The 72,089-nt window shown below is 32.2% G+C and overlaps 5 protein-coding genes and 1 long non-coding RNA gene across 7 annotated transcripts; 4 read left to right on the top strand and 2 right to left on the bottom strand.

Moving 5' to 3' along the window:
• Positions 1-2,897: 2,897 nt before the first annotated feature.
• Positions 2,898-11,299, bottom strand: LOC148601310 (uncharacterized). The gene is made up of 5 exons (XM_088555957.1): positions 11,190-11,299; positions 7,527-7,613; positions 7,045-7,142; positions 5,907-6,003; positions 2,898-3,161 (listed from the first exon to the last, which is right to left on the bottom strand). The coding sequence occupies exons 1-5, from the start codon at positions 11,245-11,247 to the stop codon at positions 2,968-2,970; spliced, it is 534 nt and encodes a 177-aa protein (XP_088412083.1). The 5' UTR covers positions 11,248-11,299; the 3' UTR covers positions 2,898-2,967.
• Positions 11,300-24,508: 13,209 nt separating this feature from the next.
• On the top strand, positions 24,509-26,639 carry LOC148601309 (uncharacterized). Its single transcript, XR_015917336.1, has 3 exons — positions 24,509-24,633; positions 24,987-25,071; positions 25,668-26,639. It is a non-coding gene; the product is annotated as an uncharacterized LOC148601309 (long non-coding RNA).
• Positions 26,640-27,917: 1,278 nt separating this feature from the next.
• LOC148601308 (uncharacterized) lies at positions 27,918-32,193 on the top strand. The gene is made up of 2 exons (XM_088555707.1): positions 27,918-30,406; positions 31,763-32,193. The coding sequence occupies exons 1-2, from the start codon at positions 30,352-30,354 to the stop codon at positions 32,191-32,193; spliced, it is 486 nt and encodes a 161-aa protein (XP_088411833.1). The 5' UTR covers positions 27,918-30,351.
• Positions 32,194-35,006: 2,813 nt separating this feature from the next.
• LOC148601307 (uncharacterized) lies at positions 35,007-36,534 on the top strand. The gene is made up of 2 exons (XM_088556508.1): positions 35,007-35,096; positions 35,981-36,534. Exons 1-2 carry the CDS (start codon positions 35,042-35,044, stop codon positions 36,532-36,534), a joined length of 609 nt encoding a protein of 202 aa, XP_088412634.1. The 5' UTR covers positions 35,007-35,041.
• Positions 36,535-39,232: 2,698 nt separating this feature from the next.
• On the bottom strand, positions 39,233-51,476 carry LOC148601306 (inhibitor of growth protein 5-like). Of its 2 annotated transcripts, none has more exons than XM_088554979.1 (7): positions 51,355-51,476; positions 50,707-50,781; positions 49,438-49,604; positions 46,659-46,770; positions 44,859-44,949; positions 44,101-44,257; positions 39,233-43,580 (listed from the first exon to the last, which is right to left on the bottom strand). In XM_088554979.1, exons 1-7 carry the CDS (start codon positions 51,389-51,391, stop codon positions 43,479-43,481), a joined length of 741 nt encoding a protein of 246 aa, XP_088411105.1. In that variant the 5' UTR covers positions 51,392-51,476; the 3' UTR covers positions 39,233-43,478. The 2 variants fall into 2 exon arrangements, with proteins under 2 accessions (XP_088411105.1, XP_088411106.1); XM_088554980.1 differs by having other exon boundaries at positions 50,710-50,781.
• A 1,805-nt stretch (positions 51,477-53,281) lies between these two features.
• On the top strand, positions 53,282-71,425 carry LOC148601305 (uncharacterized). The gene is made up of 11 exons (XM_088555050.1): positions 53,282-53,413; positions 55,652-55,784; positions 56,916-57,423; positions 58,011-58,275; positions 61,167-61,311; positions 62,266-62,367; positions 63,971-64,038; positions 64,474-64,521; positions 66,291-66,421; positions 66,957-67,077; positions 67,840-71,425. The coding sequence occupies exons 2-11, from the start codon at positions 55,667-55,669 to the stop codon at positions 67,969-67,971; spliced, it is 1,638 nt and encodes a 545-aa protein (XP_088411176.1). The 5' UTR covers positions 53,282-53,413; positions 55,652-55,666; the 3' UTR covers positions 67,972-71,425.
• Positions 71,426-72,089: the final 664 nt, after the last annotated feature.

The raw sequence follows: 72,089 nt of genomic DNA, 5'->3' as shown, positions 1-72,089 counted from the left end.
ATTTTTGAAATCATATTGACGTTAGGTCACTTTTTACGCCCTACCTGGTTTCTCAGATATTAGGTATGCTACCACCATATTTGAATTGAGGAGTCTGTCAACATCCCACCTAAAATATGTCAAATGACCTACAAATAACACTTCACTCATAGAGTCTAACTTAGGACTAGGCAAATTGTTTACATGGAGAAGTAATTAACTACCATTAACCTTACTTTGAATATTTCCTCTCAAAATAGTATCAAACATACTTGTAGACCAGATGAGAGCAGCAACCAATTATTTTACAGAATTATTAGGGCCCCGCCACAAAAAGTGGCAGTCGCCTTATAGTAATTGCTCTGTCCGTCCGTCTGTTACAAAATATTGTCCCGTCTGTAACTCTTTTGTCTTTTGAGATATGCTTTTGATATTGGGCATGTGACTAGATCACCTCAAGACGAAGTGTCGCGTACCATCGATGATGACCTTCGATCTTTATGTTTAATTACTATATTTAAATGGTAATTTCTTGTCTGGCCTGTCACTTGTTTTGCCTTATAAGACAGGGTTTTGAAATTTTGCATATGGATATATTATCTTAGACGAAGTGTCTTGTACCATTGATGACAGCCTTTGACTTTGAGGTCAAATTATTGATTTTTACATGGTAATTTCTAGTCCGGGCTGTAACGTTTTTTTTTTTTGTTGTTTTTTTTTTTTTTTTGTTTTATGAGACAGAATTTTGATATTTTGCATATGGATAGATCACCTTAAGACGAAGTGTCGTGCACCATTGATGATGACGTTCGGCCTGAACTTTGACCTTGAGGTTAAATTATTGATTTTTACATGGTAAATACTATCCGGTCTACCTTTTTGTCTCATGAAATAGTCTTTTGATATTTGGCGTATGGATAGATCACTTCAAAACATAGTGTCTCCGACCATTGATGATGTCCTTTGACCTTGAGGTTGAATAATTAATTTTTACATGGTAATTTCTTGTCCCGAATGTAACTTTTTGTCTTATGTGATAGGCTTTTGATATTATGCATGTGGATAGAAGACCTCCAGATTAAGTGTCGCATACTATAGTTGATTACAATGAACTTTGAACTTTGACCTCAAGGTCAAATTATTTTATTTTCCATTTCTTCTTTATTGTAAAAACATTTCCTCTCACACTTATCCACTATCTACAATGGTATTCATGTGATAAATATGTAGTGTCTATCCACCATGTTGTGCATGTGACAAAGAAAAATAGAGAGTAGATATTGGTCCCTCACTGGGGGGGGCTCACAGAGATGGTTGCCATCTCATCGATGTCTAGTTGCCTATAAAAATTATTGCTTAAAGATTCTGTGAAAGTACCAACCTAAATTTTAATTCTATCAAATTAGCAAACTTCTAATTATCATGACCTACACATTGTATATGTGAGCTAACAAACGTTCCAATGATTTGTAAGAGTTGCGTCCCTGAAAGGTTAACAGTGAATTGAAATTCAGAGAAAAGGCCCTTTCCTGTAAAGTACTTCTCAGGCAAAATGTGTGTAAGATGTGAAGAAAAAATACGCAGAGATTTCATTGCATGATCCAAGTATTCATACATGTACCTCATAACCTCCAGAAATATCCATCAAAGTGTTTGTAAATTTATTGATAGGTCAAATTTAGCTGAAATACACTGGAATTTTCCCTTACCTTTTCCTATATAAGGAGGAAAAATATCTACAGATATCTATAGATTAATATCTAAAAATGGCACAGATGTTTCAGGATAACTTGAAATGGTTTTTCATTTGTTTTCTTGTATTGAAAATGTTAGAAGCAAAAAAGTCAAAAATGAGAAAAAAAAATTGTGTCAACCCATTGCCTGATTCTTACACATAATGTTACTTACCGGGTAAGTAGTACTCCAGTTATGAATGATGCAAAACGTTTTTTTTTAAATTTTGTTAATTTTTCTTTATAGTAAACAGAAATTAACATGTGGCTTTTCATATAATCCCTGTTCATAAGATATATATATATATATATGTACGAGTTCGAGTCCCGCGGAGGGAGCGACCAAAAATATGCATCGCAAATTTGACAGTTCTAACATCGTTGGGAATTTTTCAGACCTTTCTATACGTTTCTATACGTTTATGTATCGTACCTGTATCAATTTGATCCGATGGATCAGTGTAGCGAATAGAGTCGTCACATATATATATATATATATATATATATATATCAAAATTAAGGGAGATAACTCTGCAAATGACACTGTAATACAACAGAAGCTATTGTATTTTCAATGTGTATTATCTATAGGAACAGATAGATTGTAACGAATGGTTATACATTTCATCATACAGACCCATAAAACAGCTTAATTTCAAAAAAAATAAATATGTGTAGTCTTTTTTGGGATGTATCACATATTACATAATTTCCATGATTCCTTCTAAGACTACAATTTAAATACAAAAATACCAATCATGTTAACTCTGGGATAGTCGATGAGTACGGGGCAGTAGATAGTTTAATTCCTTACCTTTTTACTTCCGCGAAGAAATTCTCCCCAAAGCCCTACCTCGCGGAAGTAAATATTACTCAAGACCGTTGACTTTCCGCACAGTTAACAGTGTTGGATCCAGGGGTGCAAGGGGTTTACACCCCTCCTTTTAATTGGAAAATTTTTTTTCCATTTTCATGTGTAAAATTGCGAAAATGGCAAATAATGTCCTAGCAACCACTTTTTTCTGAGGAACCCCAGCTGGCACCACTCCTTTTCAAAATGTCTGGATCCGCTCTTGTAAACACGAAAGGGTCTGTTTACACAATGAGGAAAAGTGTGTTACACCTTTCATACTTCTTTCTAAAACGGATCGATGTGAATCCATAAAGTTAAAAAAAAATACAGGCTTGCATTTAAAGTTTTATTGTAAATAAAACTACGTTTAAGTGAATAGATGGTCTTTGCAGTTAGTCAGATTCACATTACTTCGCAAATGTAACGGTGAGCGTTAGTACATGTGCTAGTGATGAGCCATTTCTTCCCCGGTGTTTGTGTTATTAGGGAACAGTAGCCAGTTGCTCCTGGGTTCATAATGTTGTTGTAAGTAAGTGGTTCTGATGAGGACCACATCCACATCTGTCCTACACGCGTAAGTCCAATATACCAGCTTTCTGTCAAAATATGATAAGGAATAAAATCAAATTTACTAATAGAATCTTTTTTTTTTTCATTGTCATAACAATCGAACAATTAGAATAATATTTAATTTTAGCTATCGTTAAATGGCCCTGCCAATAATCACGAGATTGAATCTCAAGATGTGACGGCATATAGTCTAGAATATAACTCCTACCAATTATAACAAGTTAAAGCTGCATTAGCTGTTATTTTCGTAAATTTTTGTTTCTGTTGAATATACCTTAACTTTGAATCATTTCTACTAAATTGTACTTTTCCGGTATAACTTCATTTGAAATCCACAAATAAAATACATTAAATTCATGAAACTGGTGTCTATATATTTATTGTATTGCAAGACGAAAAATCGACCTAAATAAATCCGTATGCATGCTACTTCTTGTGACCTTAATACGCGCATTTGCTGTAAGGGTCGCTTCTTTAATAACAAATCTGATTGTAAAGCAATAGTGGTTATGCAGCGGTAAGGAAGACCGACGGACTCAAGCCGTAAAAGAAAAAAAGTTCGAATATAACACAAGGATCCTTTTGAATTTTACCTATTGTGACATAATGTGGCTAAAATATGGTCGTTATTTATTTGAAAACTAATCAAGAAGTAGATGAAATGAAATGAAAATGACACGTGCTTGCTTACCTGTGTATCCCTTATTGTTATTTTTTTACAAAGGTTAAAGTATTTTTAACCCAGGTGAATATCCTGTCGGCAATCTTCGGAAGTAATGGCGAAAAATAATTAGATCAGAGCTATCGATCTTCTCTGATTTAAAAAACGTTGTTTTCACAATATCCTGTAGGTATTATTGACATTTATTGCTTCAATTGCATTACTACTAACTTATTTCATTGAATCAGCAAAATTCAGTAGAATCAAAATTAAACAAATTTGGCAGCTAATGCAGCTTTAAATCGTTACGTGAACGAATCGAAGGTTGTACGATGATTCAAAATATAAAAAGCACTTGACAAACAGACAGACATTTTTTTTTTTTTTTTTTTTTTTTGGGGGGGGGGGGGCATATTAACAGGAATGTAAATATACAGTGCATCATAAGCTTCAAAACACTGGTTGGTACAAATTACATGTCACATAAATGTCTATACATATATTTGTATATTGTTTGTTGTTAAGAGTAACCAAAGGAACCATGAGTCGAGCAGAAAACATATAATCCAAGGATAAATTGCAGATAGAGAAAACAGACACATACAACAAAGAACATGAAATAACCAAAATAACACGTGCAATAAAATAAAGAATGAGCAACTCGGACTTCACCAAAAACTGGGAGTCTGGACCAGATGCACCGGTATGGTAAGCGTCCTTTTGAATGTCGCAAAAATGTGTATAAATATATTTGTATATTGGTATGCTACTATAATTGTAATTGCTTGCATATCTGTAATTATAGCGATTTTTTCAAAGTTCACTTTAAATGAAGAAGTTCTATACAATTATTTAATTTGTTTATAACTTTCTTGAATTTTTCTTTTTTAAAAACCATTTAGATTTACGTCACTTTCGATGCGTATTGCTTTTTATCCTGCAATGAGGTTATTTGTTAAACGAATAAAGGTATACGGTTATTTTTTTTTTTTTTGCTGTATCCGTACATTAGCAGGTTATCGACTTTCTGGCTCCTCCCACTCACGTGATCGGCGGAACTACTTTTTTCTGGTATGCGTAAATTAATCATGGCCGCCACCAGATACGATATAAACAAATTGCGATTGCGTATCCGATTAATCTTTTTTTTTTTGCCGTTTTGTTTCGTTTTCACCTGAATGAAATAACAGATTTTATGTAAACCAAATAATGATTTTGTTTGTATTTTTTTTCACGGTCATATATATGGCAAATCCCAAATCTCGTTCAGATTTGATTCATTATCAATTTGCAGACGACTTCCCCTGTCATTTCAGTCATGTCGGACTCGGAGCCAGAGTGTCCGTCACAATTTAACATAAACGGGTCCCCACTTAAAGAAATTGAAGCATTACAATATGATAAAACTCTTGAAGAGACAAATGACCAGGAAACTGTTATGGTCTTGGATTTATTACTGCCTAAACCCCAAGATAATAAATCAGAGGAACACTACATTATAGATCTGCCCATACAACTGCTTCTTCTTCTTCAAAAATCTCAAACAAATACTTAAAATTCCAAAGAAACTAGTGCACAAATTTCACCCCTGAACTCTACTGCTATATACCAAACACAAACAAGTCAGCTTCCACCTTCCTCGCGAAATTCAAAACTTTAATGTTCTTAAAATCGACTTTACAACATTCAAAATATTTGTATTTACTGTTCATTTTACTTATTTGTCTCTTGGAATTGAATAAATTTTGATGCATTGCTCATTTTCTTCAAACAGCTTTGACGGATTATATGGTGTGGATTGAATTTCAATGTTTACTGAGTCATGCGCCATGCGTATTAATTTTTTTCTTCGGGTTTAACGATCGGGGCTCCTCAGGGGATAAGCATTTTAAAATTTTATTTTAAAAATGTACACACACACAAAACTATTAATATAACAGGATAAAAGCAATATAGGTACATAGTCGAAAATTATTGAAGATATGTGTATTCGGCTTGGAACGGGGGAAATAGCTCGGCGGAGCATCGCATTTCCTACCCGTTCCGTCGCCTCATCACATATCTTCAATAATTTTCGACAATATATCTATATTGCATATATAAACCTTACCTGTTGTACTAATTGTGTCCATCTTACTTTCAATGAATTTCTGTTCTGCAACGCTATTGATTGAAACCAGATTCCCACATGCAGATTTGCAAGATTCCTTCAAATAGAAAGGTTCCTTAAATGTTGATATGACAGTGAACCTTGTCTATACCAAACCCTGTATGGACTGTAGAATTTGTCTATACCAAATCCTGCATGGACTATAGAATTTGTCTATACCAAACCCTGTAGGAACTGTAGAATTTGTTTGTTTAAGACACATGATGTCTGGACCAGTGGGGTCTACGATACTGACTTCAGAAATAGCTTACTAACCTGCTTCATGCTCCCAGTTTTTAGTGTAGTCCGAGTTGCTCATGTACTTGTTACTTTGTATGTATTATTTTGTTTATTTTATGTTCTTTGTTGTGTGTGTCTGTTTTCCATGTCTGGTCTTTGTCCCTGGATTACATTCTTTTTATTTCGGCCAGAATCTTGGTTCCCTTGTTTACTCTCTAAACACAGCCTTTATTTGCTTTTTCTTTTTTGATTCCGTTTTCCTTAATAAATAAAAATAACGGAAACACCCGCTCTGTTTTAACAGGTTAAACGATTACTTTCTAGTTACATTTTTTCGTCACGTTTCAGACCCCCTTACAAATATAGGACGTTGCTGGTGTTTTGACCCTGTAATTTTACTCACACATTTATGCAGAATGGTAGATAATACAAACTTAGATATATGCAGATCTTTCTTTAGCTAACAATAATCTGGACGCTTACTCTACCGGTACACCTGGTCCATGACCCCACCTTTTAGTGGAGTCCGAGTTGCTCATTTGTTTTTGTTACTTTGTATGTATGATTTTAGTTACTTTATGTTTTTCGTTGTGTATGTCTGTTTTCCATGTCTGGTATTTGTCCCTGGATTACATTATTTGATTACAGCTATAACTTTCGTTACCTTGATTACTCTGTCAAATACTGAGGTACATGCATACAGTGATTTTTAAATTGGTATGGGAATAAGGTATTGAGGAACATTTTTAGCAAGTAATAAGCCAGAAAATATCTTTATGACGAAAAAGACTTTGGATATGTCAAACACGGTAGACTTTATATAAAAGGTACGATCTACTTTAACTTAACTGATACATACTAATGCAGCCTGAAAGTTAAGTTTAGTTGAACTGAATACATATGTTTTACCTCCAAAGAGGTACAATTTGGCATTTGGATCAGCTGGTTTCAGTGTACCTAACAAATGAAGACAGCAGAATAAATTTGAAAATAAAAACAATCAATTTAAAATTTATTCTTAGTTTTAAATTATAAATCCGATTTGGAACTTTCAAATAAAACTCATAAACAATGCTTTGCTTGTTATTGAGGTGCTGTGATCATTTTTTTTTTCTAATTTAAACTTTAACCCTGTCTTATTTAAATTTATAACTGTCCTGAATTTTTATATATAAAAATTACGACTTTTTCATTTCAATTTACAGCAATTATTTTAAATAATTGAGTTCATTTCTGTTTCTTTAGCATCACTAGCAGGGAAAAAATGAAGTGATGAAAATAATCATTAATAATTCAATGTTATCTCCTTCATTTGATTGGTATTAACGGTCAACTACTTACATCCGGGTCTTAATGCAGGTTTTGGTGGGGTAGGCGTCCAATGCCCCCATCTATAGAATCGATAACGATGTCCTCCCCACCAATGCCCTACAATAAAGAAATAAACTCAGTACAATCGTACATGGTTCACGGATAAATTTTGAAATCGTTTGAGAGGATAATTTCTCAAAACTGTGTTAAATACAAGAACTTTTAAGAATTATATTAACTTTAAACAGGTTTAATATGGTTATAGAACCTGGCAGTCAAACGATGGCGTTGCGCGAAAATATTACAACATTCATCTAATTTCGCTTTCATTTGTAGTTATAAAAAAATAATTAAAACGTTAATTATCTTAAGTAGCAGTGTTTATTAAAAAAAATCAGACAGGAGGTGATTCGTGCATGTCAAAAAACCACCGAATTTCCGTATTATTTCTTGTTCAGAAACAATTATAGACAATATAACCAGTCTTAGTTTTTCATTCGGATGTTGCGCTTTTGAGATAAAATGTATAAAGATTGTGCATGAAATTAGCACTTTGCAAGAGTTATCGTTCTTGATTTGTTTTGACTGGTTGGTTCTAGTGGGAGGTTAGTGTAGAAAGTACTATTGTCACATACAATGTAGCATATGTATACCAAAAAAGCATCGTCTGATCCATGGGTTTTTTCTACACAATGAATCACCTTATCATCGGCAGTGTCTGAATTTTATAAAGACTGGTACTTAAATTAGAAATCTTCGTTCTGTATACTGTAAGTTTTGTCATCTTCTCGTAAATTGAAGGATTGTCAAAACAATATATTTCATTAATATTGTATAGCAGGATGGTTTCCCCATAGAAAGCAATGTAACGTCAGCATGCAATTAATTTCTATATTGCACCAAAGCAAATATAGTTAAGATGTGTGACATTATCCGTGACAAACGTTTATTTTAAACAAGATTAAATTATATAGCCATACAAAAAATGGTTATTGCATGAATACTGGGGAACATTATCTCTCGTAGAATGTATATTGCGCTCGTAAATTCGTGCAATATAAAATTTTACTCGGGATAATATTCCACAGTATTATTTAACTATTAACTTATTTATTTCTTTTATTATGTTAAAAATACAATGTAAATAAATATATATATATAAATTATTTAAAGCCCACTAAATTGGACCGTCCGTGCGAGACCCGACAGGGTAGTCAACGACGTTAAAAGCATCCTTTAGTAGTAGTATATTCCCCAGTATTCATGCAATAACCCAATATTTTGGATAAGGTCTATACATCCAAGTGCAATCTTCTACTTATGGCCCACTGGACTATAAATGATTCTTATCAGTCAGTTTTGTGCACAATTTGCTTCTCTCGAAGAAACCGATTATGGGAATATGATCATGGTTCAGTATAATAATTCACAATACTTCATTCCAGTGATTCTAATTTTTTATACCAACTGTTACTTTCGGTGTTGGCTCATGTAATAAGAGGTGCCTCTGGGTCATGAAATTACTGTGCAAATTATGACAATTTAACAAATTTATACTATGTAATATAAGCCACATTTAAAAAGGTAAAAATAGAACTTAATAGAAATAAAATTTAAAAGTTCGTTTTTTAAAGGTTAAAAGGAGGTCGTACTAACTTTTCATTTGTATTTTATTTGTATTCAGTCGACTTTTACGTTCTGAATGTGGCTACTTTTACTTATCGATCATTGATATAGAAAAAGGAACGGATATGGTCAAACGCAACAAACTCACAAGCGTATATCGTAAATACAAAATGGTAAACATTTTTATACGATAACAGAATGATGACACTTCTTCAAAATAGACTTAAAAAAATAATGACTCAAAGACATATTAATGACCACCATCTCCTGACTATGGACTGGCGCATGTCTGCGATGGGGTTAAACTAGATTTATAAGGCCTTAGACACCCCCTTTAATGTAAAGTCAAGAATTAACTGAAACAACAAACAAACGCACCATAAAATTCCCTCAAAAATACATTAAATTTTTTACATTGAATATCTGAACATACAACTAGTAGTTACTGAACATATTAAAGAATGACAATATCATGAAAACAACCAGCATCAGCATTAATCCAGTGGACGGTTAACAAGTAACGTCACAAGTTATAGTATATATTTAAATGTTAAAAAGATACTATTCATTCGTGGGTATCAATTTTCGTGGTTTATCGAAACTTTGTTAGCAAGAAGAGATTTGAGTTAATGAATTTCTGTGGAATATAAGTTTTGGCGAAAATTATGTATCTCATAAGAACTTATTCATTAGGTCATACCACGCAAACAACGAAATTTGGTACCCCATGTATACAAGTTCTTTCACAACATTTAGATTATTGATGCGGGAGGATTTTTAAAATCAAAATGATTAAAATGGTAGAGGACAAAATCGGGAAATTGACTTAATACTACCGCAGTTCTTTGTCACTTGTGTATTGTCGATTAACTAATCGCTACAGTTACATATCACGTGACTTCCGGTCTGTCTGGTATTGAAATATTCTGGAATTAATTAACCGTAATGGAAGCGGGAGATTTAGCGCAGTATAAAACCTGGTTAACCCACCTTTTCTTCTGGAAATGCCTGCACCAAGTCAGGACCATTGAGTTGGCTTCCAACTTTCGGATTTTTACCTATATATTACCTTTGTTACACGGACTTTCCTTTTTGACTTTTCCTTTTAACTTTGCCTAGAGTTTATAATTTGGGCAATTTTGTTATTTTCCTTTCATTTCTTAAACGGTTTTAAAAAACGAGATTAATACTTTAAACCAGCTGATAAGAGATTTGGTTTCTTTTATTTTTTCTCTTATTTTTATTTTCAAGACTGGTTGGTACAAGATATTTGAAACATTAACCAAATGCGCAAGATCCTTATTCTTATGATCATTATACATTTTAGTTGATTCAAAACATAAAACTTGTCAATAACTAAATATTGAAAATGACCATATGAATTGCTAGAGCATAATTATTTTACATTTCTCTCGCACTAAAAATATGGAACCAATATTTTTCAATTGAATTGAATATTCACAGTAACCATAATCAAAGTCAATCTGTACTATTAACGTGGTTTTGTAGTCAAAATCAATGATATATTATCAATATTTTAAAAAAAATTGATTAAACAAGTTTATTATTATTATCCTGGCTTTAATCGTATTTTTCAAACTCACGAAAATTGCTGTTAAAGTGCACATATCATACTGTGAAGTATAACATGAAACTGATTTGAAAAAAAACTATTTTAAGCACAAAATTCCCTTTTTAATTAATTCTAAAAAGGATAGTAATTTTTGTTATATTTATTTGGGAAAAACAAAATGGATTTTGTCTTACGTACTTAACTCCACCCGTGTTACTCTGTATGTCTGACAAAAATGTGTTTATTGCTTTATAAACTGAAATAATTTGGTCATTTCTTGAGTGCCAAGTTCCTTGGTTAGGAAATTGTTTACAAAATTAGGCATTTTAAAATTCTATGACTATTTCTTCTTTCATGTCAATATAAAAAAATAAATTATCCAAATTATCTAATATGTTATCTAAATTCTTGGTTTACAGATCAATAATCAAGAACACATTGCTTTCCACAATTAAAAGTACTCTCATAGGAAAAGAAATCTTAATCAAACTTACCTTCAACACTTTGAGAAAACACAGCAAAGACTAGAACCAAGAGAGGTAACTTGAACATGTTTGGCTTTGTGTGATCAGGTCCTGTCTACAGTAGGGAATTTATACAATACAACAATCAGAAGAAGGAAGCCATGTGTTACAATATTTGGAAATTCTGTTCCGTGTTCTTCACTTGAGCTTGAAGTTCATGGGAGGGTTTTTTTATTTATTCATAGATTTTTATATACTTTATTATAATATTGATTAAACTCATCTGCATGTCTTCCTGCTTGAAACGCCAATGTTTGTAGATGGTCTACCATAAGCATTTAATAGTTCTGACACAGAGGTTTCCTTTGACATATATTTCATACCTTTTCGTTGATACCTCTGACTATTACTACCGTGTCTATCCCTAGAACAGTATCCTTCATATAAGCACATAATTTTAGTAACAAAGTCATATATAAATTAGATACTCCCACAGGTAGAGAAGATGAAGAAAAAACAATAAATAAACTGTCGATGCTTTTTTGGTATACATACGCAATATTTTACTCTTCTTTCTGTATTCAAACGAATTTTTAAAAAAACCACACACTCATCTCTCATTTAAGACTTAGGGTAAAGGACACAACTCTTACAAATCATTTGAACGTTTGCATTCAGCATTTTATATCAATCTCATGTACGCATTAAAGTAACTTGGACTTATGTCATTTTGCTTCAAATTAAATCTTGATAGGCTTTGGTAAAATTGAATATAATACAAGCATATCACTGATTTTAGGAGTTATGTCCCTTACTCTAGGTCTACCTCCTTACATCAATTAAATCAACCAAATAAAGTACGATATAGAGTATATATTGTTAAAAGTGGGTCAATCGAATAACTAATTTAACCTGGTTATGTAGTTTGTTACTGTTCCTGAAGTTAATTTTAATGGTTTTTGACAGGCATGTATCAGATTCTGAAATTTATAAAGGCTGTTACTTAAATTCAGATCTAACATTGCTTTCACTTGGAAGCCAATGGCAAAATTACTAAAATCCTAATCAATCTTCACAAACAGTTGATACTATCCTGAGACGTAAGCCTATAACCATGACATTAATTTATCAAGTAATTTATTAACGAAATTAGGTTTTTGGAAGATAAGATTCGATAGTATTTTATTTGGGAGGGTATACAGATGCAGTATATATATTTTACATCAATAGGTTTGACATTCTTAAAGATAAGCTGCTTCTCACCAATAGTAAAAAAAATAACTATCTTGATTACTAAGAAATGAATTTCGATAATGATAAATGTAAATCGATGCATACAATAGAATTACGTGTAAAATGCATCTGAGCTTTTTTTTTTTTTTTTTTTTGTTAAGAACATCACTTTCCACCAATATGCTACAGTATCTATAAAAGGCATAAAGATGATATATTTCATGAATTATTGATGTGATTTTTAAATACCGATTTCCGCTATTTTACGTAAGCAAACTTAAGATATATCTTATCACAAATTCAAGGGATCGGAGAGAGAGTGAATGGCCGGGATTGTTTATCACCCTAAGACGAATTCAAACGGGATATAAGAGAAATTTAATCAAAGCGAACCTAAGACCAAACACAAGACTTCCGTCTATTGACATATGTTGTTTTAAAATAGAAACTACACGATATGCTCTAAAGACCTAATACAGAAATTAGAAAATACACGGTATACTCCAAAACCCAATACACAAAAAAGAAAATACACTAAATGCTCCAAGGACAAAATACACAAAATAGATTATACAAATTTTGCTCTAGGGACCACAATATGCTTGAATGACCCAATTCTGAAAAAGGAAATATAGAGGAAATATAGAATATGCTCTAATTAACCATTAGTTTAGTTTAATTAAGTTTGAAATACATAATATATTCCAATAAACCAATGTTTAAAATTTGAAATACATATGTTCCAATAAACCAATGTTTAAAATTTGAAATACGTAATATGCTCTAAGAACCCAATACTCAAAATAGAAAGCGTAATTGAAGGAAACAAGTGCTAGTGAAAATGAACATAGACCAGACAGGGAAACAGAAACACACAACACAGAATTTGAAATAACCAAAATAATACGTACAAAGAAAAAAACGTAAGTGAGAAACTCGGACTCAACTAAATACAGGGAGCATTGACCATGTGCACCGGTAGAGTAAGCGTCCAATGTTTTTTCTAGAAACACTCACACATAAAAAATCAAGTCCATGACATACGAATGAGGAAAAGAAAACAATGACACGTTGAACTAATCGGTTCTCGTGGTGCAGATGGATACATCTAGGCGTACCATTTTTTTTTCTGAAGTATTAACGATGTATAATGTTTTTGAGTCGGATCGATTTTAACTGAGTATGGGGAATGGAAGTATTAAGGGTTTGAAAAGTATTGGGTTTAATGCTGTTGTATTTTGATAATAATACACAATATGCTCCAACGACCCAATACTCAAAAAAAAAACACGATATATTCCATGGACCTTAAATCATCGCGTGTTTCTTTTGGTGTTATGATCTGAACTAACTGTATTATTAGAATCATGTTGGATGGTTTTATCATTCTCCAATATCAAAGCTAATGAATAAATCAATAATATGATTTAGGTTTTCACTTACTCATTTTTGCGTTTACTTTTTTTACTTTTTTTCTGTGTTTTTTCGGTTTGTTTTGTTTTGTTTTTCATTTCTTCATTATGCCTTTGTTTTTGCTTTATTGCGTTATTTATTCATACTGTTTTGTGTGTTTTTTTTTTTTTTTTTTTTTTTTTTTTTTTTTTTTTTGTGTCATTTTGTTTCTTTTCGACAAATCAAAAGTTACGTGGCAATGAAAACTGGATATGTTTTAGAATAGCTATCATTTGTTACATCTTTAGTGTGACTCGGTCTGGGATCAAAACCACGACCTCTCGCCCTCTACAAGAATTGAATACTTCCTTAAGTATCAGTCTCCGTAAGAATAAGAATCACGCAATGGGTAAAACATGGTATGAAAGACCCATCATTTTGATAGTGTAATTGGACTATTTGCACCATTAGAATAAAAAAAAAACATTTTCAAGGGAGGGGTAGTGAAAAAAATCATGAGCAAAGCCAGTGATATAGAGATCATGTAATTGTCTTTTCAGATAGAGAAAGTATCCTTGAGTGATATTACATCGTCAGATCTGTAGAGTTTTGACATGCTGCATGTTTCTGATTTTTCCCATCTTACCTGATTCTAACAAACACATACACTTAAGTACTCTATCAATTTAAGATATTTCAGTTGCATATTGAAATGGAAAACCAGAGTTTTATCAAAGAGTAATCAAGGGAACCAAGGTTATAGTGGTAATCAAAAGAATGTAATCCAGGGACAAAGACCAGACATGGAAAACAGACATACACAACCAAGAACATAAAGTAACTAAAATCATACATACAAAGTAACAAAAACAAATGAACAACTCGGACTCCACTAAAAACTGGGACCATGGACCAGGTGCACCAGTAGGGTAAGCGTCCTTCATTTATAACAAATAACCTTAAATCCCATTCAAACATGTCTTAGATATCGATTAATTATACACATTTTTTTCTAAGGGCTATTGAAATTAATTTATCGTCATATTGAAGCATACTATATTCCATTTATTTAAGGCTATAAGGATTGTTATATATTTTATAACGAAATTCAACGCAAAAATGAATATTTATCTAACCCATTAAAAACTCGACCTTTAATTATGAAATCGTGGGTTAAATACATCATAAATACTAGCCTTGACGAGGAACTTTGTCAATCTCTTTGCTTTGTCAAGCTTCTTTATTAGTGAATATATCAGTAGATCGATCGTACAATTGTGCAGTTTTGATTTATTCTTTTCCTTGTATGAAATATGTTCATATACATCCTTTTTTTAACACATATCTTTTAAATTTTCTTGTATTACCATATCCTTTATATTGTTAATCAATATCTCAGAGGTGTTTTAAGGGGATCGAAGGGCATTTAATGATAATGAAAAAGGTTTTCAATACAACCCCTGTTTTCAATTTCAAAATGCGATTTAATTTTTTATAACAAAGTACTACTTTAGAAAGTACTTAATTTTTGTGGATTGAAGAGGTCGTGGTTTCGATCACAGGCCAAGTCACACTTAAGACAAGAAAATGATAGTCATTGTTCTCCGCGAAGCACACGACATATCGAGGCTAGAGTGACATCTGGTTGGCTCGGAGTCACAATAGTGTGTTCAAGTAGAAAACATGCCTACCTGTATGTTCTTGCATCTCTGAATTATCAACAAGAAAAAAAGACCGGCTCAGCGCGTCAGAATAGTACAAAGCATGATCTGTTTAATTGGTCACGTTCTTTTGACTCGAAATGCATAGAAGTTATGTCGTGGGATAATAAACCACGACCAATTAATCGACTTAAGAGTTACTGTAATTATTTCCTTATAAATGGAAAATATATTCGACAGTTTATTCGTTTTGTAATATAATAAAGATATTTTATTGGAAGTAATAATATCACTTGATAATGATTAACACTGTTAACACTGTTAATCGAACTGCTTACTGGTATTTCTGTGATCTATTATATATATAATCAATAGAAAGAGTTTGCCAACCAAACTTTAAAAGAGTAATCAAGGGAACCAAGGTTGTAGCGGTAATCAAATGAATGTAATCCAATGACAAAGACCAGACATGGAAAACAGACATTCACAACAAAGAACACAACGTAACTAAAATCATACATACAAAGTAACAAAAGCAAATGAGCAACTCGGACTCCACTAAAACTGGGAGCATGGACCAGGTGCACCGGTAGGGTAAGCGTCCTCTGCTTTTCTAGAAACACCCGCTGAGTTGCTCATAAAAAGTCAAGTCCAGGGTAGACAAACGAGGAAAGAAAATTATGACTCGTTGAATAAATTAGTATTCATGGTACAGAGGGATACACTATAACGATCCGTCGTGTCCATTTTTCCGAAGAAGATATGATAGTTATCTTTTAAATAATTTTGATAGTTATAATATTTTTATTTTAAAAGTTGGATTTTATTATTGACAGAAAAGGCATAAAAGCAAGTTAACAAGATATCATCTAAAACTGTATGTACAGATGTAACAACTGATTTAATAAAAACTATATTTATTTGAAACGATAATTGCAAATCATTTCAAAACATTTGTAACGATTGTGTAAATGTTTAGCAACTAAATTACAATGTATCTAAAATAATATCTAGTAGCTATTTCTGTACAATTTATCCATTAAGATATGAAGCATATGTTCAAAGCTATCGCTACAATCAATTTTGAAGAGCACCTTGTTTCTGTGGCATGGGTCGGCTGTTGTCTGTCTTCTTTTAATATTTTTCGGCTCCTGCCGAAGGCCGAAAAGTGAAAAATTTGGGTTCCAATTCTTTATCTTGTTTTCGATTTATTTATATTTTATTGGTATTCATTTTTACCTTTTAAACTATTGTTACTTATACATTATTTTATTTTTATTTTTACAATCACTTCTTCTATATACTTTTTATAATTTATTCCTGTCGATTGATTTTTAGTTATAATGTAAGGTTTTTAATGTATTGACTGTTTACCTCACTTGACACAAAGGTCTACCATCGCTACTGTTAATATTGCGGACATTTTACTCTAAACTCTACTATCGACGTTGTTGACCGTTTCATTAACGTACTATAAAACTTTGTGGGCACAGGACTTTTTTTTTTTTTGATTTTTTATCTGTTTTGTTTTTGTTTGTTTGTTTGTTTGTTCGTTTTGCGTGTTTGTGTGTGTGTGTGTGTGTGTGTGTGTGTGTGTGTGTGTGTGTGTGTGTGTGTGTGTGACAGAGAGAGAGATAGAACTCAAGATGTAACTGTCTTGATTTGAGACAGTTCCGCCTACTTTTTTACGTCACAGAGAGTAGGTTTTTTTCTTTCAGAATAATATTCGTATTTCAGGCCCTTAATAATCCAATTCTACCAGACCCTTCATAAGAAAGTTAAATAGAATGAACAGGGGCTATATATTGATCAACGATAGAGCCAGGGTTATCGTGGTTATTCAAATTCGTTTCGAAATATAATTATCTAATGTAGAGGACTTGGGATAAGGGAGTTAATTCAATTCCAACATTCCTTAAGTTGTTCAGGTCTCAGTCATGTATTCTTTGCCCCATAGGCTTCTATAGTATACCTCAAATTTTCATGATTTTTTTTTAAATAGACCAGAACTTTCTATCTAACTTTTGACCATGTTTTTCAATTAAGGAAATGTCAAAAATATTTTTTAAGTCCATTTTAGAAAAAAGGCACGAACGTTGGTACACCAGGAAAGGTCAAACTAAAAATAGACTTTTTCTACTTTCACTTTTATTTAGAGGTCATAAAATAGACCCCTTATCTGAAGCATTATTTTTCATGAAAATACTGTTTTTCCTAAAAACAAGCTTTTGTGTCATAGCTTGATATTTACCCTTTACCTTTGTTGAAAAATGAGTCAAAAACAGGAAAAGGCGCACTATATTTTTTAGCCTCCATGTTTTGACGTACACCTGATCAGGAATATGTAATACAAGACTGATATTTTCAGTCTCTTGAATGTTTGAATGACTCTTGATATTCAAGATTTAAACTAATACCGATGCAGAAGGGAAATAATTCTAAGTTGGTTGATATATGACTATAGCATAGACGACAACTTTATCAACTTTTATTAAACAAAGAAAGTAAAGTATTGAAAAAAAACACTTTGAAGTAGAATGTGACGACTCTATTCGCTACACTGGTCCATCGGATCAAATTCATACAAGGAAGATATGTAAACGTATAGAGAAAGGTTTGAAAGATTCCCAAGATTACTTGTATCTTAGTTTTTTAAACGTGAAGCGTCTTTCCCACCAAAAACAAAATTTCAAACATAGATACATTTATATCTTCTTTGTTGAACTTTTACCTTAATTGTAGTTAGTTTGTATTTAGTTCATTTTATTTTTGCTTATTTATTGCTCATGTATTCGATACTGTTTTGACTAATGTTTTTACTCATTTTTAAGAATAATGAATTAGTGAACAATAGCCATGTTTTAAAGGAACAAAATAAAAAGGAAATATGAATAAAACATAAAGATATCAAAAATCATGAGCCAAAATGTTTGGCCGTACGGCCTTCGCCAGGGGCAAAGAGTCATTTATACCTGTGGCCTTTTTTGTAGTATTTATTATAATATACCGGAAATAATGGGATGTTTAACGCGCTTTAAAGCCTGGTTCACCTCACCATTTCAATCGAAAATGCCTGAACAAAGTTGAGACTATTGCGGTTGTTTTCAATTTTATGTTTTTCCTTGATATTGCCATTTGTTACTTTCCTTTTGACGATTACTTTTGAACAATGAATGAAGTTTATTGATACCTTTCATTTTATAAGGATTTATACTTTTGTGTGAAGTACTCATAATTGCACGGTACCTGCATGATACGTTATGAGCTTACCGAAACTACGCAGACTTTTTGTATCGTGCAAGACTTCTTACAATAAAGTTTCTGGAACAGGATAATGTTGCTACAAGATTGAAGTCATCACTACAGAATTTCATGGTCGTCATCATGAACTCGTGAATCGTTATGGTGTTTGTATTTTCACCATGAAATCTGATTTGTTTACGAAGTTTTAATAGGTTGTCAAAAAAGATATGTTGAATTTCATTGAAAAAATACCTCCCACCGTTTAACGAAACACAAAGATACTCATATAACAAGTCATTCTTATATTCTCTAATGTTGCCGATCTCCTTTATAACTTTTTTGTATTTCATAAATAAATGTTGGTTGATATAGTGGACTTCATTTAAAAAATGAAAATGATATGGACTTACAACCATCTGCACGGTTCTTAGGTGAACCTGCATTTTAGATAAAAATAAACATAATTATATAATTGCTCCTATTGAAATAGTAATTTTAATTTATATTATCGCATATTTAATTTAAATTCACTTTACAGACCTTAAGACTTGGTGAACAGTGGAATTAATTACTCAATGAAACAATAACACACTTATACACATAAAACGATGAACTTGGGCAAGCAGAAACACTATACGTGTAAAAACTATGAGACTGATTTATCATAATGACAGATTTATCATCCCTTAGATATAAATGTCAATAAATTGACCATTCGTTCTTTTTATTAAAAAAACAAAGGACATGTTTTTGCTTCAATTTCGAAAATTTGCTTAGCTGAACTCGATAAAACTGTCAGAAAATAGTTTTAGGTTAAAGCTGTCGATCTATTTAAGGAAGACATATTTATTTTGAGAAGAAAATAGTTGTTGTGGTATTACTCATAAATCAGTCATAAATGATGTCCGGATACCTTTCTTATTATTTTTACTCGAAAACAAAGCCACATACCTTCGACAAACTTAGATGCTTTAAATTTAGTATAAGCAAATTTTAAACAGCAAAACAATGCAAAATGAACGGAGCAAATTCGGCACTGTTAAACAATGTACTTTAGATCGTTTGAAAGGTCTTTCACTAAAAGTATTTTTATTTTGAATAACCAAATGTTTAGCAGATTTCTTCAACACCTGTAAAAACAAAATTAAAAAAAGGAAACCTTCTGTTAAAAAGACCTTAAAGAGTAATCAAGGAGACCAATATTCTAGCGGAAATCAAAGGTATATAATGTAGGAACAAAGGCCAGTCATGGGAAACAGACAAAAACAATGAACAAAAATCGGGCTCCACTAAAAACTGGGAGCATGGACCAGGTACACCGGTAGGGTAAGCATCCTGTCTTCCTAGAAACACCCGCCGAGTTGCTTATAAAAAGTAAAGTCCGGGGTAGACAAAAGAGAGAGGGAAAACTATGACACGTTGAACAAATCAGTTTTCATGGAGCTGATTGATACACCGCAATAATCCACGAGTTAATGATGACGACCACGAAATTCTGTAGTGATGACTTTAATTTTGTAGCAACATAACCCTGTTCCAGAAGCCTAATTGTAAGAAATCTAGCGCGATACAAAAAAGTCTGCGTATTTACGACGAGCTCTGTTATAACGTATGATTTGTGATATGAAAACTCCATATGCAGGTGCGAAGTGATTTTGCCACAGATAAAAGGAAAGTTGACAATACGGAATGAAAAGTCATTGTTTGTTGAATTGTTTGGTCAAAAGTCTTCCTTTACCATCGATCTCTTAGTGTAGGTCAATATATGAGGCTGAAGTCACAGTGTCCTTTATCTCATGTTCTTTGGGGGTAGATGCGATGTATCAAATCCCCGAAAGTAGTTATTTAAAGTTAATACGTCATCTGTATAGCTGAAACTGAGATTAAAAGAGCTAGCCATGAGAAGTTCTATTTTTCGGAACAGATCAGCTGTAAAGACATCCTCATAAAAGAGAAGGAATATGTCAGCAAGAAGAGCACAATTTGTTCCATCACACTGGAAAAAGGTTCAGAATTTCGAAAACTTCTTCTGTATATTTGGAAGATGATTTGGAATTATTTTTACAAAGTTTGAGGAATATCTACCAAAGACTACATATTTGCATATAGGTGTACCGTCTTTATTGGAGTAAGAACGATTTATAATGCTTTTGAGTCTAGATTCTAACAGTGTATTAGAAAAACAAATATAAGGAGTTGAAAAATCATTGGTTTTAATTCTATTGTATTCTTTTCCAGAAGATCTTTCGAATTTTTCATGATCCACATTAAATTAGTACCACTACGAGAGTAACAAGGTGTTGTTATAAGACTAGGGACCTTCTTAGACAGCTATGACTATAGAAGTTAAAAATTTGAAAGAGATTTGGTGGTGCATTTTGCAGATCCGTCTATGTAGCGTTGTTTGTATGGAATCTTGGGGAATTTAGGAATCCAGTACATAGACGGTAGATCCCAATCATCGTCTTTGATAGAGAGACCAAAAGAGGGTAGCACAGATTTATGTTTTTCCACTATCTCTTCTTTGGAGACTGTAGTGGCAGTATATGTCTTATCACTGCTATTATTTTCTACGTCAACCTGAAAATGTGTCGGAAACGGAAGGTATGTTTTCAAGTTCGAAAGCATTGGAATATCTCAGATTATTCTTCAACAGAAACACATGATGATTGTTTATAGTTAATATTGCTGGTTTATGAAGTCAAAAATATTGACTGATTATAAAACGAAACACTAGTGGCAGGAAGTTCTTTCAATAAAACTTATTTGATTATTTAATATTTACTTATTGGGTGATGCACTTGTACCATTGGCATACTTACAGTTAGTTTTTTTTTGACTGATGTCATTACGTAAAAGCTTTTAGCGTTGAAATTGTGCTGATTGATATCATGACGTATTAGCTTATATCGTGAATACTATGATGATTAATGTCATGACGTAATAGCTTTTGCTTTGATATTATGATGATTGTTGTCATGACGTAATAGCTTATAGCATGAATATTATGATGATTTTTTTTGCAGCCCTTTTGTGTTGAAATATACCGGAAATAATTAACAGTAATTGAAGCTGCAGGTTTATCGCGCTATAGAACCTGGTTTAACCCATCTTTCATTTTGATATGCCTGTACCAAGTCAGGACCATTGCGTTGGTTTCTGACTTTCCGTCCCCCCCCTAACCCCACTCCCCAGATATAGCCATTTGTTTTATGGACTTTTTGATTATTCTATTTGACTATTTCCTTTGTTTTTATCAGTTCGGTAATTTTGTTATTATCCTACTACTGACGCTTCAGTATTTCTTTCCGATTTTTTACTCTTCACTGTCTGCCATGAGTTAATTTGTGTTATGAAGGACTTTTAATATCGATGAAAGTAAAAGAAAATTTCGTAACGAATAAAAAATAAATTAATAAAGTAATAAGTGCATACAGTACACATATATGTTCGATAGTATAATGCCTTTTTTTAAAGCAAGCTAGTAGTTTAATCTGCGTAGTTATTCAATCTATCATTTAGTTTAGCAGTAAAAAACATACTGAAGCTTAATATAAGTATAATGCATCTAAAAAAATACCAGGTTCACATTCTGAACACCATTTTTATGTATATATTGCTCTTATTATTCCTGTTAGCTAGTATCTTGTATTAAATTGAAAAGTTTTAGATTGAACGACGTGAGACATACTTATATAATGCCTATAATATATCACTGAAATTTCAAAATAAGTTTTTTTTCATTTTCGGTTTTGATGTACATTTTTAATTTCCTCTCAAATCTTTGCCGAATTCAACCATAAATTTTGTATTTATAAGGAGTTTGTATGGAAATATTTCATGCAAATTTTGCCTAGTTATTATTTATATCATCTAAGAGTTTCCATGTAGCTCCAGTTCTTTCTTTTACATGTCTCTTAAATTAATTTATGGGGAGAATCAGTGTAAGCTTTGGTAGCGCTACTTTTTAGTTTTTTCTAGCTTAACAAATCTATTTCTAGCAAATTTTTTTCACTAAACCGGTTCCGAGTTTCATGAAATGTTTAAGGACGGATAGATGAAATATCAAGTTTTAAGCTCTCATGTTTGTATCTGTTTTTACGACTTCTAGTTTTACCAAGCGTTTCGATTGCCGCATTTGTTAAATATTTTCTAATATCTGAAGCTAGCCCGATAACTTCTTTTTGTGTTATCACATAGTAGGCACGTGTTTTAGATATGTTTTCTAATGTGTTTGATATACTTTGTAAAATGTAGACCTTACCACTTCTAACTCGCTCAATGAAAACGTTAATTCTTCTTCAATATTTTTGTACAGACTGGCTATAATTTTCGACAAACAATGATGTATACTTTATCTGTAAAGAAAACTGTTAATAACGATATAAATAAAAAAAAATGCTATAATTATTTCAAAAAATGGCATAAAGCTTTTACTTGGAGAGACGATTGTAGATGATAACAGATAATATTTTACACTAGAGTCCTTTCATGATGCTTTACCAATACCGTTATCTTTTTCTAGTCTAAAAATAGCAATATATGAAACTGTTTCCCTAACACAATCTTAATAATTTATGTCCATAAGTTAGAGTTGAATTCTTAAGCACGTTTTGTTTCCTTCCAAGTCTGAGTTGGCCTTTTTTGTGGTGTAATTGTTGATATAGTGACACCTCAGTGAATTTTAGAAATCAATTAGTTGACTAACATTTATGGACAAACATCATTCTTTTACGAGGTGAATAGTGAGAAGTACCCTTTCTTCCTGGTCACACTGCCAATTTATGACGCTTTGACTGGTCATCGTTTTCACATATCTGTCAAGTCAGCTGTTTATACTAACCAGATCGGTGACAGACGGAACATAAATATATCATACGAAGGGAGACAGATATATAATAACCACAAGATGATTAATGTGTAACTGGTCTATTCCAAGTCAAATATCCAATGCACTATGCAGCAGTTAGTACGATATTTAAGTCAACCCATTCTTAGAAATTAGTCAATAACAAAGTCATGAAATAAAGACAGTTATTGTATATGAAATAACATTTTATCAAAACATGTTGTATTATTGTATTTTGGTGAGGGCCGCTTTTTTGTTTTATTTATGCTTGATTATTTTTTTCATCATTTTATTTTAGGGTTGATTTTTGTTTTGCTTTGTTTGTTTATTTGTTTATTTGTTTGTTTGGTTTTTTTTTTGTATTCTATCGCGTAAAGAAAATTAAAAAGTCAATTACATGCATATGTAATATCGTCATTGTTCCATGGTTTTGAGTAACTTACAGTTGTACCGTATTATAAAAAAAAAACACTAGCACTAACTGTACCAAAATTAGGTTTCTAAGATAAAAAGAGCCAATTTAATATATGACTGGTATTTCTCTATTAATTTCTAATGAATTCATTGAAACTTAGTTATTAAAAAATAACTAATCCAGTAACAGTTTCAGAAGATAACAAAACAACTTTTGCAAACGGAATCTTAAAGATCTTCAATTTTCACCTAAAATTATTCAGACGAATCTTCTTCGTTAATTTTGGGGGTATTTTGTCAGCAGTAAAATGATTCAAAACGGAGGATGGATATATATATATATATATATATTTATATAGATATATATATATATATATATATATATATATATATATATATATGCTTAACCAATGACAAGCTTAAAACGCTATGGTCTCTTAAAGGATTTATATTCATGATTATGCAAACGTGCATAATACCGGAGAACCAGTTGACCGTAGCAATACCCTTTTAATATCCTATGCGTTATCATTAAATAGTCATAACCAGCTTCGAATGTGGTAAACAAGGAAGTCTTTTTTGTGAATGGTATTGTTATACATTGACTTTATGCATATCAATCCACTTTTGTTCAATATTGAAGATATCTCCCAATTGGTAATATCATCTGACTTTGGTTTTGGTAAGTTCCTATTTGTCAGTTTCCACACCAAATTCCACTGTACTGTTTCGTTAGTCTCACTAGACTAGTAATGCATTTTTGAATTTTAATATGAACAAAATTACCGAACACTTATCCGATCCATAATCAAGTCAAGTTCGAAATAAATCTGGCAAAATAGATATAAATCCACCGGAGATCTATTTAAATATTGTTATCGAGTCACATGATAAAAAAATCACCAATATACATTATCTTTTTTTATTGTATCCGTTATCTGTTTTCGTGTCTTTTGTACAATTATATTCTGATACAAATGTCAAACTTTATATGCTAGATCATTAATACTGTTATTATACAAAAACCAAATCAAGGAAAAGAACAAAGCATCAAATAAAGGGCACAACGTACGTTCAACTACAAGTAATGACAACATGGAAACCAAAACTACAAGACTGTGTAAGTTTTATGTATACAGTGGTATTCATTATTATTAATTTTTTAATTTGCCGGTAGCAGCCTAAAAATTATCAAGGCTGGAATGATGTCGTCCGATTCTTATGAGAGAGGGTGATTATTGAGTCTCCTAACTCATGAATGAAATCGTCCACTTCAAAAAGGTGGGAATCAGGGAGGTTGGCATTGGAGTCGTTGGCATTGGACACGACAGTAACATGGGATCGAAAATATCAGGCAGTAGGTAAAATGAAAAAAAAAAGAAAACATCGCCTAAAACATTGTTCAAAGTGTACCAGATAATGGAGATCGCCGACATAAAGCAGGCTTTTTTGTACTAATGAAATAAATTTCAACAAAAAGCAATTTCTTGTAGTAATAAATATAAATATGCCTAAAAAGTGCAATTATCAATTATGCCACAAACTAAGTTATCTATTAAAACGACATGATAAGTGGATATTCTAGAAAAATTACAAAAAGTGTCTATCTTATTTATGATTATTATGTAAAAGTAACATTAAGCATTTCGCAACAGTTCGCGTAGTTTCATATATGTTTTACATCTGTTTCCTTTTATAGTAAATTCATTTTTTCAGTTTTAACCTTGGCAAAGACCTGTTTGATGGACAAAGTTCAGGTGATACCGAAACGATGGTAAACTGGAAAAACTATAGGTTTTGTTCATTGGTGTAATAATGGAAAAACTTTGTATATGTAGACTACCATCGATCTATCCAATAGTTCAAAAGAAGTAGGAAGGCCTCCTTTTCTATATCTATCAGAAGATTTCTATTAGTATACTTTTTTATTCTGGTGTTGAAGCATAGTGTAGTTTTCTATACGTAGTTTTTTTTTTCTTTTTTTTTTTCATTTTCGAAAATGTCCTTCTGATATAAAGCATATCCGTAATGTTTCTTTGAATATTAAATAATGATAATTTCAGAGCTGTGGTGGGGTAAAAACGGACAACACGCACCTGTAATTGTCAAGTAAATAAGATTAAATAAACAAATCATGAAAAACGCTTCAATACGTCAAAAAAAAAGGTTTCTAAAATAAGTAATGATTTAAAGGTTGCACCAAATATATCAAATTAGTGCAAAATAGTATCTACGATTTTTTCGGCCTCTTAATCGAACATTCAACGTATTCTAATCTAAATTAGCATTTAACGTTAACGCAAGAAGCAACCGACCGACAGACAGGACATCTAACTTAAAGTGACTTACAGTAAACACAAAGGACCTAGTTGGACACTTAGCTGGCTTAACCAAATGACATGAGAATTGCTAGCCTGGTATCCTCAAAATGTCTATTTATTTGCATGAATTTAATACAGATAACGACACCAAATCAATCTATATATGTTTCATGTACATGTGTGGCTGAAAAATAAGTGACATTTTTCACCTAACTGTCTCGAACGTGTGAGAGAAGGACATTGTGCGGGTCATAAAATTAATGCATTATCACACAACGTGCAATACAAGTCACCACTGCAACATAAAATGTGTCATTTGTTGTGAAATGGTGTTCCGCTGTCTTATAAAGCATTGTAATTTATGAAAATCATTATGTTTAAAAGAGCAAAATATCCGTAATCACAGAATTTGACCATTATTTTTGTATCATCCGTTGAAGGTTTATATTCAAATTTATATTTATAAATTTTATGATTTATAATTTAAGAAGCAAACATTAAAATTATGCCATGTTTCATATTTTGGTAAACTAAACTGTAACTTAAAAACATATTGTAATTAATGTACATTATTTTTTTTTTGATTTACAGTATTACAAGCATTACATTCTAACCTTTAAAATGCGAGTGAGGCAAAGGACATGTATAATGCGACAGGATATTGTGACTTTAATTCCTACGAACTCAATACAGTTGAATTTGAATATATAACCAAAAACATTTTTACATTTGCATTACCATTCCGTCTTAAAAATACTTAGAATGAATCATATGTACAGGTGGGATTGACAAATTGGTCAGTATTATTATAAAAAAAATCATTTGATTATTAATCAAATGATAATAAAGTCCATCAAATTATGAATAATGACACTTATAGGGTATAGGGAAAAAACAATACTTTTTTTCCTTTGTTTCCTTATTGTACAAGAATCGTCAATCGAACCAACAATGTAGTTACAAATAGGGTCATTAGGTCAACATAAAATTAAGTTACATCGAGTTACGAATCGCTATAGTCTACATAAAGTTAAGAATGCTCGCTGCTCTGTTTGAGGCAGGGTTTGGGGTAATTGAAATCGGTAATGTCAATTAATTACAATTAAATAGATTTTTGGAAGTAATTGCAAAGTATTTAAATATTTTTTTGAAAACAATGATTTTTAATTACTTTTCAATTACATTTCAAATACATTACAATTTAATGATCAGTAAATATTTCTGATACTGTTTTCTGGAGGAAGTTGTGTAAGCTGATAGGACATTAAACAATATGAATAATACATAATAAAAAAATAAATTGAAATAATTATATTTTGAACAATATTACAATAAACCCATGTTGATTAGTTTTATATTTTCAATTATGATTTTGAAAAGAGTATATTGACAAAAATCAATATAAATTGATTACACCTTTGATCTTTTGTTACACTTTAATTAGTTTTGTTCCTGTCATTTTGATATTTTGTCATTAACCTGGTCTCTCCCTGTACCCTGAGGTCATATTTAGACACCCACGTAACAACATTATTTGAAACTAGAAAGGTGTGAAAGTGATTAAGAAAGTGTCAAACAAAAAAATATTTAAATAGTGTGTTTTTTTTTTAATGTTTGTTTTTTTTCTATTTTTAATGTGATCAGTTTTAAGGGAAAATTCATTTGCAATTTGATTTTGTGCCTGATGTCTGCTGAACTGTTTAGGGATTTTTCTGTTTATTTGTCATATATTGTGGTCTTTCAAAAGTATTTGAAAGGTAATTAATTACATTTTGAAAAGAATTTGAAAAAAATCAAATACATTTTAAAAATTAAAATAATTGCAATGCAATTTATTTGACAAAAATTCCAAAGTAATTGAAAGTATTTAATTACATTTAAAAGTAATTGAACCCATCCCTGGTTTGAGAAATAAAAAAGGTTAAGAGTTGTGAAATATTTTAAGATCTTTCATGCTAGAACAACGCAAGTAGAAAAATGATAGGTCTATGTACTCGTTTTTTTGAGATATAAGCACTTAAATTTGGCGGGAAAATTATTTCTCTTGATTTTACAAAGGTTATGTCTTATTAGGTGCTATCTATTAAAAACTTAGAAACGATAACAAGGATTTCTTAAAAACGTCTCAAACAACATTTTAAGGTGAGTTAAACAGAATTATGGAGAATAGTGGGAATCGCTACATTGGATAAAGGAAAATGTGTACCACAAATAAGTATTAGCTAAGAAAAAAATGTTCAAAGGTCAAATATTAAATACTAAATGCCCTTAATATCACAACTCTCAATGTTTTCTTCTGGTAAATACAAGGCGTTGGGGACAGACAAGCGATTAGAAAAAAAATAAACTGTCGTTCGAACAATATGATTACATTAATAAGTGATAATGACACGTCTAACGTGTCCAATCACGCCTATTTTCGTGTTATGACCTCCGAACTGTGTGAGAGTCTTCATTGACCTGCAAACCTATAAATTCGCATTAACTTTCAATTATTGCTTTGTTTGTTTCTTTCTTTTTTGTTTTGTTTTTTTTTCTCGAGGAACATCAGCTTTACATATTACTTAGTTGCCAACACTAGCTTTACGCTAACCTTTTCCTTTCCTCTTTCGTTAATTCGAACGTGACATTTCATGAGCAACTCGTCGGGTTTTCTAGAAAGCAAAGGATGCCTACCCTGCCGGTGGACCTGGTCCATGTTTTTAGTGGAGTCCGGGTTGCTCTTTCACTTTTGTTTATTTCTACGTATTATTTTCATATTCATGTTCTTTGTTGTGAGTCTCCGTTTTCCCTGGCTAGACTTTATCCTTTATATTATTTCGACTTCGGCCTTATTCTTGGTATTCTTGATTACTCTTTTTTTAAATAAAGCAAGAAAATTAGTCTTCAAATACGTTCGTAGAACATTGAAAGGCAAATAGAAAAAATATTTAATCTATGACAGGTGATTAACATGATTAATATGATTCTCTAATTATTTTAGTAAGATTTGTGAAAACGGTGTTGTTGTTTATAACATGATACGTTTTGTATATTGATGCTGACAACGTTTAGCTGTAAATGCGATTTTCATTTGCATTTTTTTTTTTATTATTTCATATTAAAGTCACTCGCATTTTGCAATAATGATAGAGTAATCAAGGGAACCAAGATTCTAGCGAGAATCTAAAGAATGTAATCCAGGGACAAAGACTAGACTATAAGTGTAGGTCAAGATATGAGGCTGACTTCACATTGTCTGTAGTATCCTTTATCACAAGTTCTTTGGGGTAGATGCGATGTATCAAATCCCTGAAACTAGGATTGTTTAAAGATAATAAGTCATCTATGATATAGCGGAAACTGAGATTAAAGGATCTAGCTAAACGATATTCTTTCTTTCTCCAACAGAATCTACTGACATTGAAAACATCGTAATACCTTCTGAATTTATGGTATATCCCAATCAGTGCCCGAATATAGCAATAGGTGAGATCTCATGGATCTAATGTATTTTGTTAAAGAAGGACAGTGATAAAAATAATTAATATATTGAATGACTTTGCATCAAGTACGTTCGTGATCTGTTGAAAATTGATGAGAAAACTAATTTATAAAATAAGGAACCCATACCGTATTTGTCCTCGCTTAATTCAAGCTAAATTTCGATATGTAAAGTATTGAAGTTGTTGTATATTGTTTTTTGTTTAACTTTCACACAAGGTCGTATAGCAACATGACTTTACATGGGAGTCAGGCATGCTAACCGGATCTATTTGTCAAAAAAGTCAACATTTTTGAAACGTCTGAAACAGCTTAAAGCATCATTTTCCATTTGACCAAGTATGAACACGAATTTAACATCTATTTTTTAGTACTTGTTACTATATATATAACCGCTTATTTATTTCAGAGACTTTGTTGACAGATTAATCTGTTGTTTTCTTTGATTGGCAAAAACAAAAAACGATGTGTACGCTACCGTGACACTGTCCGATTGGATGCTTTGTTTATGGCACTGTCCTGTATAAAAGGCAATATTTTAATTTGTTTGGCGTCTAATTCTTTCTAATTGATTAAGGCATACAGACGATTTTACAATGGGGAAAGTTTCCGTTGGATTAGTTCTTGCATTGGCATGCATCGTCTGTGCTGGTAAGTATTTGCATTTTTTTTTATTTTGGAAAAAAAATGCATTTTTTTATTTGCATTTTGAATACTAGTAGTTATTAATTTTGTTTATAATACGGAATTTTAAGTTTGGTTAAAAACTACCTTTTTTTATTTTGTAAAATTTAGCATTACAACTTTCAAAACTTTTGCAAAACTCATTTAAAACCGTATATTTCTTTATTTTGCAAAATATTGACGGAATTCTTACTGTACCGACATTTTTTTTTAAAAAGGCAGCCATCAGACTTGTATAGGTTTATTCTGGAAATTTATCACGTAAAATGGGGTAGAAATTTACGTTGAAGTATCCAGATTTCTTCGGAAAACAAAGGAGTTACTTTGTTCATACTGTAACAACTTTTTTTAATTAGTAAGAGGAAAATACATGTGACTCTGTGGTCCTTTTCTTAAAAAAATCTTAAGAGTAATATTAGTCGTAAGTTATGATGTCACAACACTTATTTATTATGACGTCATAACTTACGAATAATTTTACACTTACGATTTTTTTGTGAACAAGTCCACTGTTATTTATTCTATTTTTTTTTAAGAAAAGACAATTGTTATAAGTACTAGTATATCTGTTTTTCAATATGTGCAAGTTTATCTATTTGGTAAAGAAACACGAAATATTACTAAAAACAGATCAAGCATTTACTAATGTTTACTCTATCAGAGGTAGAAAATATACCAAAAAAAATCATCATCATTTCAAGATAAGATAATACAAGAATTTAAAGTCTATTTCATAACATTTTAGCCAGTAAGTATCAGATGTGAAGCTATATCTGTACACTCTTTTACACTGATCTTATGGTTTTTAAACCTTGTCTTGAGGGTAGCTACTTTTTGACATATCCAATATAGTAAGATATCTACTTGCAATTGTAAAGTAAAGTTTGTTTTATTTTCTTTTTACTTTTACCTGTGATTTTAATCAGAAGTTAATAATTATAACAAACACCTTATATTGTATTAACATCTATTGTTCTTGCCATGTTGAAAAGAGCCAGTACATAACGTTTTAAAATGTTGGAACTTTGTATAAGACTTGCCACATATTCTTTTTTCAAAACCATTGTTATCGCTTCAAACATTTTTAATTGATAATAAAAGGAACAGATATAGTGAAACTCAACAATTGCAACATTGTATGACCTTTATTAAAATTGTATACTTACACAGATCACAATTTTCAAATCTTGATCACACGTATTTTGATAAGATCATACCCTAATGGAATGAATGTATGCAGTGTAAAAATAAGTGTAACATGAAAGACGTAAAGAGTATTTCTTTTGGTAGGAAATGCTTTGATAATTTTGTTTTTCCTTACAGTACCACCACCACCACCAAGACGACCTCTCCCACCGGCAGCACCAGTCGCAGGAGGTCCACCACCACCCGCTGGAGGACCACCACCAGCAGCTCCACCTGCCGGTGGCCCCCCACCCCCACCCGCTGCACCTGCTGCACCTGCTGCACCTGCTAGACCAGCACCCCTTCCTGCTGGTGGCCCACCACCTCCCGCACCACCAGCACCAGCCAGACTAGCACCCCCCGCACCACGTCGCCCGGTTACACCATCTTTCTGGGACTACTTTTTCGGTGTTGCCCCTACAACTGCAGCTCCCTACAGAGCCCCACCAGCATATTACCCTCCCAGTGATTGTGATTGCTACCGTAATGAGGATACCTGCCCTCGAGGCTATGTCTACGGAGGAGAATGTAGAAAGGGAGACGGCATTCTATGCTGTGAAAACTATTAAATATGTTTAGGTAACTGCTACTTCTTACTTATTTCATATCAAACATTATGTCATTATTCATATGATGACGGCATATTAACTTTTAATTTACATTGAAGATGTACGGATTTAATATTTTTGTAGCCTAATTTGATCCTCTACCTTAAGATAATTTTTCAATTCGAAGTATGACAGTTTTTGTGATTCTGTAATTTGACCAAATATGTGATTTATAACATATTTTAAAATTCAACAATTGTTCTTCTTTTTTTTTTGCAGGTGTGTGTGTGTATTGTGATGCGGCTTCTGTGTTTTTAGTATTATATTTTGTTTTTTTTTATATAAATGTGTTATGTACATGATTTTAACATTTGGAAATAAACCATTTTGAACAAAATCTGACAATACAATACTTTTGACATCGATTTTTTTATTTGTTTCTCTTTCCGTGTCGTCTTAGTCTTTTGCCCGGTAGTTAAAACATACAGTTGGTGGTTTTTTTTATCAGTCAACTTTCATTTTGAATTACAGATGAATGGTACGAACCAACTTTCTCTATTTCTTATTCCGGTTCTATATCCATTATACTGAAAGTATCAATTAGCCTAGTCTCGGTTATAAACGATAAAATGTTGGTGATCCGAATACTAAGCTTACAATTTCTAGAAATAGCCACGATAAAACGATTCAACCAGTAAAACGTCACCACTAGGACACTTATTAAAACAACTTCAATGATGGCAGTACTTAAAAGAGTAATCAAGGGAACCAAGGTTACAGCGGTAATCAAAAGAATGTATTCCAGGGACAAAGACCAGACATGGAAAACAGACATACACAACAAAGAACATAAAGTAACTAATATCATATATACAAAGTAACAAAAGTAAATGAGCAACTCGAATTGACCAGGTGCACCGGTAGGGTAAGCGTCTTCTGCTTTTCTAGAAACACCCGCCGATAAAACGATTCAAGCAGTAAAAAGTCACCACTAGAACACTTGTTAAAACAACTTCAATGATGACAGTACTTAAAATGATCCATACTCTCAATTATATGCAAAAAAATATGATACTTGTCTAAACTTCATGATCATATATGATTTAAGAAAGACTTAGTAAATGGTCAAATATTAAGAAATGCATATGAAAAGGATTACAGGTAATAAGGTAAGGAGAGTTTGACCAATCAAAATACAATACAAATACGTTGCACAACATTTAATGAACAAATAATATAGATACCCGGCGGACACCGGACGCTCATCCTACCGGTGCACCTGATCCATGCTCCCATTTTCTAGTGGAGTCCGAGTTGCTCATTTACTTTTGTTACTTTGTTGGTATTATTTTAATTACTTTATGTTCTGTGTTGTGTATGACTGTTTGCCATGTCTGGATTACATTCTTTTGATTACCTTTTGAACCTTGGGTTCCCTTGATTACTCTTTGAATAAGATATGTCGCCTCGCCTACATTCATACATTCAACATACATGTATATCATTTGCACCTATTTGATGTACACATTTGCTTATTTTCATGTTATGACCTATAATGAGTGTCAGAGTCGTTATTAACCTTTTAACCTTTCAAAATCAGCATGATTTATTATGTAAATTAATATATTGTGGATAATTATTGTGTTCTTATGGACAAAATGACTCTCGTCACTCTCAGGACAAGAAGGGGAAGTATTTGATATAAACAATCCTGGAGGGTATTTTTTATCTATTTAATATACAATTTTATTCTTTATAGATTTCCTTTCTTCTTTCGTCTACTCTGGACTTGAACTTTTATGAGCAACTCGATTAGTGTTTATAGAAAGGCAGAGGACGCTTACCCTACCCGTCCACCTGGTCCATACTCTCAGTTTTCGGTGAAGTCCGAGATGATCATTTACTTTTGTCATTTTGTGTGTATTATTTTTGTTTATTTTGTGTTCTTTGTTGTGTTTGTCTGTTTTCCATGTCTGGTCTTTGTTCCTGGATTGCATTCTTTTGATTTCCGCTAGAATCTTTGTTCCGTTGATCACTCTTAAAAGTTGGCAAATTGGGAACAATCTTAGAAGGCAAATTTACATTATTGTCTATAAAATATCTTATGTACAATACTGTTTCTAAAGTCTGTAATATAGAGTGTTAAAACATTATGTATTTTGTGAACAAAGCATTAATGGTAGAATAAATTATTGTTTTACTTACTAGTATTACATAATTCACATGCATTAAACGGGGTTAAACTCGGAGATTAAGTATACATTTACTTGGAATTTGAAAAAAAGGTGCTTGAAGTGGAAAAAAATATTATTTTACATGTATTTAAAGAAACAATAAATTGAATGGTTTTGAAAAGGATTTAAAGAACAGGTTATAATTTTTGTTTTGGTAAATTTTGTCAAATAATGAAGATGTCTTTAAAAATCATAACTGAAAAATGCTAGCCAGAAAACTGCTCTGTGATTAAACAAAACAAAGTCGTATGGCAATTTGTCATGCACTGACATGATAGGCATATTAATGTAAACTATTTGTCAAATAAGTCACCATTTAACTTCTGAAACAGCTTCAAACCATAAATTTTCGTTTGACCATGTATTAACATAATTTTGTATTATCCATATTTTAGTACTTGTAACTAAATATGAAAACGCTAATTTGTTTCGGGGACAGATTAATCTATAGTTATTATTCTTGTACCATTGGTCAAATGTCTTCGAAACGGACAGACAATCACCGATGCGTATGGTTGCCCGTTACAATGGTTGAATGGAGACAATTTTATGACATTTTTCTGGTATATAAGACGGTTTTATAGGGTGCGAACCGTTGACTTCTGAACGGTTTATTGTGTACAGACGATTCTAAAATGAAGAAATTTTCCATAGGATTAATTCTTGCGTTGGCATGCATTGTCTGTATAGGTAAGATTTAAAAATTTGTATTTTTGAATTTTTATTTTTACTTTCGTGGTCTATTTATCTATTTTCATTTTATTTTATTTTTATTTTTATTCTCATTACTTGAATGGTCATTTTTCATATGTTGATTCGGCAAATCTTAAAATCTCATTTTAAAAAACGGTGTGAACAATTTAACTCTATTATATTTTAGCAGCTGCTTTTGTAACTTTCAAGCTTCTAAAAAATAGTTTTAGTTTCGTATGTTCCAATGCTGAAACGCGTGAACCGATTTCCTTTTTCTAAAACAAAGAGGCTTTGTTACTTGTATTGTGCATGGTAGAACCTCTCATGCATGGATTCGGCTTCCGATAGTTTGGGTTTAGAATACTTCTTGTATACAATTATATTTTTTTATATAATCCTGATGATGAGAGGTCATTCCTTGAAACCCGAGCACAGCATATCGAAATTTGCAATATATATGATTGGTATAAAGTTCTGAGTAAATAGAACCAGGTTGCAACTAACATATATTTCTTTGTGCAGAACATAATTCAATGAGAGAACAATTAATTTTTGTAACTGGGAAATTTGAAAACCATATGAATATCACTGATGTGACAAAGTTTCATATAAAAAACGATAACTGGGTGTGAGTGCATATTGAATTGGAACCATATGCATGATAGGTTGTCGTATTTCATAGAAGATTTCTTGTAAATACTTTATAAGCCTAATTTTATTTGAAATTATCGCGTGATGTTTATTAAGGACAAAGGTTTTTCATCATAATTCATTTTTATAAAATATGCCAGCTCCATTGAAAGCCTCCAGCAGGGAAAAAATTTTATTCCACAAGGAAGGAAAACGTAAGTGCACACTTACATTCGTTTTATTTTTCACAGCACAACCACCACCCCCTCCTCCACGGCAATCTAGATTTGGTAGGGGCAGACCATTTCCAATTGGTGGAGGACCAGGTCCAGTTGTTCCTCAAGGATTGGGACCTGCAGAGGGGCCGTTTCCACTTGGTGGAGGACCTGGACCAGCACTTCCACCTGCAGAGGTCCCTCTTGGTGGTGGACAAGGACCATTTCCACTTGGTGGAGGACCTGGTCCAGTTGTTCCTCAAGGATTAGGACCTGTAGAGGGATCGTTTCCACTTGGAGGACTCGGGCCAGCTGTTTCCCCAGAGTTTCCGCTTGGTGGCGGCATGGGACCAGCAGAGAGACCATTTCCTCTTGGCGGAGGACTAGGACCAGCACTCTTACCTCCACGTCAGCAATCTATCTGGAATCTTTTATTGGGTGATACCCCATCAACTCCCTTTTATTCTCCATCAACATACAACCCCGGTGACTGTGATTGCTACGCTAACCAGGATACATGTCCATATGGTTTAGTTTATGGTGGAGAATGTAACACAGGAGATGGAATACTATGCTGTGAAAGCTATTAAATCCAGGTTGCTAGTATATTGAATAGTATCAAGTCTTTGATAGTTGTTGTAATTTTGTCTGGACTCTATGATATTCCCTTTATATTTTAATTGAGGGCTGACTGATTTCCCATCACGAGTTTAAGCCCGGGATTTTGTTTCAAATTTGTCAGTCTCTCCAATTCTAATCGTAGCTCCCTATATTTAACTCAACTTTAATCTTAATATGCAGTACGTACTCATTGACTTGTTCCTTAACAGTTACGCACTTAAATGTAAAGAAAAACGTCCTTTTTCAAGGATCGTTGATTTCATTTGAATGAATTTATTACAGAGTAGTATTTTCTAGAATTCTAAAAATGATAGTTTTTTTCTGAGGTTTACTTTTTAACATCGATATTTCTTTTTGTTTTTCAGGTATTCACTGTGCTAGTAGATGAGGCCATTGTTTAGAAAGTATTAATATTTTTACAATTATCGTTAGTTTGTATTCTTTACTTTGTAAAAAATCCATTTTAAACGAAGAAATACAATACTATCAACACCAGATGAATATTTGTTTGTTTGTTTGTTTGTTCGTATGTTTGTTTTTTTTTCATAACTAATTCCGAGATATGACCTATTCGATATTCACTTCTAATTTATCAACAGGATACACATATTGCCTATCAACATTACTTGTACAAAGTGTCAAATTAAACATCCAATGTGTGTTTTATCCGAATCAGTCAACTTTGTTCAGTTACTCATCTCACATGTATTGTACCAAAATGTTATTATCATCCGTCAAAGTTGTTTGGATTGTTATTCTATGTACAGACGAATTGATGTACAACAGTTTACCAAAATATGCCAACAAGAAAGGTTATATAATGCACTATACAATGACTACATAAAAAGATACTTTAAGGTTACAATGAGGGGGACTCTACAAGAAAATATGAAAGAAGTGTAATTAACAAATTGGGCAAATCATATGAAAAATAGAGTTTCGTGGACACCAGCATTTTATTCTCGGTTCACTTAAGACAAATGTGTACATAATGTTAGTTTCTGACACACATACTCTGTTGACTTAAAACAAGTGTGGACACAATGTTAGTTTTTGACACACATAAGCAAAGGGAAAAACAGCTCATTATGGACATAACAACTGATGTAGACACAATCTAGCACAAACTTTGAAATTCAGTTGAAGTGAAAAGTTCAGCTTTGGGGTGCTAATCAAGGTCCTTCTTCCATCCCCAAGACTCATAAAGGCTAAAAACCACTAATTCCACTTCCCATAGGCTTCTATGCTAATTTCACAATATTCAATGGCTTCTCTGGACTTTACCTTAACTTTATCCTGCTGAGGACTATATATCAGCATGATTCTACATATGTCAGCTCACAATCCTCAGAATGGCATGTGGGGTTAGCAGACTTGCAGTGCAGTACTGGTCACCGGAAGTGAAGTGTCCATAAATAGCATAGGAAATCCCAGTGTTTTCACAAGATAGGGGTATATTTAGAAATCATTATGGAGATTAGGCTTCACATCACAAGAAGCAAAATGCACCTATAAAATGTACAGAAATGTTTTTCCTTTCAGAAACTGTTTTAAATTTTTTAAATGAGATGAGAACTTTTTTCACAGCACTATGAGGAACAGGGGTAATTTCTGCGTAGGACTATTTTTGCGTGTGTTCCAAATGCTCATTGGTTGAATTGGTGGTCTGTCAAATTGAACCCCAAATATTTATTTTTTTGGTAAGAAAAATCCAACAAAAACTTAATCCAATAAAAACAACAGATATCTAAAATCTGATTAAAATAACGTAGTGATTTTCATGAGTAGTCGTATAATATGAGGAAGGTAAAACATTCTTTAAAATCACCTTTGATTATTGTCAGTTCTGATTTGATATATATTACTTATAACCTTCCAACATGAAAAAAAATTGTAATGATGAACAATTTCGATTGTCCTAATTGTCACAGTCTGAAATGTCACTGGGCTGAAATGTCCGTCGGCAGTCGTACGGAATTATGGGTTGTCATGGTGGCATAGGTAAACATTTTGGTTCTTATAAACTGTGAAACGCCTTAAGATTTCTTTTATTTCATTTAGTTTCGTTTCATTCTGTTTCGATTTGTACAGTTTAATTTTGTTTTTATTTCGTACTGAGACTGGTTTGGTTCTCAACCGCATTTTATTAGTATATGCAAATGAAACCGCCATGTTGCTGTTTTTCAGCTCCTGAAAATGAAGGTACAAACCGGAATTGCTTTTTTTTTTACCATAAGTATGCAGAACCAAGTTGATAATACAACCATTAACACTACTTCGGGAGTGTATAAAAACTATTTCTAAAACTGGACCAAAAATTAAGTCGATTCTTTCTTTCTGTCATGGCCCAATTTTGGACCACTTGAACCATAAAATCTATTCTGTAAAAAAAATATGATTTCAAAACTTTGAAAGGAACACATTGATTTCTGAATCATCAAAGTGGGATTAACAAAAAGAATTTCTATCAATTTTATCACTTTTAGCCCTTTATTTCTAAATGGGGGGAGGCAAAAATCTCCAAAAACTACACAGTCCTCTGCCATGTCCCTAGGAAAATGTTCTAAAATTACAAAAAGACCTGTTAAGTTTTACTCAAACTATTGTAAAATAATAGCGACAACAAGGTGATACCTGTTTAAGGTCATTTAAAAAATAAAATTCAAATGAATGAGTCATCTTTATTATGAATAACAATAAAACAATAACTGACACCTGGTGTCAAATACTTACAAATCAAGGGACAGTATAAATATATCATACCCAATCAATACAAATCATGTAGAAATTTTGAGGAGTCATGCTAATGAATATTATTATTATTCAACCACTTGTTACATGATCATTTTGGGGATGAAATGATAATAAAGACTACAAAGGGTGAGATATATAAATACATGATGCAATGATAAAAATTGTATTACTTAGCTGAGACTTAGCAGTTATAATTTAGCCATACAATCTGGTCGTTTTTAAGCTATTTGTAAATTTTGTAAACAAGACATTGAAGATGAGATGCATTTTGTTTTAATATGTCCTATGTACCAAGGTTTCTGTTTCTATTTAAAAAAAAACCTAATTACTGAAAAATATGTTGATGTTTAAACATATACAATTGATGAGTTCTAACAATGCAAAAGACCTAGGGAAACAATGTAAATTTATCTATCGTTCTATGAAAATAAGATCAGGCATTTTAATTTTTTTTTATGACACCTTCTGCTTTACCCTTGTACAGTTTATACTACTTGTAATTGTGTGTTAAATTGTAATATAATTATGTAACCCATTGGTTAATATGACTTAAGTAAATAAAGAACAGTAATTGCAATGTCATTCAACATTATATTATATTATTATAAATGTAAACTTTGAAGTAAAATGCAGCTTGTTATAAATTGAAATAACTTCGGTGTATAGCAAGTGACAATTAACAAGGTGTTAAGGACAATTCATGTGGTATATCATACAGTGTGATAACCAAATGTGATGTCAGCTTTACTTTTTTGTAAATAATCTTGAAATTGAAGATTTTCTCATGGAATTGATGTGAAAAATAGCACGTGGTTCCCTTAAATATTTATCAATGTAGAACTACAAATACAGACTGTACGTGGTAAATATCAAAACATATGAGCAGTTGCACAAGGAGTAAAATGGGATACATTTTTAAACAGAAATGGACAATTTTTGTTCTCTTAATAAACATGACTAAATAAAGTGTTAGAAACCCTGGAAATAAAATGAAGACAGTATTTGACCATCTTAAAAATCCTTGAGTACTATCATTATAAATAAAACATTTTATCTTTCATTCAATACAGTTTTATACATTCATTTGATCTAGTCAATCAGACACAAGAAAATGTCCAGTAAACTTTTGTTCAATGCATCAAAGTAGGTCTTCAGAATTTGGTACATCAAAATCCAGTAAAATCACCAGTTACAATCAAAATGGTGAACATGCATTAAAATAATAATAGGGCCTATCTTTACAGAGAACCATATAATGCTATGTTCACGATATATTTCCCGTTTTACTATAAACACTAACATGTACATGTGATTAGTCTATTAAGAACAGCTATTTCTAAAACAAAAAACAAAAAAGGCAGATCATTAACAGTGATTCACTGAGAAAATGTTCCTTGAATTATGTATTCCTAATTTAACCCTTCATTACTCTTATGTTTTTGTTTTAAAAAAGGACATCAGTTTGTGAAAATGAATTTTGGCTAGAGAGATACTAGTATCTATAATTATTTATATATTTTGAAATTCTACAAATTTCACATCAACAATGTTGTAGATTTATTGTAATAATGAAGCAGCCCTAAAAGAAGAAATAAAAGAGGTATGTATACGGCTCTATACTCCATAACAATAAGTAAGCTTGTAAATTTAAATAAATTACATAAAAATTTCAGAAATAACAAAATTTATCTTATAACATGAGATTCAAATACAACTGTGACCATTTATTGTTCTTGAAAACTTGTTGTCAAAAAAATACAGGATATATTGTATCACATACTTTTGAATTTATGATTTATTCAGTGTTTTCATGTGGTGCAACCAAGTTTATATTTTACATTTCCAAATACCATGGAATAGTTAGTCAAATTCCCATGGAATAGCTGATCAAATTCCCATGGAATAGCTGGTCAAATTCCCATGGAATAGCTAGTCAAATTCCCATGGAATAGCTGGTCAAATTCCCATGGAATAGCTAGTCAAATTCCCATGGAATAGCCGGTCAAATTCCCATGGAATAGCCGGTCAAATTCCCATGGAATAGCTGATCAAATTCCCATGGAATAGCTGGTCAAATTTCCATGGAATAGCTGGTCAAATTCCCATGGAATAGCTGGTCAAATTCACTCCTTTGTTGTTTGCTTTATCTGATTGCCTAATTCTAATTTTAATACCATGTACTTCAAAAGTCTTAAGACCATAAACAGTTAAGAATTGGCTAAGATAAAAATTTTGTCTATTGATATATCACGCAATAAACAATATGCACATGGAAAATTTATGTTATTTTTCAATAGACAAAATTTTACAGTCTTCATGAACTATTTTTAATTAGACTGAGCAGAGCAGTCTGGGCTGGTATACTTAAACGGTTGTACTGAATACATGTATGTGATAAAAATCAAACATTGGCAGAAAATGCAAAAATTGAAAATCTCAGACCTTCGGTTCAAATTTCAATTGCTCTTTAACTACGGAAAGTTTCATCAAAATTGTTTGGGTCTCACAGTCGAAGAAATGTATCTTCTTCATTTCAGTTGTAATTTAACCAATACATTTTTTTTTAAATTAGAAATAATTTTTTTTCCGCTTTTCAGACAGAAGTAAATAACTTAACTTCAACATAACAAATAACAGGAGTAAATGTATGACAAAAACTGATGATGACTATGAAAAATCAATGGGAGTTGGTGAAATTGACAAAGGCAAGTCAAAAATTTTTTTAATCTATATGAATATTGCTGTTTGCTTCGTCAATAAATTTGATTAAATGAGTGCAGAAAAATGTACACATGTAGAGACATAATGTTCATGTTGAACAAAAATATGTAAACAATTAAAATAACTATAACAAAAAACTACAAAATATGACTTTGTCAATGCTGATTTTGGCTTATAAGTACAACCCATTGTAAGAATCAGGTAAACCACAACAATCTTCAACTGCAGCATGTGATATTCTTTTTAATTCAAATTGACTTTTCTCTTGATCTCTATATAGCAACAGAAATTTATAAAATGTTTGTTTATAGCTCATTTTCCCAAACAGAAATTTAAATACTGGTATTCATGAGTACTGGTGATACTCAAGTGTGGGTACATGTACCCCTACAGAATGGTTGTAACTGAACAGGCTTTACTTACTGCCTGATTCTTACAAAGGCTGGTACTTAAGTATAAGTCTTTGTAAGAATCACACAAAATAAGAAAAACCTGAAACATACACGGCAAAACCATCGTTGGAAAATATATTTTCAATTAAGATAGTTGTCTCTATTTGAAATTACCCCTCTTTGTTATCAGAATAACTGAATATGTTTGGAATTTTTTCGTTAGAATAATAAAAAATTTAGTTTTTTAACAGACTTATCTGTTCTGAATGATTGTTAGCAGTACAATATGATTTCTATGAAACTTTAACTCATTTTACCAAAATGATATGGAATGATTTGTCTATTCCTTTAAACTGATGGTACAGATAGTTAAACTACTTTTTCTAATTGTTTGAAATATTTTATACCATGTTTTACCCACTGCCTGATTCTCACAAAGACTGATACTTAATAAGTACTTAAACAACTTAGCCATTGTCAGTTTGAACTACAAACCAGGGACTGTCTCAGATACCTTTAGTTCTTTTTATACATAGTTTAAAATAACAAGTTCAGACTCAAAACTCTGCTGTGGTTATCTCCCTTTAAAAAGACTAGTCACAGTTAGCTCGTCAGACCAAAATTTGTTTACAATTGCACAATTATGAAGCTTTTGAAGTTATGAAGAAACTATTTGTAAAGTTAGAACATTTAACAATGGAAGTTGATTTACAAATGAAATATGATTATGTCTAAAAATTGTCTCTGGTACATGTATATAACCTGATTCACAAAGACATTTAAAAATAAATACTGAAAATTCACTGAATATGTGGAAGTTTGACTGTCTTAACAAATTAACTGATTTTAAATGTAACAATTCAAGACAGTCCCTAAGTAACAGTTCTGTGGATTTTCTACAATAAAACAAGCACTTTTCCATTTGGAATCCTATGGTCTTCCCTTCCCTTTTCCATTGATGTGAAGCAATGATTTGTGATGAAGGTCATAGACTAATGGAATTTTCTGTGTCGCAAAAGCACTTTTTCCTATTAAGTATACTATTCTCATTTCTTCTTCCTCTCTTCAGAACACCGCGGACAAAACCACTTTCCTTTAGGTTTAATTGTCAATCCAACACAAGCGAAGTGAAACCATTCAATAGGACACTGAGGAAAAAAAGAAATTATTGTAATAGTTCCTGTGAAAAAGTCTTATTAAAGGTACAAATATTTTTGTTTCCAAAAAAAAAAATTCACTATTCATTCAGCCATGATATTACGAAGCCAACAAAAAAGCAGAAAATAACAAAATTAGAAGTAAACATACAGTAAAATGAAACAGAACGGTACAATCTGAATTTGTAAAAGTGGAATTTCATTTTAAAGCAAAAAATATTCATGTCTCCTCATTACATTCTGTAAGGCTATTTCCATTGTACTGTACATATTCACATAAAAAGGCAGATTAAGTACTAAATGTGAGAGAGGTGATAAGCTTTGAAATAACAAATAATACCCTCTGCACAAGACTATGGTGTGTTATACTTTCTCTTAATAAAACCATTTATTAGGCCTTTACTGAATTTTCCACAAATGTCATAAAATCACCCTTAGTTTCAGACAAAATAATTTTGCATCCTTCAACTTGTATTATAACAAAACCTTTGACCTTTAAACTCATACTCACATCTGCATTATCACAGCCAATCATTTCTCCATAAGAGACTTGGTGACACAGGCAATAAGTCGGTTCATTGGGATCTACAGGCATGTCTAGTACATCGGACGGATGTGTGATAGATATTAGAGGTACTGTGATGGGCGGAGTTTCAGGCTCTGGTGATCTATAAATAAATATGGTGCAAAAATCCATTCACTCTTTGCTATCTAGTCATCAAAAATGTATACATGACATTGGCAAGATGCCAAGTAACTTTCCATTAAGTGTCATTTCTAAACACTAGCAGGTTAACAGTATTTTTTAATGAGAAACCATAACTCTACAAGAAATCTTTATGGTTCTGCAAGATGGTTCTGTGAAAGTACTTTAATTCATGGATACCAATTTTTGTGGATTAGGGAAGAAACACAAGTTCTTGGATTCTTTAATTAGTTGTTTTCAGGTTTTCAGCATGTACATCGATGTAAATCTCCTTTCTGTTGGCAACTAAATTTCATGGTTTGGCCTATCCACGGAAACGACAAAAATTGGTACCCCATGAACAATGATACTTTCACAGTATACACAATATGAGCAGAGCTGTTCCTGTTAATAAGGAATAACAATTTTTGGGTTTTTTTTTTGGTAAATTTTTGGATTTGACTGTGCTCCTTTTTTTTTTATCAATATAGCAAAATTAAAACCCAATTTCAGGTTAAATAACAAATGCATATAGAAATTTTTACATTATATAACAATATAAGATAATTTTTTGATAGACTTACAAAGGTTGTCCTTTCTTTTTCTTTTTTCTTGGTATTTCATCTTCAAACTCTTCTTTCATTGACTTCCTTTTCTTCTTCTCCTTACCTTTATCTAAAAATATTGGAAAAATACTTTGCTATTAGTAAAATAAGGGTTATTCAGATTTACTTTAGCCTGTAATAATGTCTCAGATTTAAAAAGTTGTTTTTTAAAAACCTTAAGCCCCGTGCAGGTCCGGGTTTCCAAAAAATAGGCCTGCAGCAGCGCTAAGCTTGTCATAAAAGGTGACTATGTAGTGCTCAGAAACCTAGCCAGGGGCTAGGTGCTCTGCCCACAGAGCAACTGGGATGTGTGCCCCAAGTGGTGCAATGGGGTACCCCTGGCATGTTACATGCTTGGGTTGTCAGGCTATAATACGGAAAACCTGATTGCAAACCATAGTGGTGCACCGTGTTGGGAAAGATGCCACATTCCTCGCAAGTTAAAGAACCCTGCTGTGGTATTTGATAGGAGTAGGAACCTTTGCACTCCGCCACAGGAGGCTAAATTGCCCGTCCTTACCCATCCCTCCTTTTTTCTAGTGGCAATCTAAATTTGTCGACCCTATTACCCTTGTGTTCCATCCCATTTTTCATTTCATCATCCATTTCATGTTCATCGTCTGAATATAGCTGAAATACTGCTACTCGGACATTAAATCATCAATCATTTAAAAACCTTCAAGATCAATAAGCATTTTTTTTCTTTGTTTGAATGATTTTTTTTTCAAGAAATATGGCTGAAAGCAAAAAATATTAAATCAGATTGAAAAAATTTGAGTTTTATGGTACATTCATTTTGCCTGGTACTTTTTTTGTTTTTGACAATAGTTTTATAACTTCAGAACAAGGAGTAAATTAAAAGAGCTACATGTAAGTGGATCAAGATCAAGGAATCAAAGCTGTATTTATATGTTCTCCAAAGTTTTGATGAAACATACATGTACCAATGTTAAGCATGTGTAGTAAAATTGCTATGAAAGTCATTTATGCTTTTAATTGTAAAAATTGTTCAATCTAGGGCATGCCTCAGAGGGATTCCAGTGATTTTTGTCATTTTGACACAATGGAAATGGTAACCTGAGCTGAATTGGGTGCACTGAATTTTCACTTTTTGAGATCTTCCATTTTATGAACCCCAGAAATCAATTCCGTAATGCAGCTGATTTCAGAGAAGTCCAAAGTCTGAGTTAATATCACACTTGAAGATACATCATTCTCTGTTTTCCTTGCTTCAAAGTCAATAAAATGCCTTTAGAATAGTTGTGAAAGAAAAAGAAAATTATCTTCATATTACAAAACAGGGAGAGAAATAAGTGAATGCCATGAATATTGAAAAAAATCCTATTGAAGGAAGTATTGACAGTATAACTGAAATTTGAATAATGTCAGTCATAGGAGTCCGCAAGTTTTTTCTTTGCACAGCCATCACTGGCACTTAATCTCATCAATGGTCCGTGACTATACAGTATAAATTCACAGTTAATGGCCATTGATAGACACAAGTGTCTGTGACAGAAATATGTAATGCTTTCAATTGCCAAGTTAAAAAAATTGCTGCAGGAAGACAATTATTGTGTGGATTTCCATGCAAATAAAAAAGAATAACTTAATTTCAGAACATCAGTTTTTCTTAAAGTTTCAGTTTGTTATCCTGTTTTTTATAACAACCACTTTAATCATCTGTAACTGCCACCAATCCATTCAAGTTGCTTGTGCCATGCTGACCCCCTGTGGAAAATTTCCAGATAGAACACTATAAAAACCTTCAAACCAACTAACTTTTCTTATCAGAATCTGAATCTCCTTTCTGTTGACCACCAGAACTCTTCTCTTTCAGATCAGCTTCAAATCTTGCTAAATCAGCATCTAATTTTCGTATATGTTTGTCTACCTATAAATCAATAAAAAAAAATAAAAATTCATATCACAAGGTATGAGTTCAATCTGGAATTACTTGTTTTTTTTTAATGTGAAAAATTTTATTCTTAATGGGACACTGTACTTGGTCTCATTTATCAAAATCCAAAATAGTTTACAGATCTATTTTAGTGCACATCATAAATTACAGCTATATGCCACAGAATTCATTGTAATATGGGTACAGTGTACTGTGTATACATTAATTATTTCATAAGTTCAAAATACAATGTAGTATATTCAAACAAAAAATAATTTAGGATTTAAATCAGTGCTACAAAAATATATAAACTGATTTCACTTCCATGAATGTTTTCTGTGTTAATGTGACAGTTGTGGAACGCCAAGCCCTAAAATTTAATACATGTAAGTTGACGCTTAATAATCAATTATTTAAAAAAAAAAAAAAAAAACTTTACTGTGCAAGTCATTTTTAAGAAACTTATCACATTTTTTCTGCCAAGCAAGGAATATTCTTTTACTACAGTGTATCATACAAACGCTCTTGAAATGTTCCTCCATGAAGAATATGGAAAATAACTAAAGTATTATAAGCAGGGTTCTCCCCAGGATTTTTAGATAGTGCTGTGTTCAGTGCACATGACACGACAGTAATATGTCTCGTGTTGAAACATGCCACTTTGAATTTAATGTATTATATAAAGATTGATCAGTGTATTAAAAATGTACATTTGTACATTGCTGTTTATGTTTACATGAATTATTTGTAGGTAAATATTTTACCTTTTTTCTTCTATTGCAGTAATTATAACTTTAATACCATTTTTTATTTTTCCTTTTTAAATTAACAGAAAAAATTAAGATATTCTATCATATTATGATAAGTAATTCTTCATAAATATTTCCTCCAATTCATACACACCCAGTATTCTTCAAATTTTTGCTGACAGCAGACCCTTGGAAATTACAATTTTTTATTTGTTTTGGGGCCTCAATGGCTCATTTGAATGTGATATTCATTTGATTAAGAGCAATCTCTATTCAACTCTTTTTCTAGTCTTAGTAACTTTCAATATATCTATATATTTAGAATATTATCTAATTAGCATTATCAGGTACATGTAAAAGACTACTCTTGTCTTAATATTCATGTTGCCAAATATTTCCAGGAAGTAGTGTGGAGTTGACCTACATGTAGTTATACCAGGAAAAAACAAATCTTATTCTTGTTATTTAAAGTTGGCACACTAGTTGTTTTGTTTTTAAATATTATGTAGTTTATTCATGACAAAAACCCTATTACATGATTTACCAAAAAAAAAGATATTCCCCACACCTGCTGTACCATTTTTAGACGGGGAATTTTACGATCTATTTCTTAGCTAATTTTCCTGCCAAAAAACATGTGCTCTTGATACAAAACAACATGGCAATGTGAATAAAAGACGGCCATTTCCTTTTTCTTTTCAAAGTGATTTGGAAGTATCTGATGGAATAAATATTGTTATGGAATTTAATATGTTCTTTTATTAGGTAAATCTACTGCTGCTCGGGCATTAAACCCCAACAATCAATCATATAAGGTAAATCAGCTTCTTAATGTTGAAAACACCATATGATTGTGCAATTATTCAACTTTGCATTTATAAATTGTCACATGCTTTTGGCCAGGGTTGAGTGAATTTTTACCATAGTCAGTTTTGATTGGTTCAGTATCAGATATTATCACCTTCATTAAAATTAATTTGTGGCCAGGTGTGGTGACTGATGAATCTTGTCAGCAATGTCATTGGCTTCAGACACCTGTGCCGTCACACAGTGATCAACTGACCATAGCGTGTTTACTGCTATCGGTTTCAAGAGCTCATTACCATGTAGGATGCTCTAAATGACCTCAGGGCACACACGTTTCCTGTCGTAACTGATTTTTAATCCTCAAATTTAAGTTTATAGCACAGCGCTGGTAGTAAGATAGCACAGTATCGATCTCGATAGCACAGCGCTCAATCTTGACAGCACTGTAAAGGGCAGCGCTTTAAGGACCTGAGAAGAACACCGATAAGTCATTTTGTTCCTTGTTTTAAAAGCAGTCCCAACCCTATATTTTTCATAAATTTTTGCTGTATTTTAAACACATTGGGAAATTATTTTAGGGGGGACGGAAACACTTCATATGTCGACCAGGAACTGAAAACCGATACCTAACTGACAAATACATACTACCAATATTCATAAGGTGAAAAGTACCAGGCCAAGAAATCATGTTTTGAGGGACATTTTACTGGATTTTTACCTGGTTTTCAAAAAATGCCTGGGAATAAATTTCCTCCCTGTAATTACATCTTCTTCCATTGATATATTGATATGCTTATTAATAAAGAAATCATACTAATTCTATAGCATAATAATTATTTTTGATGCAAAAAATGTGTTTAGTGTTATAGGATTTTTTTAAATGTGAGATTTTTTTGGGAATGCTCCAAAAGAACATTAACTTTTCTCATAATCAATTAATTGATGTCTCCCTTCTGAACTTGTCAAATCTTTAAGGAAATTCAAATTTTCCACTGGCCGAAAGGAAAAGAACTCTTCCTTTTCAAAATTTCAAAATCCTTCAGTAATCCATACTCAAGTTTCGACAATTTTTAATGGACTTCTGTCTAGCTTAAACTGCACATACCATTTCATATGTCTGCATGGCTAACTGTACTTTATCATCTCCAAATTCTTTACTTTTAGAGAACATCTTCTCTATAGAATCAAGTTGTTCTGTTCGTTTCTCTGGGGACATTCCTCGACAGTTATGCAAATATTCTCCAGCCATGCCATCGATCTCTTTCATTAGATCTGAGAAAAGAAGGTTTATATTTCACACAGTTGGTTATTATATTTCATATGCATGAATTGTCAAAATATGAGATTGCACAAAATCATTATCATGTAATTGTATGAAATATGCCAAAAAAAATAATAAATTTGGGCAAAATTTAATGACTGCTAAGGAGTGGAATAGAAATTAAAAACTTATGGCAAAAAGTTTATACCTTCATGTATCCACTAAGAAAACTGGTGTATACAGCAAGGCAAATTATACTGTGAATAACCTAAAAACACGCCCCGTGCAGGTCCGGGTGTTAAAAGAATAGGCCTGCAGCAGCGCTAAGCTTGTCGTATAAGGCGACTAAATAGTGCTCAGAAACCTAGCCGGGGGCTAGGCGCTCTGCCCACAGAGCAACTGGGATGTGTGCCCCAGGTGGTGCAATGGGGTACCCCTGGCTTGTTACATGCTGGGGTTGTCAGGCTATAATACAGAAAACCTGATTGCAAACCATAGTGGTGCACCGTGTTGGGAAAGATGCCACGTTCCTCGCATGTTAAAGAACCCTGCTGTGGTATTCGATAGGAGTAGGAACCTTTGCGCTCTGACACAGGAGGCTAAATTGCCCGACCTTACCCATCCCCCTTTTTCCAGTGGCAATCAAAATTTGTCGACCTGTTATCCGTGTGTCCCATCCTATTTTTTTCATTTCATGTTCATTTTATCATCCATTTCATGTTCATCGTCTGAATATAGCTGAAATATTGCTGCTCGGACGTTAAACCCCAACAAACAAACAAACAAAAACCTAAAAACACATTCTTAGCAAAGAATACATAATTAAAATATTTCTTTTCATTTCAACTGCATGCTCATGTTGATCTTTATACAGCAAACACAACATTTAAGCACTCAATACTTATCATAAAGTCAAAAGTTTCTGTAATGTCAATGAATTTCAAAATTCTGTGTTGCAGTTCAGGGACAAGTATTATATACTGTGCATTGAGTTCAGAACTGTTCAAAATCAACCATACCCAGAATACACACATGTATTTGATGGATTAATTTTCATAATCATTGAAAATGATGGGTTGCAATAGTAATTTGATAATGATCAATAACTACAACTACCTTGGGCCCGTTGGTCTAGATCTCTCATAAGATTAAAATTCCTTTGGAGTTCACCAGGCAATGACTCTAAACCTGCAAGTACAAAAAGAAGTCCAAGAATCAAATGGTGTACTCTATTTATCAATCAGACAAATCTACTTCTCCTTTGATGCTGATACCATATTTGATACAAAAAATTGTTTCTATTGAAGTCTAGATCATTTTTCACAAGAGACCCTGTTTTCTTGACATTTGAATCATAATACATGTGAATTAGTGCCAGATAAGAGTAGGCAGACTTTGTCAGATATTTTAGTGAATAATGTCAACAGATTCATCATTCAGTGTCAGATGATGGCATTGATGGGTAAAAAAAATCATCCCTGTGGATTTATTCTTTCCACATGTACAGAGCAGGACATGCGACATTTATAGAAATGATATCGCCGTTTGAATCAAATTTAACTCGGTTAATCAAAAGTCAATGAATTTGAACTGTCAAAATCAAATTTTGCGCCAAAAAATGACGTATCGTGATACGCAAATCAGAAAAAGTGTGTTTTTGGCGCAGCGTATACTATTTCATTTTACAGTTTGTGATCGAATGTTAAAGGAACTTCATTCTACTGATAAATACATTAAAAGTAAAACAAAAGCAAAGCTCACTGTCAAGATAGTGCTCTAAATACATTGCGGTTGCCATTTCTGAAGTTAATTGATTAATCACGTGACAAAATGTACGATCTGTATCATTATGAGTACTATGATAACAATTTATTTTCCGCCGTTTACAAACGTAACTTTGAGAGAGACTGTTTTCAACAATTATTGCTAAAACACGGATTATTCTTTGTGTTCGGTCCTACAAACCGAGGGTTTTCGTGATATCAGAGACCTATAATAAAGAGATAAAAAAATTTGTTACTATTAGCCAGTTTATTGATACAATTATCACGCGACGAAGAACAAGATTCTCTGACCTTTCCACTTATTTATTAAACTACTTTTTCCCCTTTTGATGAAACGATATAAAATACCCAGCAGACGCCCAGACGTTAAAATATGAAACTATAAAGTTCTTATTTAATTAATTCATTCTTAAATGCAAAACAAAAAGTTGTGATAGGTTATTGTGAAAATAATGAATTCAATTTGATTTTTTTTCCGTATAAATCGGATGTAGGTAACCAGTTGCAATACTTTTTTGTTTCAGTAGAATGAAAAATGTGGAGTGAACATGAAGCTACGATATCGTACAAGGGTTACTGAAAGTTTTATTTCAATTTTGGCAGTACTTTTTTTTTTAAATATTATCATTAAAAGTCATTGTTGTTATTGTTGATTTTATAAGTACGTCGCGTGTTAATTTGAGATTTCAAATAGTTACAAATCTTTTTAATTACAGGTCTATGATAAAATAGGAGCTAGTCATTTGTGACTTTGAAATTTCAATTTTGATTTCCTAAAGTTAATTTATTTTACACTATTATAGGCATACTTGATGCTGATGAGATGTTACTCCTTGAAACAAAACGTGATTTTGTAATCTACATGACTAACTAAGGGAGTTTTTAACGTCCTTGACTACCCTGTCGGGTCTCGCACGGACCGTATCTACATGTATGGTGTTCTTTGTATTTATTAACCATTGGGTCGATGCCACTACAGGTGGACCAAAGGTCCCGAGGGTATATGGCTTACTTTCTATTTATGCTGAATGAGTCCAATAATTGAGTTCCTTAACTTTGTAACTGTGTAATTTTGAGATAGATCCTTTGGTATTTTTGATACACATGTATCAACGTATGGCCAGTAGTCAGACTTGTCTGTTCTCGAATCAAATAGAATTTTATTCATTATATTTATCAAAAAAATTGCAGTATTACAAATTTCAAAATACCTGATGCTTCATTCCTTGTATTGCACGTGGTAGAACCTCTCAGCAATGGATTTGGCTTCTTGTCTTGGTAGTTTTTGTTTTGAGTGCTTCTCGTATACAATTGATTTTTGGATTAAAGGTCTTCCTACATATTTGATTCTAATGCTGCTGATGACAGGTTACTATTTGAAACACGTGTATACACAGCATATCGAAATTTGCAATATGATTGGTATCTTTGTATTTACAAATTTGAATATAATTGCGGGAAAAATTAATTATGTTCGGTTGTAATCACATATTTTATTAATTATAGTCTGAGAAGAAATATACAGTGCTATTTTTTTCTTATTGTTATTTTGGCGAATACTTGTTGTAAAGATATATCTGTAATTTTGTTTGTTTGTGCTTATTGTAATTTATATTTTTCCTATATATTGGATGTCAGTCCTCTTGTATATCTGTGCCACGGTCCCTGTGATTTTCCATGTTTCAGAGATGGACCGAACTTGATCGACTGGACGCGTCACATGCAGTCAATAATTTTCCATTTCAACTTTTGTTACTATAGACTTGATTAAATGTGCACACAAAACACATAACATTCACCAGTTAAATTTAAAATGATACCAAAGGCGTTCCGAAAATTACATTATTCGCACGAAATTGTATTCATTAATTGAAGAAGAAAAAAACATGTTTCGGAAATGACGTTTAGGAACTTGCCTTTCCTTATATGGAAACAACAACATTGTAAAGTGAATCATTCGAAAATTACATCCTTTGCAGTCAAACAGCAAGTTAAGATTAATACTTTTGTGATTTCTTATTGTTTAAAGGAAGAAGGTATGCAGTTTGAGGGCTTACTGTCTGTTTATGCTGAATGAATCCAGTTATTGAGTTTCTTTACTTTGTAACTGTGTAATTTTGATATAGATCCTTTGGTATTTTTGTGAAAATAAGGATAGGTTGTGGGATCTTCTAGCTACATCTACTTAAGGATGTAGTGATTTAGGTACTGTAGTCATATGGCCATTGATGAATCATCTTTAGAAATAACGAACATTTTTCTAACTAATTTGCCACTTCGATTTTATAAACACTGAAGTCTGTAATTTAAAAGTGTCAAACAAGTCAAGGGGCAGGTAAACTGTGAAGCATCACAAATTTACAACTAGTCATTCATAGTTAACTTTGACATTGATTGCCGGTAGTCTTTGGGGTGTATATTTAATCCATTTAATTGCTTATTAGTCACCCAATAGATACATTTCAGCATTCGCGAATGATGGTCGATGCTGTTAAATTCTTCATATCATGAAAATTGCACTTGTAGGATTTTGATTTCAGCCTTTTGATTGGAGTCCTCTCACACAGTTCCAACAGACAGAAATTTGACAGTTAAATTGTGCTCTAGTTGAAGTGAAGATGTAAAAATCACTTTCCCATTCATATTGCACTTTCCCCGATTTTCTTTAGGAGAAAGTACTTAAATAAATCAAAGTTTTTAAAATCCCAGTTTAACTCTTTTGTTATCTGTTAACATATCCCCCATTTCCAAGCTTACAATTTTTTGGGTTATTGATTATTTTCTTACAAAATCAAGATATGCATGTAATAACTTTTTTTCAATGTCTAAACAATCACCTACATATGTAATTGCTTTCTGTTTCCAATTCAGAGTTTCATATTTTTCTTATGGAACTAGCATGGTTTTTGGTTCTCAGTATGGAAAACACCTGAAAGCAGTCTGGTTCCTTATTTCAACACAAGTTTACATCCATATTTTTTAACCACTTGGTGCCCAGTTTTTTTACTATCAAAGTGTTCTTGACCAAAAAAAAACCAAAAAAGCAAAAACGACATTTGAACAGCTGGGAAAGCAATTGCTTTCTATAATAAACCTTTCTCTGATACATTTGTACATTAATTACTCTCCCACAGGTAGGTCACACTAGAAAAAGCTCTTCTCCGTTCGTAAAATCTACTTTCCATGGGTGACACGAAATGAGAATCCTAGAGCCCTGAATAATTTCAGACATTGCACCTGACATCAGATTATGTCCATTATTGATTTAACCATAATTTCCCTTAGCAGTTGTATGACAGAAGCAGAGTTGTCTTTCATTTTATTCGTTACACGTGTCTCTGTTTACTGAATCCAATCATCAGTACTCACAGTTCATATCCTTAGTTAAAACAATTTTATAATTCTTGATGAGAAATCCCATTGTAATTCCACCATTTTTTTTGCTTTAGTGCTGATAGTTGACAAATACTGATCACTGTCATGACTACCAGTATTTTTCAATTTCTGTGTGGTGACAAAAATGTAATCTCCAACAAATTTGAAAATGAAAAAACAAATGGTGTGAATGATAACCTTCAGAAGATTTTTTGACACAAAATCTTGCGATAGTGTATGGTTTTGGTCAAATAACCAACAACTGAAAATCATCTTGGTAACAGAGTCATGATCGATTTGACAATGTGGATATTGTGATGCTTGATTTAAATGTAGTCTGATTAGAACAGTTCAAATTTAATGGAAAAACTGTTTTGTGATACTAATGTACAAATGATTTAACACAATTTTAGCGGCAATAAGTTGTAAATCAATTTTTTTTTTTTTTTAAGTTTGAACATTGTCTTACATATATGTACAGTGTATGTACATGTACAAACATGTACATGTATGTGATGCTGAGCATAAACTTAGTGTGACAGTCATTAGTCCAATGGTCATAAGTCTGCTTAGATTTTTACAGAGCCTCATTTGTAGTTAATCCAGTAATGTAATATATAAAAAATTACCCAAAATGAAGTTTGTTATACATGTATTTCTTTCCAATATTTTGTTTATTTGTTGCCACAGGAAAAGGTCATTGCAAGAAGTCAAAATGCATGAAAGATCATATTACAATGTACATGATGTACCAGTAACTTTTCTTACAGGACATACATCATTATACATTGTATGTAGGAATACATTTGTACAAATGTATATGTGTCAGATATTGTGAGTTTTAATATTTTTTAAAATGCAAATAACCAACTCAGTGATGAGTTTGCCTTATTTTCCAGATAACAGAATAAAAGATGTCATTAGATGGACAGTTTCGCCAGCTTATAATATCAGAGCCTCAGAAAAAGATTCCACCAGCTGTTGCCCCAAAACCTAAAATACAAAATTCTTCCCCAAAACCTTTCAGACCAGGTAAAACTTATCACATCTACTCTAATGAGGGACAGGGGTTCGAAATTACTTTCAAGAATGGAAGATCCTGAATTTTTCATAGTTTCTAATCAATTTATCAGTGGTGCACATGATGAAATACACATGTAAAAAAAATGTTTTTTAAGGGTTGAAATGAAAGTAAAAAGGAACAAGAATTGAATCCTGGATCTTAGGGAATCAAATAATGCAGAATTATTTTTGTTTTTGTTTGTTTGTTTTTTTTAATAAACTGCAAATAATCATATTGAAAAATATTTAATTAGTACATGTATGTATAAAAAGTATGTCATACCAATCCTGTTAAAGTTACATTTGATTGTGAAGGGATCTTTAAAAATGTGAATGATAACAAATAACATGTATGTAACAATAACAATGAATAATTGAATTATTAATTAGCTTCGGTTTGTTAGCATATATACATGTAAGTTGAAAACTGTAATATATGAAATGAGTAGACAGTTAAGATAACCCAGGACCAAACAGTTGTCCCCAGGCTAATATACATAGACTGAATAATTAATAAATGTTTTATTACCTGACTTTTTTCATAGTTCCCTGATTAAAGGTGCTTGTCAGCTTCATTGGCCTTTGGCATAAATATTTTTATAACTAGGCCAAAACAAAAGAAACTTAAGTAGTAGTCTTTGTAAGAATCATGCAAAATCTGAAAAATGTGATACACCCCAAAATAGGCTACATATTTTTAATTTTGTAATTAAGTTGTTTTATGGGTCTATACTATGAAATATGTAATTATGGGGCACTACTTAATACAGTCGACTCCACTTAATCGCATATCGCTATGCAATTAAGCGGAATCCACTGTAATACTATATTTTCATGAATGTGCATGTGCGCCATACATGTACCTAGGTGTGATTAAGTTATATAATTTAGTACTATGGGTGTTGGACTCTTACCTTTGTGTATCTTGAAATGTTTTAAACAAATTTTTAATCTAAAGGTATGAAGGAAATCTTGAAAATATTTTTTAAAACTTAGACATTGTCCTGAATTCTTTATTAAAATCAATTGAAGCTCATATACATGTAATAGCAATAATGGAAAGTAATGGTTTATCTTTCATTGCAAAGTCTATTATTGCAGGCGGAAGTACATACCGACAGTTCCAGAGGACTGAGGACTTTCCTCCACCACCTCCTCAGACTATTTACACTGAAGATCATAGTTTTCCACCTCCTCCTCCACCAGATACTGGAAGAGGTTACCAGGAGGAGGATTTTCCTCCTCCACCTCAATCTTCAGGATACGATGGTCGAGATGTGACATCACCCATCCATGTGACGACTGAGTACAATCAAAGTTCCTACAGTTCACAAGGTCAGTCATATGGAGGGAACCAGTTCTCTCCCTCTTCAGGAGGATTCCAGTCTGCTCAGAGATCAGAATATAGGACAGAATCCCCCATAGAGAACACCTTTCAGTCAGATGAAAGACATAGACGTTACTCTGGAAACTCACCATCAAATCAACAGAAGAGTAACTATGCTAATTTAGAGTCAATCCAGTCTGCTTATACTGGTTCTTCTCCTGCGCCACAAGAACCACCCATTTATGCTAAACCAAACATTAGGAGTGCCGATGTGTATAACAGGTAGAGAATGAAATACTTGTTAAAATTGAATTTCTCTTTTATTGTTTAAGATTTTATGGTAGAACTTTTGTATGGCCTTGTAGAATTATGTCTGGTGTTCGTAGGCCGTGATTCATATTAGAGGAACAGAAAATAATGTCCCAATAAATAAGACTTTTTTACAAAGATGATTAATGGCTCATTAAAATTCTTAATATCTTTAAATTGGTTCATTTTCAAAGTTAAAATCCAAATTACTGTGTTGGGATTCCATAAATAGAACATAAGAACAAAAATTAGTTGTTCACGGTTTACATGAGTATGGTAATTGAGATTACATTTAAACAAATGATCTGCCTTTATTCATCTTGAGTTATTACTAATAATAATGAATACTTCAAATCTCTTGTATGATTAATGTGAGGAAAAAAATTTGGACCAGACATGAATTAATGGTTGTTACACATACAAAAAGCAATCATAATAAAGTATGATTTTTGTTAAATTGAATTTCTTATTCACTCTATTAAAGGAGTCTAGAGTTAGAATGTAGAAACAGCATTGTGTATGTTTCTTAGTTTTTTTTGGTTTTTTTTTTCAATGAACAGGCCTTCCAGCAACTCTCCATCATTTCAGTACCAGTCGCCACAAACTCAACCTGGCTCATCACCCAACCAATATCAGTACTCACCAAATCAGACTAGTAGTTCACCAAACCAATATCAGTACTCACCAAATCAACCTAGTGGTTCACCTAATCAATATCAGTATTCACCAAATCAGCCATCAACCAATCAGTATTATACAAGACAGAACAGTGGAGAAAGGGTACGTCAGCTCAGTGGTGGATCAGCTGGATTCTCTCCTAGATATGTAAGCATCAAATAAGTACTGCTTTAACTGTTGTATGTTTGCTAAGTGAGATATCCAACTTCAAGTTCTTATGTGTAAAATTTTATAAGCACAAATGCTCTAAAAGCGCTTAATGGATTATGATGAAAATGTATGAAAATATCTTTTTATTTGATAGTTAAACATCATTTTAGATGTGCATAAAGGAAGATACACAATATATCTTATGTATTTAAGTGTTAATCTTGATTGAATTACATGTGAAGCATGGTTGTTCTTTAAGGGCTGTTCCATTTAAATTTACATGAGGAGGAGAGACACAATTTGTAGAAGAACCACCCCCACCAATATAAAAAAAAAATAAAAAATCAACATCCCTCCTTCCCATGCAGATTTAAGTGGAACAGCCCTAAGTGAACTTCATCACAGTATTTCTATTTGTATAATTTAATACTTCACACTGCAAATTAACTTAGGAAAAATCCCAGGATGCTGGGCTTTATGCTTATTTTAACATGGATGGGCACTATATTTTTCACTAAGCATCAGCAAAATAAAATTACTTCTTTTCTAACATGATAAAAAAATCTTTTTTGTCAGTGAGGCGCTCCTTAGGAACACATAATATTTGGCTCTTCCAATTACCTCCCTCTATTATTTATTTACAATAAGATACAATCATTTCAGCTGTTTCAGCAATTAAATTTAAATTCATTTATATATATAATTACAGATATATTCTAAGGAGTAACATTTATAATTACAAAAATGAAAATTGAACATCATTTACAAATAAACAATCCAACAGAATCGTGTCACAACATTACATGTGACATGGATGTAGGTCATTCATTCATGGTGGAAATGCCATGATAGGTCACTAAGGTTGGTCTAACAAAATATTAACAAATCACAGTCCTCTGAAACTTATTTCCTTCTTTGTGAATGACATTTCAATGTTGATTTGTTAGCATGATCACATCCTTCAATGCTTGACTGAAATCCCTGTTGCCGAAACCGTCATACAGTCAACTGGTATTTTGAACACATTCATTGCCAATGGAATCATCAGGTTCTTGATTTGGTTCCTCTCTATAGTAAATTGTTTTATAATTTAAAACCTGGTTATTAATAATTCAACCAATCTTCAAAGGTGGTACTGGTTATGAAGCCATATGTATTTGTTTACTTATACAATACATTTTACACCTGTTTTTACATGGGAGTGTTGATAGAATAGCCTAACACAGATATTTCTATGTTTTCTTATGTAGTATGCTAAGATCATAATAGAGTAGAGGCATTTCGTAAGAAGTATTATTGACTTTGTTGCTTTCATAATTAGAAAATGATTACAATCGATGAATACAATGAAAAGTGATCCATTCATTACAATGTTTGTACAAGTGCAAGCAGGGTTTTACACTATTTAGAGACCTACTTTGTTTACAAAGCAGATGTAACCCGCCATATTAGAAAAAAATAGCATGTACTGTGTGTATGAAAGGTTTTTGTATTGATAAAATCCTGATAACATATGACAAAGTGTTAAGTAGCACTCCAGCTAAGATTCATGCAAAATGTGATTCATTGATAAAAAGCCTACATATTTTTATTTTTGATATTTTGTTTGAATTACCATAGTAAACAGAAATTGACATTCAGTTTTTCATATAACCTGTGTTCTTAGGATATAAAATTTTATAGAATGCACTGTAGATTTCAAAATTAAGGGAAATAACTCTGTAGATGACACTCAGATACAATAGATTCTAATGGATTTTCAATGTTGATAATCTACGAAGAGCAGGCAGATTTGAATGAATAATTACTCATTTCATAGTATAGACCCATAAAACTACTCAATTACAAAAATGAAAATATGTAGCCTTTTTTGGGGTGTGTCACATTTTTCAGATTTTGCATGATTCTTACAAAGACAGCTACTTAATAATGCATGTGAAATGATATAATCTTACCCTACACTTTCACAAATTTTTGGAATAACCAAACATTACTGGAAAGTGATTATGTTATGTTATGTATATGTAACAGGTTAACTGTTATTAATTTAACCCACTCAAGGTTAGGGCTACAATGATACACCTGCCTCACAATACATGTGATAGAAGCTGAAAGGTGTCAATTCAATACACATCGGCTGTCCTATGTATTTTCTTCAATTTGGAATACAAAATATTCAACAGATTTAAAAATGAAGAATTTGTTGAAGCCAAGTTTTATTCTTTGTCTATAATTTGATTTTAACAAAGATTAATGGATTTTTTTCTCACTAGACATGTCCTACTTTACTACTTACATAGTAATTTCCTCAGTTGTTTGAAAAAAAGTTTTATTATGACCTGTATCATATTATATCATATATTAAGATAAAAATATACCTCTTTTGTATATGCATTATATGTGTTTTTTTGGACCCTATAGCACATACCCTACAAATGTATATTACACCTCTAGACCTATATTGCAAACCCTATATCAGACACCTAGACCTATGTCACATACCCTATATTGCACCCCTACACAGAACACACTTAAAATATGTGATATAATGAACATGACATGTCAAAATCTGTGTCACATGTAGTATCAACCCTTGACCTTCATTTATATGACCCTGAGGTCAGTGACCCTTGGGATAATATAGGAGTCTGGGTTGATGCAGCATGTGATACAAATTTTGACTTGTAACATTAAAGGTATGTATTGAAACCTCAGTCAAGTTTACTGTATCGTATTGTGACCAGAAGTACCATGATACATCTATATCGTAATGAATCATTTCATCCTTACACTAACAGGGGAAAGACTAGAAATTATACAGAATTATCAGGAAATCCTTTCATTATCATACAGTTGAAATTATATTCGTTCCATTTATCTCGTTTTAGGATGATGGAACCAGACCTGTACCAGGTCCCCAAGTACCACCAGCCACCACAGGTCAACAGGGACCCAGTAAGGAAGCAGAAGTTGATGCTTTAACTAGTTTACTGATGGAAAACATGACTTCCTCTAGTGACCCAGACTTTTATGGTAACTTATTGTTACTTTAAACTCCAATTATTTTCACATAATTTAATTTCGGAAGCAGTATGCTTTCTGATTGGATAAAAAACTGTTTCCATCATCCATAGACCAAATTTTTCAATGCCCGTGATTAAAACTTGAAAATAACCTGCTATGCAGGTTATTTAGTGTGCACCACATGATTGCGTTTATTTCTTCATAGACCGAAAAAAATATAATAGTCATTCCTTAAATGAAACTTCTATTCACTAAAGTCGTAAAGACATAAAATTTACAGAACATTGTCTTAACACCTTCACATATCTATGGTTCTAAACACTTCTTAATAATTACTTGCTTTAATCCTGGAAGTTAGTACTCTGAAATACATAGCATGAAATTAAGTTTCTGCTTCATTAAATAGTGTTATTACATGTACATGTATTATTAATTGCATCTTTATACATGTTAAATCAGTGCAGTCAAGCTTTATTATACACCCACGTTATTTGGAGATAATTATCAATAATTAATATTAATAGCTCCCAGATTGTTAAGCGTTTTTTTTTTTGTTCGCACAAAATGTAAGTTTACCCAGAATTTTCAATAATAACTTTGCAGTTATTGTCTTATTGTGTAAAATAAGCAAAATCTTTGATATATTATGTACATATATTCATATTGGATATTGTTACATAAAAAGTTGGTTTTTTTTTTATTCTTGATTGAATAGATTTTTAAATACAGTTAATTTGAAATAGACCTGACAGATGATAAAAATGACCTTTGGATTTACTCATATAAAAAACCAGAAGCTCTTCATGTAATCCAGAAAACTAATAAAAATGACAACTATCAGCAAGACAATAGTGTAAAATTATCTTCTTTCAACTCATGCAGCCTTACAAAATTTACTGAAAATTGTAGCCATCCTAGCTGAAGAAAATGAGAGTCAAATTTATTTGTAAATTTTATTTTTAGGAATATGTTGTCGCTGTAATCAGAAAGTTATCGGTGAGACCAATGGATGTACTGCCCAGGAACAGGTGTACCATGTATCTTGTTTTACCTGTATGGATTGTGGTAAGTTACTGGTGATAGTAATGGATGTACTGCCCAGAAACAGGTGTACCATGTATCTTGTTATACCTGTATGGATTGTGGTAAGTTACTGGTGAGAGTAATGGATGTGCTGCCCAGGAAAAGGTGTACCATGTATCTTGTTCTACCTGTATGGATTGTGGTAAGTTACTGGTGAGAGTAGTGGATGTACTCTCCAGGAACAGGTGTACCATGTATCTTGTTCTACCTGTATGAATTTTGGTATTTCTTACATAATGTATTGTGTAGATATACAAAGAATTGTTTTTAAGTCATAACAGAAAATTTGACAGCAAGGCTTCAAGAGCATACACCTCTATTGGTTAATAAATTATGATCTGCCCTGGAGACAGTTATATCAAAAACAGATATCTTTTTCATTAATTGAAAAAAATCTTTTAGTATAGTCAGCATTTGGTTTTCTATAGTGCATACAAACTGAAAAATATTTTCAGAATATTATCTCGACAGACCTAAGAAATTCCCATTAGGCTTTATGCAATTTTGATTTTAATTATTTGAATATAATCTGTCTGTATGAATGTTGGAACAGCTACCGGTATTTGATTATTTGATGTAAATATAAACAAAAAGCCATGTGCTCAGGCTACATAATAAAACTAGGTCACTTCAAGTAATTTGAATATCTATAGGTATCAATACAGGATTACAAAGAATGTTTTGTGATGTTTAATTGACACCTTTAGATATTCAAATTTGATGATGTCACATGACTTAGTTGTTCACCTGAATATTCAAAAAGCTCTTACAATACTAAGGCATACAAAAAATAATAAAAATTTGTAAAAAGGGAAATTACATTTAGGTTTTATTCATTTAGATAAAATACTGAAAATATTTCCCAGAGTTTGTATATACTATTTTGAATAATGAGCTTTTAAGATTTTTTTTCTGTAGATTAATTAAACTCAAATGGACAATATAGCTAGTAAACATTTACATGATATAATACTAAATAAATGGTCTTAACATAGTTACTTCCCCGTGCAGGTCTGGTTGTTTAAAAGAATAGGCCTGCAGCAGCGCTAAGCTTGTCGTAAAAGGCGACTAAATAGTGCTCAGAAACCTAGCCGGGGGTTAGGCGCTCTGTCCACAGAGCAACTGGGATATGTGCCCCAGGTGGTGGAATGGGGTACCCCTGGCATGTTACATACTGGGGTTGTCAGGCTATAATACGGAAAACGTGACCGCAAACCATAGTGGTGCACCGTGTTGGGAAAGATGCCACGTTCCTCGCACATTAAAGAACCCTGCTATGGTATTCAATAGGAGTAGGAACCTTTGCGCTCCGCCACAGGAGGCTAAATTGCCTGACCTTACCCATCCCCCCTTTTTCTAGTGGCAATCAAAATTTGTCGACTCTGTTGTCCTTGTGACCCATCCTTTTTTTTATCATTTCATGTTCATTGTCTGAATATAGCTGAAATATTGCTGCTCGGACGTTAAACCCCAACAAACAAACAAACATTAACATAGTTACTTCCTCTTAGCTATGTAGACACAGCTTCCAAGTTCTTAATTTGTTGATAACAAATTTTCAATTTAATTTGTTATTCTATTACAGGGACAATGTTAACTGGAAAACAATTCTATTCTTTGGACAACAAGCCTTTCTGTGAAGCCTGCTACATAGTAAGTATACATCTAGTCAGGAATCGGAAAACGCTTTTCATATCATTTGGCAAGAAATCAAATATTCACTTCTGATGACTGAAAAAAAATAACATGGCCTACTAAATTCCACTAATATATTTGTTTAATTTTAGAAACAGTACTTGGAAATTTTAGTAGCAAATTTAAATTTGTGATGTCTGTGTCATACAAAATTAAAGATGTTTGATATAATTTGACATATGATAGTGAATTTAAAACTGGAAGGAGGCGAATTAAATAGAAAAACTGATAAAAATGATCATACAAATTTTCATTGTTTACAGTTTTTATGGTATCCTTTATTCTTTTAGCACATTGCATGAAATTTAATGATCATGGTTAAATTGACACTAAACTCTGCCATCTTACTTGCATGTATTTTTGTTTTCATTTACATATTTTGTTACTTTTCAGAACACCTTAGAGAGATGTTCAGTGTGTTCAAAGCCAATCACTGACAGAGTATGTAGATTGATGTGGTTACTTTTAAGTAGCACTCCATATGCAAAGTGTGATTCATGGTTTAAAATGTTACAGTAAACAGAAAGTAGCATGTGGCTTTCAATAAAACCCTTTTTCTCAGGAGATAAAAATTATATTGAATATACTGTAGAATTCAAAATTAAGGGAGATAACTCTGTAAATGACACTAAAATACAATAGAAACTGTTGAATTTTCAATGTGGATTATCTCCCAAGAGCAGACAGATTGGAATGAATAAACGGAATAATTATATATTTTCATCATATAGACCTATAAAGCAACTTAATCACAAAAATTTGTAGCCTCTTTTGGGGTGTATCACTTATTAGAATTTGTATGATTCTTACAAAGACAGACCTGGCGAAATCATTTTTCAACCGGTTGGACATTTGGTCCGGCAACCTAACAAAATCTGTTGGACCGAACCATTATCTGCTGGACCGAAATCATTTCCCTGATCCAATTTAAATTTGCCTTGATTCAGTCGCCATCTTTAAACCAGAAGTTCCAGTTGAGGCGTGTTTAATAAAAAAAAAGTACCGGACATCTGGTCCGGAAATCACACAAATTTTACCAGACTGGCGGCTAAAAGTACCAGTCATGTCCAATGGTAATTAATGCAAGTGGGAAAGACCAACATGATTGACTGTAGTATTATACTGCTCTTGATTCTCATGCTTACATAAACAACCGTTTGAACAATTTATGCTTGTTCATAAAATGCTTCACAGTTCATGAAGTGTAAATTGCCCCTAATTTGGTCTTATTGCTTACACACCCAACTGTGCCACTAGATAATTACTCATTGCTATATGCATATGAGAATCATGTAATAATTTACATATGATAGCCATGTGATTCTCATATATAAATCATTATTAGGGGAAACATGTCAACTGAAACACAATTACCATTGATATTTTCACTATATTATGAATCGTAGGGCCATATTTGAACTAGTTTTCATACACCACCACATGAAGTAGCAAGGTGTGATACCCTCCAAAAAGTTGTCCATCAATCTATCAGCCCCCAACAGTTTCCAAATGATAACTTGTAAATGGATTTGAAACTTTGCACAGTTGTTTAGTTCCATACAGGATAAGTTAAATTTTTAGCAAAATTCAAAATGTAGTTTTCGAGGCTATTTTGAACTTTTGACATCCCCCTTTTTTTTCACCATTACACAGTGGAGTATCATTTAATGTTTCATTTATGCCCTATTTTCATTTGAGCATTTTTCACAGATACAAAATGAGTTATTTACACCAAAGGATTTTTTTTCTTTTTCTTAAAAGACATAAATGTCATTAAAAACAAGCTTTCAAGCTGGAGTGGACATGCAAAATACACCAGTAGATTGAACAACATTGAATCTAATAATTAAGGAAGTAGACCTTGGTTAAGGGACATAACTCTTGAAATCAGTGATGTGTTTGTATCATATTCAATTTCACCAAACCTATTAAGCTTTCATTTGGAACAAGATGAAATCAATCCAAGTTACTTTGATGCTTTCATGAGATTGATATAAAGATCCTGAATGCAATGTTCCAATGATTTGTAAGAGTTATTTCCCTTACCTTAGGTCTGCCTCCTTAAGGAATCAGTTTATGAGTAAAATATTTTAAAACTGTGACTATTTTAGTTTCCACTGTATGTGCTAGTTTATTACAGTTATTAAGAGTATTTTAAAACAATGGCTTTTTTAGTTTCCGCTACATACATGTATGTATATTTGTTACAGTTATTACGAGCAACAGGGAAGCCATACCATCCTGATTGCTTTGTTTGTGTGGTGTGTGGAAAGAGTTTAGATGGCATTCCTTTTACTGTAGATGCTACAAGTCAGATTCATTGCATTGAAGATTTTCACAAGTAAGTCAATAGAAATAAATAGGTTGCCTATCTGAGAAAAAAGTTATCCTTCTGGAAATGGTCAGTTTTTAATTGGAATAATTTAGTGAACAAGTTTAAGTATACATGTACATAAAATATTATTGGAATTGAAGATTGAGACTAATGCATGTAGTAGCTGAAAACAAGTTTTTCGACAAATTGAGGCAATTGTACTGTTAATATTTCTGTTTCCAATGAAAGAACATTTGTGTACAGGCAATCAAAAACCAAGTCTTTATAACAGAAAAAGATACTAACAGTGATTCAGTTGTTTGTGTCTGTTTTCCATGTCTGGTCTTTGTCCCTGGGTATGATTTCTGCTACAATCTTGGTTCCCTTGATTACCCTTTCAAAAATGACGCAGTTATTATGAATATTTTGTTTACAACAATGTTAAAATAATCGTGAAGTAAAAATAAAAATATTAAAAAAAAGCTTTAAAACTCAAATATAATCTTTAAACATTAGCCTAGTATTGGCAAAAATATAATTGCAACAATTCTTTTTATTGTAGGAAATTTGCCCCAAGGTGTTGTGTATGTCATCAACCAATCATGCCAAAGAAAGGTCAAGAGGAGACTGTTAGGGTCGTTGCCATGGATAAAAGCTTCCATGTTGAGTGCTACAGATGTGAGGTAAGTACACAAAATTCTTATTATCTCCCTTACATTATCAATAATGTTTTTCATGTAGAAGCTTCTTGTACTGGCCCTTGTTTTAAGGAATAAAAATTAATCATCTGAAAATCTAGAGTTTTTAGTGATCTGCCTGCTGGATTAGGGTGAAATGAATTTCATTCCTTTGCAAAAGTAGTTGTGAAGTATGTAGTAATGCTACCTTCCAAAACTGATATTTTAACACACTCAAAGTCTAACTATTTTTACCAAACTTGGCACATACTTAGACCATGTAAATATCTTTAAATTTTCATGATCATAGGTCAAGTTTAATGGTCATAGTGAAATGGCCAAGAGACATCACACATTGTTTCTGTTACCTTTGGATATATCAATGTACATCAGGTGTAGAATATAGTTAGGAAATTAAATTATATGATGATATAGTTTTATCATGTCACATAGAGTTATTTTGGCAGGTATAACATTTGGCAATTTTGAAGCAAAATATACAAAATTTCAGCATTTCTAATTTTGGATGATGAAAGAGTAATCAAGGGAACCAAGGTTTGTTAGAGTTCTAGCGCAATACAAAAAGTCTGCGTAGTTTTGGCAAGCTCTGGCATAGCGTATGAGTTGTGATATGTGCACCAAGTACGTAAGTTGGCGGAATTAATTTTGGCTTTTGTAAGACAAGACAACCCAAATATGCCAAAATTAGTACCTCAAAAATTGATATATATATATATATATAAAACTATATATATGTATGTTTGCTAGGACTGTGGAATGCAGCTGTCTTCTGATGCTGAGGGTCGCGGATGTTACCCATTGGATGAACACATTCTCTGTAAAAACTGCAATGCCAGAAGGATACAAGCAATGACCACAAAGATGACAACAGAACTGTGAACAGTAATGGACCTTGGTACAGCTAACAACCAAAATAATGAACATGATGATATATAGAGGGATGGGAAATAAGCAGAAAATATATATTGTGATACAGACTGTTAAGCCATATATTTTATTCTATTTATGCTATTTATTTTACTTTTATATCATGCAAATTTAAAGGATATGGTGTTAATGTTACAGGGTTTGTCCTATTCCATCTTTTGGAATCTTTGAATTGGACTGGTTACTGAAGAGCAATTGTAAAAATGCAAAACCAATTTGCTGGTTTATTGTCTTATAATGTTCTCATCAGATTAGGTGAAACCTGAATCAACTATCATTGACTATCATTGATCATGAAGTTTTAAAAAAATTGGTGGGGGGGGGGGGTATTAAGAGAGTGTCCTAGCAAAAACCAGGCAGTGGGTGGCACATGAAAAATTTTGTTTAAAAAAAAAATTCATCCATTTCATATTATAGATGCATCCTTTCTCAAAGTTGATGGTTAGTTTTTGATTAACTGCAATTTAAAGAGAAATATTTACATAGAAAGCATTGAAATTCATTGAAAAAAGGAGCATGTCTAACTTTATGCAAAATTTAGTCGCTTTCTTAGGGAATTTCAGTATCATTTTCTGAGCTCTTCGTTGTTGATTTAAAAAAATCTTTTTTACTATTTGACGTACATCTGATGTAAACAATTTTTGGAACATCAAAGTCAGTGGGATAGAATTTACCATGTGCCACCCAAATCATAGGAAATGCCTGATTTCTACACAAATAGTTTCTTTACATATGGCAGATGTTTTGTCTTTTGCCATCATTTGTAAGTACTGTCTATCAGGTTAGTATTGAACATCAGCTTTTGTTATGGTTTTGGCTCCAAAATGTTCAATTTAAAAATCTCCAAATTTCCAGGGTATTTATTGTTCGTGTCATTTACTTGTATAACTGTTAAAATTTCAGCATGAAATATTTTATGCAGTATTAACAGTGAATATTTTTGAAGAAGTATTTTATGTGATGTAGACACCATGATTTTTGTGATGAGGTATTGTATACAAAATTGACAGTAAAATTTTGGCCTGGGGTATGTGATGTGATATACCCAGTATACTGCATGTATATCTACTTTGAATATACTGAAATTGAGACACAAGAAGATTGCAGCTTAAGTTGAGCACTAATGGTTGCTTGGTAACTGGAATCTGGTTGCTTAGTTACTGGTTATTTGGCAACTTAAAGCTTGATGCCAATTTTTATTAGTTTTCTATGATATTCTGAAACAGGTGCAATACAATGAAATTATGTGCTAAATCAGAACTTTTTATACTTGTTCTTAAGATTAATCTTTTTAAAGGTTTTTTGTTTTTATATTTGAAACCGAACAAGTTCAGTGTTGTGATATCAAGTGCTAATTTACATAATTCATATATTAATGTGCATATAGTTATAAATGTATTAGCTCCTTTGGTTTGCTGGGCTATACATGTGTAATCTTTAATATATATATATGTAACTATTTATTGCTTCTTAAGTTCTCTTTGTATTGTTCTTTTAAAAATCAATTGATATTTTGTTCTTGATGATATGACATTTTGAAAATTCATGTAAATGCTATATTGTGAGTCTAGAAAGTGCTGAGCTGGTTATAAATGTCACAGCTACACATTTAAAAGACCCTTTATTTTGTGAGCTCAGCTGGTACTTCTTTGAGGTTCGTGGTACAATTTCCTACAAAAGCTTAATTAGGTCATAACCAAATTATTATGTGTAAGTATTTAGGTATTGTACCTACATTGCGGAAGTAACTTAGCACAAAAGGATAATGTTTTTTTTTTACGTCTTTCTTATATATAAGATTTGAATGAGCTATCAGTCTGTTAGGAACTTTTTCTGAAGTTTCTGGTAGTGCTGTTGTTTTCTATTATTATGGGTTTCCCAATCTTTTCTTGGATGTCTTTTTTATACCCCTAATTTTGGGGTTATATGTAGGTATCACCCATCTCATTTCTTGTTGAGAGCAACTCTTTCTAAATCCAAATGTATCATGACATCATGGTTTGGAGGTTGGGCCTATTATATAGAAGTACTTAGCAGAAGATAAGGGTTTTTGGATAATTGCAAGGGGAGATAAAACCAATTTTAGGGCTTAAAATTTTACCAGTCTAAGTGAGGTAGGGAGTATCCAATTTGTGAGTTTGCTCACAGTATTTTAGTTTTTGACTGTGATAGAAGATCAATCAAGCCAATTTTCATGTTAATTCCCAAGCTGTTGATAAATGCTTCAAATGTATGAAGATAATTTATATTTTTGTACCAATATTAATATAGTTGATTTAAGTGACTAAGGTTTTTCAACCTACCAGTTTATTTTTAGTTGCTGCTTTTGAGATCACATGTTTATAGGTCTGAAGGTGTTTGTCACATGACTTTTCAACCTACCAGTTTATTTTTAGTTGCTGCTTTTGAGATCACATGTTTATAGGTCTGAAGGTGTTTGTCACATGTAAATTTGTAATGTATAACTGCCTTTGTGTTTTGTGTGTATACTTCTGCTTAAAAGGTTTTGAAGTAATTACTTTAGTTGAAATTGATGCTGAAAAGCAGTTACACATTTATAAAGTGAATACATTGAAAAAAAATATGATATTTTGTCCTCTTTAAAGTACTTATAGTGTAAAAAATTAAAGCAATAATCTTTCAAACGACTTGTATCATTACCTTTTTTTTTTATTTTAATATTTTTTTTAAAGTTATATGTCAATCTTGCCAGGCATTTTGTATAATTATATATGCAGAATTTTGTATATTTTATTACAGAGTGTTTCTTTTTTGTTCCTTCTAAGGAATTTTTAGTTCTACTTTCTTTATGACCTGTATACATTTTGCTTTATAAATGTTTTCATGGAATGCATATTGTAACCATGTTTTAAAATCAGTTGCTAGGATAAAATTTGTCTACACCAAACCCCAAATAAACTGGATACCTGTCTAGACATCCTCTGATGCACTCTGTTGTCAGACTCATTACTTTTTTAACCTGTGTGTGTGTGTGTAGACATCTGTCTAAACTGAACAAAATCATCAGTGTAAATGGTGTTTGGTTTAGACAGGTAGATATGTTTTACTGTATCTGTATTTTTTGTATCTATGTTACATTTTCCCACCAATTTTCCTCAATCAGTGGAAATATTTGCAACAAAAATATTTTTGCAAGAGAAGTAAAGGTCATGTAAACTTCTATTTGGGTTCTTTCTTACTGTAAACATATTAATTAAGTTATCTTCGCCAAACTCTTTTTAGACTGTGAAAATGTAGATGTAATTTGTGATTGTCCATATCAACAGTGATGCAATTTTACCATTTCTTTGATAATCATCAAATTGATCCCAGTTCGCAGCAGTTACATGTCACACATTGTTGCAGTTCTAGTATGCTGAATGATCAATAAAATACTTTGGATGTCTTTTGTGTCAATTCACTGATGACAAGCTGATCTCCCAAAAAGGATCCCCTCTATCATCCGACTGTAAGGCAACACAGTTCTGGTAAAAAGGAACTTGATGTACATGTGCACTGTTTGAAAACAAGACAGCAAGTTTTATCGACTATACTTGGGGTTCTTTAAAGGGGCCTCATATATTGATCAAAGGTTTTTGTTCTATTCATTTTCAAGTTCAAAATATCTTTTATGATTTGGTAGGTTTTTTTATTGAAAAAAATGAAGTATTGTTACACTGTATTCCCACCTATGGTGAGTTTGAGTAACAGATGGTTTACCTTACTCAAAGTACTTGTAGATATTTTATGTTACATTTGAATGGAGTGTGGGCGAAAGTCCTTCAATCAACATTTTTAATTTTCTTGTACTGTAGTATTCCCTGAAGCTGTATTCTAGAACCCGGTGTAATTTACATATACAATTTATTTATTATGTAAATTATTATAATTTAGTAGGTGCTTAGTGCCATGCCTATATTACTAGGTATTGGACCATATGTGTAGTTAAGGTGTCAAGTCAGCTTTAACTTGATCAAAAGCTGGAGAGATATAAAGCATTGCATACTTCACTGCATACCTACCTTTAAATTCATAATCAATTAAGAATTATAGAAACTGGATAACTCCGA

The sequence above is a fragment of the Perna viridis genome, chromosome 12, assembly GCF_037379345.1.
Source record: "Perna viridis isolate PV_CMFRI_1.1 ecotype Kerala chromosome 12, ASM3737934v1, whole genome shotgun sequence".
Lineage (NCBI taxonomy): Eukaryota > Metazoa > Mollusca > Bivalvia > Mytilida > Mytilidae > Perna > Perna viridis.
The sequence above is the reverse complement of the archived record's forward strand: the minus strand, read 5'-3'. Positions and strand labels throughout refer to the sequence as shown.

What these genes read in the sequence shown, in the direction of transcription:
- LOC148601307 (XM_088556508.1), top strand. Translation starts at nt 35,042, where the DNA reads ATGAAGAAATTTTCCATAGGATTAATTCTTGCGTTGGCATGCATTGTC. An exon ending in GGCATGCATTGTCTGTATAG is followed by an intron (nt 35,097 to 35,980) that starts GTAAGATTTAAA and finishes TATTTTTCACAG; the next exon opens with CACAACCACCACCCCCTCCT.
- LOC148601306 (XM_088554979.1), bottom strand. Translation starts at nt 51,391, where the DNA reads ATGGCAACCGCAATGTATTTAGAGCACTATCTTGACA. An exon ending in AGACCAACGGGCCCAAGGTA is followed by an intron (nt 49,605 to 50,706) that starts GTTGTAGTTATT and finishes TTCTTTTCTCAG; the next exon opens with ATCTAATGAAAGAGATCGAT. An exon ending in AAAAAGAAAGGACAACCTTT is followed by an intron (nt 44,258 to 44,858) that starts GTAAGTCTATCA and finishes ATTTATTTATAG; the next exon opens with ATCACCAGAGCCTGAAACTC.
- LOC148601305 (XM_088555050.1), top strand. Translation starts at nt 55,667, where the DNA reads ATGTCATTAGATGGACAGTTTCGCCAGCTTATAATATCAGAGCCTCAG. An exon ending in CCCAAAACCTTTCAGACCAG is followed by an intron (nt 55,785 to 56,915) that starts GTAAAACTTATC and finishes CTATTATTGCAG; the next exon opens with GCGGAAGTACATACCGACAG. An exon ending in TGCATTGAAGATTTTCACAA is followed by an intron (nt 66,422 to 66,956) that starts GTAAGTCAATAG and finishes TTTTTATTGTAG; the next exon opens with GAAATTTGCCCCAAGGTGTT.
- LOC148601310 (XM_088555957.1), bottom strand. Translation starts at nt 11,247, where the DNA reads ATGTTCAAGTTACCTCTCTTGGTTCTAGTCTTTGCTGTGTTTTCTCAA. An exon ending in GTTTTCTCAAAGTGTTGAAG is followed by an intron (nt 7,614 to 11,189) that starts GTAAGTTTGATT and finishes TCTTTATTGTAG; the next exon opens with GGCATTGGTGGGGAGGACAT. An exon ending in TTAACTTTCAGGCTGCATTA is followed by an intron (nt 6,004 to 7,044) that starts GTATGTATCAGT and finishes TTCTATTTGAAG; the next exon opens with GAATCTTGCAAATCTGCATG.
- LOC148601308 (XM_088555707.1), top strand. Translation starts at nt 30,352, where the DNA reads ATGGGGAAAGTTTCCGTTGGATTAGTTCTTGCATTGGCATGCATCGTC. An exon ending in GGCATGCATCGTCTGTGCTG is followed by an intron (nt 30,407 to 31,762) that starts GTAAGTATTTGC and finishes TTTTCCTTACAG; the next exon opens with TACCACCACCACCACCAAGA.